General features: G+C 35.5%; 5 protein-coding genes and 1 long non-coding RNA gene across 10 annotated transcripts in view; 3 read left to right on the top strand and 3 right to left on the bottom strand.

Annotated features, from left to right (window-relative positions):
- Positions 1-1,437, top strand: part of LOC137743898 (uncharacterized) — a 2,373-nt gene extending 936 nt beyond the window's left edge. For both annotated transcript variants that reach the window (XR_011069543.1, XR_011069542.1), the window contains 4 exons: positions 1-19; positions 273-349; positions 679-746; positions 1,357-1,437. The exon at positions 1-19 is cut by the window's left edge and continues 359 nt beyond it. This is a non-coding gene — a long non-coding RNA (uncharacterized lncRNA). The remainder of the gene's footprint in view (positions 20-272; positions 350-678; positions 747-1,356) is intronic.
- Positions 1,438-28,818: 27,381 nt separating this feature from the next.
- Positions 28,819-30,925, top strand: LOC137742483 (VQ motif-containing protein 4-like). The gene has a single exon (XM_068482365.1). The coding sequence runs from the start codon at positions 29,128-29,130 to the stop codon at positions 29,902-29,904; it is 777 nt and encodes a 258-aa protein (XP_068338466.1). The 5' UTR covers positions 28,819-29,127; the 3' UTR covers positions 29,905-30,925.
- A 7,556-nt stretch (positions 30,926-38,481) lies between these two features.
- Positions 38,482-44,691, bottom strand: LOC137742752 (probable bifunctional methylthioribulose-1-phosphate dehydratase/enolase-phosphatase E1 1). Of its 2 annotated transcripts, XM_068482694.1 has the most exons (13): positions 44,382-44,691; positions 43,596-43,732; positions 43,033-43,092; positions 42,306-42,401; positions 41,830-41,949; positions 41,457-41,546; positions 40,837-41,022; positions 40,418-40,573; positions 39,799-39,948; positions 39,614-39,715; positions 39,351-39,460; positions 39,105-39,223; positions 38,482-38,782 (listed from the first exon to the last, which is right to left on the bottom strand). In XM_068482694.1, exons 1-13 carry the CDS (start codon positions 44,596-44,598, stop codon positions 38,691-38,693), a joined length of 1,635 nt encoding a protein of 544 aa, XP_068338795.1. In that variant the 5' UTR covers positions 44,599-44,691; the 3' UTR covers positions 38,482-38,690. The 2 variants fall into 2 exon arrangements, with proteins under 2 accessions (XP_068338795.1, XP_068338796.1); XM_068482695.1 differs by lacking the exon at positions 43,033-43,092 and having other exon boundaries at positions 38,485-38,782.
- Positions 44,692-48,615: 3,924 nt separating this feature from the next.
- On the top strand, positions 48,616-55,021 carry LOC137742299 (uncharacterized). 2 transcript variants are annotated; one of them, XR_011069380.1, is made up of 12 exons: positions 48,616-48,883; positions 49,315-49,379; positions 49,852-49,950; positions 50,683-50,815; positions 50,975-51,034; positions 51,521-51,580; positions 52,341-52,463; positions 52,797-52,868; positions 53,278-53,415; positions 53,518-53,687; positions 53,933-54,037; positions 54,771-55,021. XR_011069380.1 is itself a non-coding variant. In XM_068482130.1 (12 exons), the coding sequence occupies exons 1-12, from the start codon at positions 48,662-48,664 to the stop codon at positions 54,801-54,803; spliced, it is 1,266 nt and encodes a 421-aa protein (XP_068338231.1). In that variant the 5' UTR covers positions 48,616-48,661; the 3' UTR covers positions 54,804-55,021. The 2 variants fall into 2 exon arrangements, 1 of the variants encoding a protein (XP_068338231.1); XM_068482130.1 differs by having other exon boundaries at positions 53,532-53,687.
- A 5,624-nt stretch (positions 55,022-60,645) lies between these two features.
- Positions 60,646-62,680, bottom strand: LOC137742168 (early nodulin-like protein 3). The gene is made up of 2 exons (XM_068481954.1): positions 62,258-62,680; positions 60,646-61,601 (listed from the first exon to the last, which is right to left on the bottom strand). The coding sequence occupies exons 1-2, from the start codon at positions 62,433-62,435 to the stop codon at positions 60,862-60,864; spliced, it is 918 nt and encodes a 305-aa protein (XP_068338055.1). The 5' UTR covers positions 62,436-62,680; the 3' UTR covers positions 60,646-60,861.
- Positions 62,681-63,072: 392 nt separating this feature from the next.
- Positions 63,073-70,909, bottom strand: LOC137742167 (uncharacterized). Of its 2 annotated transcripts, XM_068481953.1 has the most exons (11): positions 70,672-70,909; positions 69,457-69,607; positions 69,164-69,347; positions 68,278-68,348; positions 67,427-67,564; positions 67,252-67,343; positions 65,852-66,123; positions 64,980-65,065; positions 64,752-64,853; positions 63,899-64,068; positions 63,073-63,767 (listed from the first exon to the last, which is right to left on the bottom strand). In XM_068481953.1, the coding sequence occupies exons 1-10, from the start codon at positions 70,782-70,784 to the stop codon at positions 63,907-63,909; spliced, it is 1,371 nt and encodes a 456-aa protein (XP_068338054.1). In that variant the 5' UTR covers positions 70,785-70,909; the 3' UTR covers positions 63,073-63,767; positions 63,899-63,906. The 2 variants fall into 2 exon arrangements, with proteins under 2 accessions (XP_068338054.1, XP_068338053.1); XM_068481952.1 differs by having other exon boundaries at positions 63,073-64,068; positions 70,672-70,908.
- Positions 70,910-71,458: the final 549 nt, after the last annotated feature.

Below are 71,458 nucleotides of genomic sequence, written 5' to 3'. Positions count from 1 at the left end.
GTATACAACTCAAAATCCAGTAAGCTCTTGGATGTATTCTACTTGAAATCAGTTAAAATCTTAGGATTAAAACACTGATGGAATTACCGTCTATGATATCATAGTATTGAAATCTAGCGAAGATTGTTGATGCTCATTGCTCCTCTCCGCCGTATACACGCTCCTCTTTCATTATTCTTAGCATTTTTTTCTCTTTAATTTGTAATATTTTTTATTTGTCTTTTATAAATGCTTTCAACTTGGAATTTTGATTTGTGTGATTGAATAACAAGGAGAATGTGACCCGAATTGGCTCCAATCGACTCTTCCAAGTGACAAGAAGGATTTGATTATTGGGATTTCTTAGCAGGTAATAATGTTTCAATCGTAATTTATGATTGCGTTGAAGTAAAAGATTGGATTTTATTAATGGGTTTTGGATTTTGATTTTGATCCAATTTACTTATTGATACGTAAAATGGAGCTGGATGAGGTTATATGCTTTGATTGCACTTTTTGATGGATATAGTTGTTTTGGTTTTACAATTGCACCTTTATGTTTGTAGATCACAATTGTTTTCGTTTTATAGTAGTCCTATATCTTCAAAACTCTTGAGCGAGGATATCAGATTGTGTGTATATATATATCCAATTATTCAGATTTAGATTTTAATTTCACATTTAATGGTTTTATTTCAGAAGTTCTACAGGTGATACGATTACAGAGGTACTATAGGAAGTTACAAGATTTCATGCAAACGATTAAGGTTGGACTCTTTCTCTCTCTCTCTCACGCTTTTTTCTTAAATGTTGATTAAGGTTGGACTCTTTCTCTCTCTCTCACCCTTTTAGCCTTGCCTTTAAATGATACAGACCATCTGTTTTCCTTGCTTCAGTATGACTGTAGAAATTGTTTGGCAGGTTAGGAATATGTACCCCTTTCCTTGGGGTTTTCAGTGATGTGATTTTAATAGAATTACATATTTGAGTAGAGTTTTTTCAATGGTGTTAAATTTTTAACAATTTATGATGCTATTTGTAAAATTTAGTCAAAGTTTTTTTAGCAATTATTATATCGTTTGATTCCAATTCGTAATTACTTCTTTTGTTAAATTTAAGCTTGATTATTTTAGTAAATCTTTATGCCTTATGTCTAAACACATACCTAATACATATACAATACTGTATACATGTAGTTTTTATAATGTTGCTGAGCATTTTGAGTGTGCATTTTGTGTGTAGAGTGTGACAAAGGCAAAACCGGGAACAACTACTTCATATAGGAAGAAGAGGAGTTTAATTGTATTTTTTTTTTTTAAATTTGGTTAAATTCAAAATTGGTTGGCTTGCGTCTAATTCGATCGTTTGCTTGCACAGGTTGAAGTCCCTGGTTTTATTGATGCTGGTGTCTGAAATCAACCCAAGTTAAAACGTTATCTAACTTTTCGTTATGGTGAGAATTGAGAACCTAAAACCCTTTTTTTATATGGTTCCCAATTTTGAAATACGAAATTGAATTACTTTTCTATACCATTTTTGTGATCATTCACTGAGAATTTGTTTATTGTTTTAATATATATGAGGTAGGATTTCTACTTTCTACATTCATTTCTCATCTTTAGAAATTGAAGGATTTCATATTGTCGAATAGTTTATGAATTTTCATATTAATTCTGTCAATCTGTTGTTGCAGTAATTCAATTAGATATGATATAAGTTGATGTGTTTATACCTTTGAAACATAATTTTTCACACAATTTTTATTCCCATAACAACGTGCGGGCAGAACTTTCTATACTAAAACTTCTACTTTCAAGTTAATTCTCTTTGTCTCCTAGCAGACTCAGAACACTGTTACTTCTACAACGTTCTTCCGTTTTTGCCCTCTTATTTTCTGTTAATTCATGCATGCCCCTGTTGTCCACGTGTTGATTGTGGATGTCTCTTGAAATCTCTCGCAGCTCCTCTGTTTTTCTCTGTTCAAATTTCAGAGACGACCCTAGAAAACTAAAACCGCCGCCGCTATCGAGTTCGTTCCCTTCAGAACTAAAGCACCGCTGGCACTCTTCTTGCTCAAAAACAACGGACCATAATTCCATAATCCTCTCCGCCAACATTCGAGCTTTGCATGCACGAATCAGTTTCGGATAGGAAGAAAATTTAAACCCACAAAAAGTTGGGTTTCGTGGTGAGTTCTACGCATGGCCGGCCCTAGCCCAGGGCAAACAGGGCCCAGGTCCGGGGCCCAAAATTTCAAAGGGCACCTAAAGAATTTTCTTCTTACATATATATACAGATTGCTTAAGGGGAGGGATCTTATTTTTTGAAAAAAATGGGGACTGGCTTCCTATCGTTAGATTGACTTTAATGAAATTATGTGGTTAAGATTAAAACACAGGCCACACAATCTCAACCACATAATTTCATTAAAGTTAAATCCAACGGTGGCATTCAATCACGGATGAACACGTGTCTAAGTTTTGATTAATTTTTCAGCAGCCAAGTTCTTTTCTGGTACAGTGAATCGGGCGCAAGACTCGGTAAACTCTCCGCTCTTTACAAATTTCAAGTTCCAATCCTGAAGTTTTTTATTTATTAAAGGACTTGGATAATTGGATTGAATCGTTGAAGCAATTTTTTAATTAAGACTCATCTTCAAGCCTTCAACTTCCACTCTAGTTTCACAATTTTGAAGCAGTTTCCTTGCTTCTGTGTGCCTCCGAGTCCGAGTCTCCGACGTTCCCTGCTGTCACCATGCCAGGCGCGGCACGGCCACACCCGCAGACGGACGGCCCAAAACTGCCAAACCATTTCAGAATTTCAGGAGGTGCCGAGGTGGACTCAGGATTGGTGACCGTGGGCACTGAGCCCAAAGGGAAGAGGCCAGAGTCAGACACTACCCATAGGGCAGAGGGCCTGACCCATTTTTCTGATTTCATTGTCTTTAATCTTTGAACGCCTCATCGGATGTGTTGTCAATTGGCATTCATTTTTGTGTATATAGAGTCACTGTGCACTTTTAATATTGACTGAGTGATGAATTCGTTTTGCAGTTTGATATGATTTAGTGTTTTGCGAAGTGTAAAGGCCATGTTGTTATTCAGAGCATCAATTTAAAAGCATAAGCGAATTGAAATTGAACTGAATGGACAGAACTGAGACATTGATTAACCAAACGATTGAGTCACACAACAATTCGACGATACAGTTGCGACTGTTGTATCCTAAAGGAAACAAGTGGAGTGATCTACTGCTACACAGGTTTGAGGATTTCCCCAAATGCAGTGCAGGCCCCACAGATGTAGATTTGGTCGGTTGACTCGGTCTCACACGCGCTTGAAGCATAATTGAGAGTTTTAACAAAACACTTCAAGTACTGTTCACTTTTAACAAAAAAACCATGTTTATACCTTTTCCTGGTACTATTCACTATACCTTTAAAAATGATTTTTCATTAAAAGGGAAGTTTTTTTGAATTTTTCGTTAGTTTTTCTTAAAATTATAATGTGGGTGATGTTATCTAACGTCACCTTGATGTCACACGACCTCAAAAGTTGGGTTGGGGGATTGTGGCACGATTGAGCAACTCTTCTTCTTTTCACTGTAGCCCGATTGAGTGGGGCTTGGGTCGAAAGGATTGTGTGGGTTTTGGGGGATTCAATCACCCAATTACCCAATTGAAAGGGGTTTGGATCCCACTTGAGGGAGTGGGTTGGGCAAACCCCCTTATACTTGAAAAGCAAGTTAAAGGCCTAATATGTTTTAAGCTCAAATTTGAGTTTTAGGCCACTAAGGATTGGTTTGCTTATATTGAGTCAGAGGCCTAACTGTAAGAGGTAAGATAGGGGGGTTCATTAGCTGCCCTTAGATCAACCTCAACTGCCTAATTGAACGGTTCTTAAAAGCCTCGATATTAGTAGTGTAATCATTCATTTATAAGTATAATATATCTTGTCAAGTTTTCGACATGAAATTGTCTTCTTCGACACTTCAACTTATGTGGTTGGACCACGTCCTTAGTAGGTCACACATGCAATCAATTCCACATCACTAACGTTTATCTTCTTTTCTTTTCTTTTCTTTTTATTTTTTTTTCTTATCAAGTAGTCGAAAATTCAAAATTTGTCCTTAGGTCAAGTCAGTCAGAATCTTGTTCACAATTAGAGTGGTCAGATCGAAGTCTTATTCACAATTAGAACTATCACGCTTGGTCGGGGAACAACTTATGTTAATGTATTAGCAATATCTACCAAATATCAAAGACATATCAACAATATTTATTTTTGCCGACGCTGACACGATGAACAAGTAGAAGATGGAAGAGCAGACAAATCGCAGCGGCATCCATCGTCGCGGTGGTGGGTTTTATTGTGGAAAGCAAGCTTATATTGCTGTTTAATTCTCTCACCGTCTCTCCACCATCTTCGATGCCTCCACCATCGAAACACATCACAACTACCATTGAAAAGTCCAAAGTTCTATATTACTTGGCTCAAGCCGTTTGTTTTCCATAAAGTTATTAGCTGTATGTTTATTATTAACATGATTTTGATATTTCAGAGAATTATTATTATTTTCTATTGTATGGGGAGAATTTTATCAATTTCATCAAATAAATATGAGGTTTCCTTGTGTTAATGCTCTAGGGTTTATTATTTTAATTTTTTTTTTTTTGTCAAACGATATATTTTGTTAGGTTAGTCACCGACATAATTTAAACCTACCTCTTCCTACAATGGCTCAACACTTTTCCACCACTGTGGTACAGAACCACTTGCCTCTAGGGTTTATTGTTGAATAACCTCTATCATTTGGTTGTTTTTGTCGCAATAATCATGCAAGATAGTTGCAGAAGGTAAATGAATGCACAATGCAATCGGTGGACCGGCTACCTACATCCCGCAACTATTCTGTGAGCTTCTATCCGCGGTTGGAAATTATCTGTTCAAACACACTCCTAATCCTACACACAATTCGTTGTTTTTTCTTTGAACACCATTATCACGGTGCATGATTATGATATCAGAATTTTTATGTGACATACAATTTTGTGGGATGAGCTGAAAAGCGATCGGAATAAAATCAGTCTTTATTTCTTTTTCAAAGTCTGTCATGATACTTTACGATTGTTGGGGCGCATGCAGAATCATTTTCTTCTCCCCCAATGATTCAAAGATTGTTATATGATGGTTTCTGAATTTCTTGTGTTTCTCTACTTCTAATATAAATAAATAAAAATTAATTATTAATAATAATTATCCAATTTGACCCTTAGGACAACACGCAAAAAAGTAAAGTTGATGGGTAGACAGTTATATATAATGTCTGCCCTGAAAAATTCAATGGAACTATTCATGAATCTGTGACACAGGAGAGGAATTCAGGATATCAATATGTGAGTGTAGAGTAAGGTCCCTAATCTCAGGGGCCTGATCCGACAAGATAAAATTACAGTAAGTTTACAGAGTAAGATTCTCTTCTTTTTAAATTTTCATCTTTCATGTCTCCTCTTGTTTGAATGTTTACGATTAAGTCACATTAATATCTTGTGTTAACTTCTTTACAGAGAAATAAAATTAAATAAAAAAAATGAGAGAGAAAATGACCGAAGAAAAGAGAATTTGAAGGGAAAATAATCACTCCAAGTTTTACTATAACAACCTTTCTTCCTGGTTGGAATGACTGCTCACCATCCCTACACAACTTTATTTGCTCAACATCTCCACATTATTGAGCTAAAAATTCATCCCACAAATACCATTTTATGCAATGTTTAATCGAATGGTTGAAATGAATGAAGGTACTTATTATGCCTTTCCCTTGAGAAAGTCTCAATTTTTACGAATTAAGTTATGAGTCTCACTTAAAGGAGAGAGGAGAGGGGAGAAAAATCTTTCAAGGGACAATCATATCTTTTCAGATAGTCTGACATGTTATGTTATCATATTGTCTATATATCTTTTTAGATAGCCTGACATGTTATGTTATCAGATTGTCTATATATCTTTTCAGAACTGTATATATAAACGTTCTTGTATTAACTCAACAATTTTGATTGACAGTACCTAATTAACAACATAATATGGTGTATGTGTGACAAAAAATTTGTATGCTCTTACTAATTATATATAGCAAAGAAATACATCTTAAGGTTTTTTATTAGGTAAAAACTTCTGTTGCCAAAAAGAAATTCTTAGTGGAAGGCATACAAGACAAATACAACTTGGTGTGGTCAGCAAAATACAATTTGAGAAAAGGACTGTATTTATCACACTAAACTTTTATATGATCTATGGTGTTTATACCTTTCATTGGACAAAGTGGCTTATTGCATTTGAATCTTAGTATAAGGATAGATAGGAGAGAAAATCTTCCATAGACGAATATTCATATCTTCTCAGATAGTATGACATGTTCTCAAATATTATCACTTAATATCGCACATACATACATGATATTATTTACTTAACAAATATAACTGACAATGTAACAGCATGATATGTTGGACTGTGCAATAAGAAATTAAGTTACGAATATTCTTATTTAGGTATAACAAAGGGATAAATCATAAGGTTTGATCATTAGGTGAAATCAAACTTTTGTTTGCCAGAATAAATTCTTAATAGTAGGCGCATATACGAGACAAGTACAACGTGCTATGGTCAGCAAAATACAATTTGTGAAAAGGACTGCATTTTTATCTCAAAAGATTTTGGTCACAAATTTGACTTGGTTCATATGAGTGTGACTTTTGTTTCATCAGCATAAAGAACTAAGAGGATCTATTAAGTTCCAAGTTGGACTGATAATTTCTTACCAAACAGCAGGTTGGTCAAATTACTAGCATGGTGTTTAAGGACTCATCCATCATCATTGTGGAGCCAAAAATAATCAAGAAAAATATGGAGGCAACACGTGAATTCGAGGGTAAAAATGACAAAATTACCCTCAAGTAATACCGGAACTCCTACGCGCGAGCAGTGGACAATTATGTTAACTATTTATTTATAACCTATTTCATCCACACTCATCATATCTTCTCCACAAGGTAACCCCCAAAACATTCTTTTTAAATTATGTTAATTAGCTAATTAATAAATTTATTACCTAATTAATCTATTAAATGGCTAATTAAACTACCAATTACACCCAAAAAATACACAAATGGCCGGCCATGCCCTATATATACTACCCCATTTTCTCTAAAAACCTAAGTCTTGACTCTTGCTAAACTCTCTAAATTCTCCGAACATTTTTCCCTCAAAATTCTAACTTTGGCATCGGAGGTTCTTCGGCCAAACACCCCCCCCCCCAAAAAAAATTCATCGTGGACGCATGAGACTTTTGACCTTGACCTAAGATGTTATTTGTTTTGTACGCTAGCACTAATGGACCGGAAAATTTGGAGTTAAAGAATTATATTTGACTTTAAAAATGATTTAATTCCTCTGCATCGGATAAGTTGAGGTCATATATATATGACTTTGGAGTTATACGTGAATATAACTTTTAGAGATAAAAAAGTTATATCTAACTCTAAATTTTGACTCAGTATTTCTGTGATGTACAAAAGTTAAACTTGGCTTTGCATGCATTAGACAGAATATAACTTGCACCATCACATTTTAGAGTCAAATATAACTTCACAATTTTTAATTTTTAATTTTAAAATTGCAGATAACTTCTTTTCAAATTATAGATAAACATCCTGGAAACTCATGTGTGTCATTGAAGGTGTCTTAGAACTTGAAGAAGAGAGATATAATTATAATAGGAAAACATTGAATATTACAAAAGAATTTGAAATTGGAATTACCACTATATTGATAAATTTTTTCACTGTGTGTCTGGAACTAAAATGAGAAGGAAGTCAATTCTCATTATTCTATTTACTAAATTCTTTATAGGGGTCTTGTTCTGATATGGGTCCAATGTATTACACAGTCATAGGCGAGGTCTAATAAGTAGAGCAATCATCCACATCAGCAATTAAAGTGTTCACACTTTGAAATCAAATTACATCAATTGCCATTGAATGTTTTATTAGGACTCTTCCAGAAATTAACTTGAACTTTAAATTACAAATCATAATTTCAACAACCCTAACCCACTCCTGTTTTGAATATTCCTTGCGATTCCTGCGGATTAGCATCCAAATTTGAATTTCGAATTCGTATGAAGCTATTAGAACTATAAGGAACATCTCTGCAGATGATGAAGGCAAACATGACAAATATCTGGTTTGGGTTTTTCTGGTATTTGCTACCTGGATAACAGGTATGGCACATCCCCACGAGATTCGCGAGCTTTATATGTGATTGCGTTATATATAAGTATTGCTCCATTGGCTTTTGACATTGTTTGTGTGTTCAAGAGCTTTTGACATTACCAAGATGGAGGAATACTTATATTGTTGGAAACGAGAATCATGTAAAATTATATGTTTCTGATCAAAAAATAAAAAATGTAAAATTACATGTTCCACCAGGATAGGTAGTTACAATACGATAGGTAGTTTAGCTTGTACAAGTACTTATATGATAGGTAGTTTAGATTGTAAAACACTTCTATGAGAGGTAGCTTAGATTGTAAAAAATTAACAAAAATTTGGGTAATGTCAATAAATAAGGAACCTGGCATAAGTAATTAAAAACCTCCTTAAAATGGATTGATAAGTATTTCAAATTCAAAAAAATATTATCAAGAAATTGGAAAGTAGAAGATGAAAGAAACTGAAGAATTACTCTTTTTTATGATGGATTGATGATGATACAAATCTAAAACGTGGGAAATCTATGGACAAGGTTTATAAGCTGTAAAAGGGTAAAATAGTGATCACAATGTAAAAAAGTCAACTAATAACAAAAAGTGCTAACATGGTATTCTAGTCATCGAACCTAAATAATAAAAAAAACTAAAAATTGGACTAATCCTAATGTTGGGCCATAAAATTGAACCTATTTCAAGTTACCCTTAAAATATATTTGTTTACCAACTTATACAATCATATTGAGAATGGTTTCTCTATACGAAAATACCTTTCTCCACAAAAAAATAAAATAAAAAATCATTTCATTTTAAAATTATTATAAATATAGAGACTCGTGATCGTTTTATTTTAAGCTACAATAAGGGCCAAAACATTGTGAGTTGAAGAAAAATACATTATTTATCAGAGCAATCCATCACTTCAAATTTTACAATAAAATTAGAAAAATTGATAGATGTTACTATCGGCATTTTAAAAAAATCACTGTACACTCTAAATTTCTATACCTAAAAGAAAAAAAATACTTATGCATAAGGGCTGGGATGAGCTATTATATTTCTAGAGGTATGCTATCCACACATCATTTTTTACTTCTAACACATTCCTTGTTAATTTCTATCATTTGATCTTCTTCAATTCATTCGATCAGACAGCCAAAAATTAAAAAAAATGTATGAAAGTAAAAATGAGTATGTAGATATCACAACCCTATTTTTATCGTTGCAATCCCTACGTGAGGTTGCAGAGATGTAGGACATCTACAATTTTGACTCAGAAAACAAAGGCTTGCATTACGGAGATATATCTCTCCCTATAAATATAAAAATTAAAGAACAAAAGATTCCAGGTAAAGGTCCTCCTCACTTAATTAAACAATCAAAATGTTCAAGTCCTACCAAAACACTCAACCACCTGGATACTTTCTGCGTGCTTTCTTCAACGTTTCTATCCCCTCCATATTCTCCCTCTGCATTGATGCATGCATGACTTGTTTGTATCTATCTCCTATGAAATCAAATTGATTATGATATGGATTTCTCTTACATGCACACATGCACACATCACATATACATTGTTTATTACAATGGAAGATAATCGTACAGTTGACTTAATCTAATCGTAGCTCATTTCGTCATCTGCATTCGCATTTCTTTGGCGACCAAAGGAAAAAGATTAGCAAGTTGTATGTTGTGTTATGCTATACCGAATTACATGATGAAAATTGAGGTTCCACTATAAAACTAATTGGCAATAAGGAGAGTAGCCCAACTTTTTATAAGCCCTTGCATGATTTGGTCCATCATCGATATGAGATTTTGTCCTCACATTTTCACATTGCAATCCTGATTACTTTCTTTTTATTAACATGGAAGAAATGATCTGAACCAAGGATTTCTTCTAATATGAAAAAGAAAAATAATACTAAGCTAAGAGCTAATTAATTATCGTCAAACCATTGATCAGACTACATAATAGTGTACCAAATACCTTTCTGAAGAGCAATAATACTTTCTCTTAATTGTAATAATATTACTCATCCAATTAGCATCCAAAGGACGTACACTTCATGTAGCTATATGAATAAAAGTTTACTTTTTCCCAGGTCATGTGGGTAATTACCTCGAATCAGTAGACAACCAGCCGAAAGAGGTCAGTTTGGGTCTTGCCTACTTTGGACAACGTCCTCTATTGTATTCATCATGTTGACTTGTCTCACCCTATCTATGCGACATATCAAATTAAGAAACTTTTGCCCTTGATTCTATGAAAAAGGAACGATATATATAACATCCATACAAACTCATATTATTAGTTGATAAACAATAATTAACATGAAATAGAAATTCATTTTACATCTTTTTTATTTTTTATACTTTTTATCAAAACACATATTTGAGCGTAACAGGAGGTGGCCTTGCCTTCTCGCAAAACCCTTTTGGCCAATCCAAAGTTAAATCCTTTGATAAATTGATACCTATTATTGGGGGAAAAATATGTAACAACACCACTTGGTTGTAAGTTTGCAACTTGTAATTACTAATATATTGCGAGTTAAAATATTAAAAAGATGTTTGTAACAAGAAATCATGATACTTTGGTTCCTTCATAAATAAAGTGAGATATATGGATTAGTTATTTTGTTTTTATTTTTTTTGAAAAAAAAAATGAAGGTTTAAAACTGAAACCTTCTCACTGTTGCCAGAAATGAATTTTTATTTAATTGTACCAGAAATAATTGTATTCCAAGATTCTCTAGTTAGTGCAAGAAATATTTTGGAGGAAGACAACCTAGATAATGTTCGGAGAAACTTCGTTTAAATTGCACCAAAGTTTTGAGTTAATGTAAACATTTTGACTCATCTAAAGATAATCAAGTTGAAAACAATATCGACGTAAATGAGATTCATCCAACCACATATGTGTTTAATGAATTAATGAGAATAAGAGACTCAGACAAATGATTTCATTTGAGATGAAATACATATAGAGGCGTTGTGATATAGACCCCTCATTTTTAGGCTTCTTAGACTAAACATCTGTTCATTTTAACAATTTGACTAAACATTCTCCTACAATTTTGGTGTCATGTATCTTTTAATTAACCCATTGTAATGTACCTAAATTACATATTTTTCCAAGGCCTTTAACATATGTGTATCCAGTTTCTTAACGCCAAAATGCACGCAAGGTTCCTAGATTCTTGCTAACTAATGTCTCAGAGTTTTAATTCGAAAAGAATATTGATTGTTGAATATCAGAAGGATTTGAATTTAAGGATATTAACAATGTTATTTTTCTATTGAATTTTATTTTTCTAGTGAGTTTTAATCCAAGAAGAATACTGATTGTTGAATATAAGAAGGATTTAAATTTAAGGATATTAATAATTTTATTTTCCCACGCCAAAATGCAATTTTGGCTCTCTGTTGAGAATATAAGTTGACTTTGTGCCATATTATTTATGTTTGTGTGTTGGCTCAAATGTACCAGTTAACATTTTTAGTTTGGTACACTATTGGACTGCAACTTTGTAATGTACCAAGAGTTTGGTATGTCATTTAATGTTATGCTGACATATATTGATCGTTTGGTACATAAAATTTTTATTTTTGAAACGTATCTATTTGGAAAAACGTTATACAATGTGTCTTTGTGATGTACCAGGAGTTTGGTACATTAGTTAATGTTACACTGACTCATATTGATTGTTTGATTCATGAATTAATATTAAATTAGATAATTCCAAGCATTTGGAACGTAAAGTTTTTTATTTTTGAAACGTATATGTCTGGAAAAACATTATACAGTGTGTGTTTGTAATGTACCAGGAGTTTGGTACATTACTTAATGTTACACTGACTCATATTGATTGTTTGGTTCATGAAATAATATTAAATTAGATCATTCCAGGCGTTTGGTGTCTCATCCCGACCCGGGGGGACCACTTCCCGGGCCCGCTCCACCACCGTAGCACGTTATTGTCCGCTTTGGGCCTCGACCACGCCCTCACGGTTTTGTTTCTGGGAACTCACACGAGAACTTCCCAATGGGTCACCCATCATGGGAATGCTCTCGCGCGCTACTCGCTTAACTTCGGAGTTCCGATGGAACCCGAAGCCAGTGAGTTCCCAAAAGGCCTCATGCTAGGTAGGGATAGGAATATACATATAAGGATCACACCCCTGGGTGATATGGGATGTTACAATCCACCCCCCTTAGAGGCCCGACGTCCTCGTCAGCACACACACGACCAAGGTTAGGCTCTGATACCAAACTGACATACCCCGACCGAAATCAAGGCGTGCTGGTCGTCACCCTTTCATGACGGCTAGCACGCCTTGATTTCGGTCGGGGTGTGTCATTTGGTACATAAAGTTTTTTATTTTTGAAGCGTATTTGTCTGGAAAAACGTTATACAGTGTGTGTTTGTAATGTACCAGAAGTTTGGTACGTTACTTAATGTTACATCGACTCATATTGATCGTTTGGTTCATGATATAATATTAAATTAGATCATTCCAGGCATTTGGTACATAAAGCTTTTTATTTTTGAAACATAAGGGTGCTGAGCAAATAAAAAAAATGATAGATATGATTGATAATCAAAAGGGGGGGCTGAGCAAGTGTTCATATTGTGGTGTCCAAGCTTCTTGCACCTCCCACACTTCATTGGTCTTGATTCTTCCCCATTAGACTTAATCCTCTTGACCCTTGGTCTGCCGGGTTGTTTCTTGTCACTAGAGGCTTGATGACCAAATCCTTCACAATATTAAGTGGGGGTTGATGGATGTTAGGAATCAACATCCTACAAAAAAGGCCACGTACAGAAATATATCAGCCTAAAAGGATATATATGGAATTTAATAATTAACATTTTAAATTAAAAAACACAATAATGACAGGTAATCTAAATAAATATAAAAAAGCTAACATGCTATCGTTTAGGCGTCCTAATCAAATTTCAAAATAGAACCAATGTTTAATCTAAAGAGTATTAGAAAAGTGCAAGGGATTCTAATTTTCCCATACATATATGTATAAGAGACCTTTAAGACCATCTCCAACATTTGGGTTAAAACCTAAAACTTTTAACCCAGAAATCACTTTTCTCTTTGAACCCTTCTGGGTTAAATTTTTAGCACGAGATTATTAAAGAATGAATTTAGGATAATTTTTTTTCTTAAAGTAATTTTTTTTTTTAAATGTAGGCTATCATAATTTAATTTTACAAACATTTTAACCAAAAAATATTTAGATTCCAATAAATATTGAAAAATCACTAAACCGACACCATGAAGCTCGTGGAACACTATAAAAGAATATGAAACACATAAAATAATTTTTTTTTGTAAGGAAAAATTAGTATCCGGTCCCTAGTTACCAATGTTCATTGACTGAAACCTTATTAGTTTTCAGATTTTGATCCAAGTCCCTAGCATTAATGTAATAATAATGAATTCACATGTCAGTTATATAATTTTTTAAAATAAAAATAATAATTGATTTAGAATTTTAATACTCACACCTTTATTAAACTCCTAACTAATTTTCAATTCAAAACATTTCCAAAATAAATGTAACATCCCACATCGACCAACGGAGAGGGGGTGATGTGCTTTATATGTACATGCCCACCTCCTATAGCACGAGGCTTTTTGGGAGCTCACTGGCTTCGAATTCCATAAGAACTCCGAAGTTAAGCGAGATCGAGCGAGTGCAATCCCATGATGGGTGACCTACTGGGAAGTTCTCGCGTGAGTTCCTAGAAACAAAAATCGTGAGGGCGTGACCGGGGTCCAAAGCGAACAATATCATGCTACGGCAGAATCGAGACTGGGATGTGACAGAATGGTATTAGAGCCACTCTAACATGTGGTGCGAGTGTGCTGACGAGGACGTCGGGCCCCTAAGGGGGGTGGATTATAACATCCCACATTGACCAATGGAGAGGGGGTGATGTGCCTTATATGTACATGCCCACCTTCATATAGCACGAGGCCTTTTGGGAACTCACTGGGTTCGAATTCCATCGGAACTCCGAAGTTAAGCGAGTTCAGGCGAGAGCAATCCTAGGATGGGTGACCCACTAGAAAGTTCTCGCGTGAGTTCCCAGAAACAAAAACCGTGAGGGCGTGGTCGGGGCCCAAAGCGGACAATATCGTGCTACGGCAAAGCCGGGACTGGGATGTGACAGAATCCCAGAAACAAAACCGTGAGGGCGTGGCCAGGGCTCAAAGTAGACAATATCGTGCTACGACGGAGTCGAGACTAGGATGTCACAGAATGGTATTAAAGCCACTCTGCCGTTCGGTACGGATGTGCGGAGAGGACGCCGGGTTCCCCTTAAGTGGGGTGGATTGTGAGATCCCACATCGACCAACAGAAAGGGGGTAATGTGCCTTATATGTACATATTCCCCTCCCTATAGCACAAGACATTTTGGGAACTCACTGGCTTCGGATTTCATTGGAACTCTGAAGTTAAGCGAGTTTGGGCAAGAGCAATCCCAAGATGGGTGACCTACTGGGAAGTTGCTCGTGAGTTCCCAGAAACAAAACCGTGAAGGCGTGGCCTAAAGCGGACAATATCATGCTATGACGGAGCCGGTCTAAGATGTGACAATAAATTAAAAAATTAGAATAAGTTTGTACCCATTAGCTTTTAAAAAAAATGTTTTCAATTTTTTAATCTTATATGTACCCATTCATGTAATTTTTTTTCAAATTTTTAATCTTAAATGTACTCATTCTTAAATATACCAATTTGTTATATGTAAAATGTACCAATTTTTTTTTTATATAAAATCTCTTTCTTTTTCTTTTTTTTCTAATCCATTTTTAAACTTATATGGGTACATTCTTTTTTCTTTGATTTGAGAATGCATCCATATCAAGTTTAATCGAAAAAATTTACTAATGTTATTAAGCCTAATATCTTTTTCTTTTCTTTTTTGTGATTTTGAAGATTGTACCCATGTTTTGGCACAATAATTTTTTGGTTAATTTTGATGAATGTACCCATGTTTATATACACACACACACAAGAGTATATTTATATTTTAATATTTTTAATCCCCACTAGTACAAAAACATGTTTGCGCGACGAAAACTTGCGCGACGCAGCTAAATGCGTCGCGCAAAGTATGTTTGCGTGACCCTAAACACAAAACGTCGCGCAAATGGTCTTTGCGCGACTGCACTTTGCGCGACGAAGATTGGCGTCGCGCAATACTGTTTTGCGCGACGTAAGTACCCTTATGTCGCGCAAAACAGAATTGCGCGACGCCAATCTTCGTCGCGCAAAGTGCAGTCGCGCAAAGACCATTTGCGCGACGTTTTGTGCGTCCCGCAAGATTTTGGCGCTAAAGCAAGTAAGTTTTACCGCTTTTTCTGTTGACTTTGCGTGACGCAGGGCTACGTGAGTCGCGCAAAACAGCTTTGCGCGACGCGCGTGCACTTAGGTCGCGCAAAACATCTTCGCGTGACGTATGTGGCGTCGCGCAAAATAGCTTTGCGCGACGTAAGTGCACGTGCGTCGCGCAAAGCTGTTTTGCGCGACGCCACATACGTCACGCGAAGTCAGCGACTTTTTTTTCCTTTACTTAATCAGTTTGGGTGGTAGAAACTGCAAACTAGTTGCAGCAGCTACCTCCCTTGGATCTTGACAATGTTTTCGCCATGCCTTCATGCAACCTCATTCAATATTCCTTCAACACCTTATTTACACTTTAAAACCTACATCTATGGATGGTTTATCTCGTTTGCACCTTTAAGAATAATATTTTGCAACGTTTACTTATTTGAAACAAGAGAAATTTAGAATCTGGGAATGAAAATGAAAAGAACAAATGAATATGCAAACAACGATCCTTCGAATTGGTTAAAATTCCTGATCCACGTGTTAGTAACTAACAAGCTAAATTTTTTCAATTCCATGTGTTAGTAAACAAATAGATTGGCAAGTCGAGAATTGTATTTTTGAACTTTAATCTTGACGATTAAAATTTAATAAAAATCTGGTGTCAGATTGTATATTGATTTTAGTCTCTTAATGTGTACTGAATTCAAACTCATATTATATTTTTGTTTTATAGATATCTTATTTAATGTCATTGCATTAAATTTTAAATTTATTATTATACACATTTTAATTCATTAATTTTATTTAACTTCCTCTAATTAGTGTACCTAAACGTCCATATCATAATATATTTCACTAAATTAGTGTACTGAAATATCCGTATCTAAATATATTGTAGTGAACTAGTGTACTGAAATATATTGGTAAACGTCCATATCATAATATATTTCACTAAATTAGTGTACTGAAATATCCGTACCTAAACGTCCATCAAAATGGTAGATTTACTAACACTTAGAGTTTATTAATACTTTCATTAAGTATAACATAAGATTTTGTGGTATCCACTTGTGTAAATACTTTAAATTGACGATCGAATTAGTTCATTGTATTCATATAGGGTCAAGGAGTGTAGCTGTAAAAAATCATCAAAATCGGAGTTAAAACTACCGTTAAATCGTTATTTTTCATTTATAACCGTCGAAAAGTTTTGTCGCGTTACTTGATCTCTAAATGTTTTTTTTTCCCTATTTTTGGCGTATGCGATCTCGAAGCATATACAAACAAGTTTGACGGTTGGATCGTTGAAACTAGTTTCGTACAATGTGTTTCCCATCAAAATGGTAGATTTACTAACATTTAGAGTTTATTAATACTTTCATTAAGTATAACATAAGATTTTGTGGTATCCACTTGTGTAAATACTTTAAATTGACGATCGAATTAGTTCATTGTATTCATATAGGGTCAAGGAGTGTAGCTGTAAAAAATCATCAAAATCGGAGTTAAAACTACCGTTAAATCGTTATTTTTCATTTATAACCGTCGAAAAGTTTTGTCGCGTTACTTGATCTCTAAATGTTTTTTTTTCCCTATTTTTGGCGTATGCGATCTCGAAGCATATACAAACAAGTTTGACGGTTGGATCGTTGAAACTAGTTTCGTACAATGTGTTTCCCATCAAAATGGTAGATTTACTAACATTTAGAGTTTATTAATATTTTCATTAAGTATAACATAAGATTTTGTGGTATCCACTTGTGTAAATACTTTAAATTGACGATCGAATTAGTTCATTGTATTCATATAGGGTCAAGGAGTGTAGCTGTAAAAAATCATCAAAATCGGAGTTAAAACTACCGTTAAATCGTTATTTTTCATTTATAACCGTCGAAAAGTTTTGTCGCGTTACTTGATCTCTAAATGTTTTTTTTTCCCTATTTTTGGCGTATGCGATCTCGAAGCATATACAAACAAGTTTGACGGTTGGATCGTTGAAACTAGTTTCGTACAATGTGTTTCCCATCAAAATGGTAGATTTACTAACATTTAGAGTTTATTAATACTTTCATTAAGTATAACATAAGATTTTGTGGTATCCACTTGTGTAAATACTTTAAATTGACGATCGAATTAGTTCATTGTATTCATATAGGGTCAAGGAGTGTAGCTGTAAAAAATCATCAAAATCGGAGTTAAAACTACCGTTAAATCGTTATTTTTCATTTATAACCGTCGAAAAGTTTTGGCGCGTTACTTGATCTCTAAATGTTTTTTTTTCCCTATTTTTGGCGTATGCGATCTCGAAGCATATACCAAGTTTGACGGTTGGATCGTTGAAACTAGTTTCGTACAATGTGTTTCCCATCAAAATGGTAGATTTACTAACATTTAGAGTTTATTAATACTTTCATTAAGTATAACATAAGATTTTGTGGTATCCACTTGTGTAAATACTTTAAATTGACGATCGAATTAGTTCATTGTATTCATATAGGGTCAAGGAGTGTAGCTGTAAAAAATCATCAAAATCGGAGTTAAAACTACCGTTAAATCGTTATTTTTCATTTATAACCGTCGAAAAGTTTTGTCGCGTTACTTGATCTCTAAATGTTTTTTTTTTCCTATTTTTGACATATGCGATCTCGAAGCATATACAAACAAGTTTGACGGTTGGATCGTTGAAACTAGTTTCGTACAATGTGTTTCCCATCAAGTGCAATGGTATATGTATTTACTAAGTAGATTTTAATTTATTTATTTTGTGCTTATAACACTTAAGAAATTGAATGATATATATGTAAAAAAAATTATTAAGGGTTTTTTTTAGAATAATATATTATTGTGGGGTTTATGTGAAATAAAAATTGAACTTGAAAGGAGTAAAGTCACATTTTTGGTAATTTTTTTAATACTTTTAAAAAAAAAAAAAAAAAAACCTTGCGCGACGCTTTAATCGTCGCGCAAAACCACTTTGCGTGACGTTGAATTGTATACCTACGTCACGCGAATTGATAAATTTGGCGGTCCGTCTCGAAAAATAAGCGCTTTTTTTCAAATTTTCCAAGTTTTGCAACCATATATCCTATCCTCTTTTCCTCTCAGTTTTTCTTTCCGCGGAGCTCTTTTCCTCAAATTGCAGACCTCTTTTCCTCTTCCTCTTGCTTAAATTGCAGACTTTCCTCTCGCTCAAATTGCAAATCAAATTGCAGGAAAAGACTTTCCTCTTTTCCTCTCGCTCAAGTCCTGCGTCTCCTCTATCTCTTCCCTCTTGCTCATCTCTCCTCTTCGCAACCTTGATCCCCAAATCTTTAACCCAGACTTGTCTTCCCTTTCTCTTTCCCATAGAAGGACACGGTTTTGTGGAATACGATGATATCTGGGTTGGTGAGGAATTGTTATTACGCTGATTCGATACGGGTTTTTGGAGATATGGTTGTGGGTGGGATGGGTTTTGATTCGACGACGTTAGCAGCCGTGCTTCCTGCAGTGGCAGAGTTGCAGGAGTTGAAAGCAGGAGTTGAAACCTAGATTTGTCGGCGCTAAGTGGAAGGTCATAAAATTGGTTTCCAAGGTTTTTTTTCTTCCTGATCTTGCGATTGCTGATGCAAGGGTTTCAGTGTATTTCCCAATCTCTCCTTACATAGGTAACTAAATCTCACTTCTTCTCAAGGACCCAGAAGTCAAATATTTAATTTTTCACTGTACTTAATCTCTTTTAGCAACCTCCAGTTGTCCTCTGCTTTTCTCACTCTCCAGTGTTCATCAACACCATCATGTCTTTCTCTACCTCTACCTCTCTCTTTCTCTCTCTATATCTCTGATATGTTTATACATGTCGTTGTGTATCTATATATCAGGTTGAAAAAATTGTTAATATGATTAATTTTGTTAGGCAAATTATTTGTTTTGGTGATAGATTTGTGGGTTTTAATCGTGTTTTGGATATACTAACAATTTTGTTTTGCAGTAAATTGCAATGGGTTGTCCACGGTTTGCCTGGTAAAACCAGATTTTGTGAGTCTATGATTTTTCAGGAGTTGCAGCGTTGTTAGTAAGGTTTGAGCATTTTCATCACATTAGCTATTCCGTTCATCAGTCCAATATGTTCTTATCCCTTGCACTCCGTTGTTTATGTTTGGAATTTGTGATTAGAAATTGGAGAATTAACTTCTTGATAATTGCATGTGTTTATGCCCCCTCATGATATCATGAGATCTAATGAGATTGTTTGCGATCTGGTTAAATACATAGTAATAAGGACAATAGTTCATATTTTTAAGGAAGGTTAATGGTTCTGGGTTTTTACATTTATTGTTAACTATAATTGTTATGGTTGATTATCGTTCTTTTAGTCTCACTGAGTTTCTTTGTTCAATGGTTTGGTCCATCTTATTAAGTTTCTCACCAGAGATCTCTTCTAGCACTGCTCTTCTCTTGGACCAGGTACAACTTCTTTGACTTTCTGTTTGTTTCCGAGAAAATTTAGAGCTCGAAAGTGTGTAGAACTGTAGAAGTAAAAAAAGTCTCAATCTTTCTATTGTCCTGTACAAAAAGAAATTGAATTTTGAATTTGTGTTTTTGGCATACCCTTTACTAGAATTTTGTGATTTGGGAATTGTAGAAGTTGGTGGCGATTCAAAACCCATTAACTTGGATGAGAATTAAGAGTAATTTGAAACCAGACAACAAGGAATTGCAAGTGGGTAACGATAATGATAATGGTGAGGATAATGATGATGACACAAATCCGCTATTTTGCATATGGTTTTGAAGATTGATTTTTTTTTTTTTTTGTATTTTTTAGCAGGTGTTGTTTTGGTTTTTAATTCCTTATCATCACTACTACAAAAAAGGTTAGTTTTGTTTTCTACATTTAAAGAGTGTTTAAAGAAAAGTTGCATGTAATTGATTTTCTGCTATAATGTTTTGAAATTCCTTATTTATATTGTTCTAGATATTCTTGGTTTGCATTTATTTTACGTGATGGTATTAGAAAAAAATAAAGCCGCAATGATGAAAAAATTTGTCTAAGTCAAAACAAGCGATAAAGAATCCTTACACCATTGAGCCATTACTGAAATAAATTTGATACTAATTTTATGTGTGCACAGTTGAATGTGAAACAGTATGTTTTCAGTACCTTGGTATATGGTACAAGATTGGGGGTTATGGCACCAATAAAAACTGGGGTTGTAATAAGTAACTTTTTCTCCGTTCTTTATTGTAGTACTATAGATTCAAATTTGTCATTGTGCATTTTTTATTTTTCTGCACAGTTGGATGATTAGGTTTTGTGCAAAGTGAATCATTCGAATGCTCAGAATGTATTATATTTGTAAATTCCAGCTAATGCTGCTCTAACATGATACAAGAGACCAACACTTTCATCCATATGTAAGTTCCTCTAATAAGTGCTTTGCACAAATGCTTTACAAATTTCAGCTTTTATCTTGTGATTATTTTATGCAGGGGGTTTTATTACTTTTTCTTTGATTGGAAATTTGGTGGTTTCTTAAGATACAATGATATCAAATTAGATTTTTCTAATTTTCTGATTTTGGTGTTTTTCAGGAAGTGCTGATATACTGATATCTGAGATTTTTTATCTTTGAAATAGGTAAATGCTATTTTTAATGTTTCAGTTCTGGCATCTTTGGTTCTTTGAATTCTGTAGTTTGCTTGCTTCTTCGTTGCTTCGTGATTTTCATTTTTCAGTGTAATTAAATTCTTGAATTTTTCATATTGAACTAATGAAGGCCCAGGACGAGCAGATAAAGGCCCAGAGCGAGCAGATGAGGGCCCAGAGCGAGCAGATGAGGGCCCAGAGCGAGCATATAAAGGCTGAGAACGAGCAGATGAGAGCTGAGAACGAGCAGATGAGGGCCCAGATGAGTATGATTGTACAGGCCTTAGCGGTGTCCGGTCTCCAAATCCAGCTGCCAGCACCTGATCTTACTCCACCTTCGACCTCCCAGCCACCTTACCTACCCGATACCCAGTAGTTTTCAAACCTAGAAGACTACTTCTTGTAGTTTTTTCTTTTTTTTGTTTAGACATCTTGGATGCACATTTTCATATGGTTTATAATTAAACTTTTTCTTGGTTTATTGTTTATTGTTTAGAATAATTACAATATTTATTAAAAATTAAATCAAAAATATTAATAAATCCAAAATATTTTTGTCAAAAAAATTAAAACATAAAAAGTTTGCGCGACGAAAAAGTTCCATAGGTCACGCAAAGTGGGTTTGCGTGACGTAGGTATGTGTCACGCAAAGTGTCTTTGAGTGACGCCAACCCACTTTGCGTGACGCATCCTACGTCACGCCAACCCACTTTGCGTGACGCATCCTATGTCACGCCAACCCACTTTGCGTGACGCACACCTTGGTCACGCCAACCCACTTTGCGTGACGCATGTTACTACGTCACGCAAAGACACTTTGCGTGACGCATGTAACTTCTTCGTCGCGCAAAACCTTCTTTCACAGGCGTGGCGCGACGCTTGTCGCGCGACGAAGGTTCGTCACGCAAATTTTTGCGCGACGTTTGTTTGACTTTGCGCGACGAAGGACCTACATCACCCAAAGTATTTTTTGTACTAGTGCCCACAAATTATGATTTTTTATTTATTTAAAATCTCATTAATATAAACAACTATAAATTTCAATTTTTAATTTAAAAAATATAGTAACATACATAGAAACAAATTATCACATTAATTTCAGGGACTTCGATCAAAAATTGAAAAGCAACAAGGTTTCAGTCAAAGAATATTCATAGCTAATGACCGCATCCAAAGTCTCCCTTTTTTTTAATTACTTTAGCTGTTGATTTAAATTTAGACCGTTAGATCTTTTTATTACCGTTGGATTTGATCATATTAGATCTTAGCTGTTAGATTCAATGAATTTATAAATATAAAAAACTAAAATAAAAAAACACATATATGGTGGGCAGCCCCCTCTAACCCGGGAGGAATCCTGGGCTAAATTTACCCCAGAAATAAGTTTTGGATTAAAACTCATATTTATCCCAAGAGTTGGAGCAAGTTGGGGTAAGTTTATAACCTAAAATTTGAGTTTTACTCCAAGGGTCTAAGGGAAGGGATCCCTATTTTATTCAAAAAATGGGGATTAGTTGTGGAGCCCACACCATATCGAACTTTAACAATTCGAACCGTCTATTTTTCAAGTTGCACTTTATATATCATCCATTATTAGGCAAATGAGAAATATTTGAGGGATCTAATTGAGTTCAAAAATTTGACAAACACTTTGTTCTAAGAAAAACATTGAAATTTTATCGTGATAATTAAATAGGCAAATAGTTTCGGATTTAATTGAATTTTTACAAAGATGATCTATGAATTGAGACTTTCAAAATAGACGGTTCGGATCATTGAAACTTAATGCGGAGTGAGTTCCACAATTGATTCCCATGTTTTAATAAAATGAGAATCCCTTTTCTTAAAGGGCTTATATACACACACACACGCTTTTAAGACTAGATATTTTTATTAAGGTCTTCCACAATTATTAAAGTGAGTTCATATATGTATGAAAATCAGGTCTCTTGAGTTTTAATCACTACAATTGGTGTGATTCGGTAGAGGTGCAATCTACATATATATTACTTGTGAAATCCATCTTCTTTTTTTTCAAAAAGTAATTTTCAGCGAAACACAAAGTTAAGGCCAAAATCTGGCAAGCATGCGACAATTCAAACAAGAACAGACTAATATTATATTCCCCTTGACTGTCTCCAACTTGAACCAATTCAACGTGGACAAATTCTTAGTCTAACTCAATCTCATAAGACTCATCTCATATCATACCCACAGCCTCATGCAAATTCTTTTAGTTTTGTTTTCATTTTTATTTTATTCGAGTGTATAAAAATTGTTTTTAGGATAATTAAAAATAAAAATAATGGCCGGTTCGTATTAAGAAAATTAAAAACAAAAACATGTGCCTAACATTAAGATGCACCGGCTTCGACGGTGAGGTAACAAGAAGATTACCAAAATCGTCGGACCTTACAAAGTCAGCAATGTCAAGCTATATGATTCTTCAACAAAATTGTCACCTTTCGAAGCATAAGAAATACCAAAAAATGCCACCTAATATTCACATTGTTTATGCACTTTGGTCAAGCCGGCCGACCTAATTAAGCATATTATTAATATTGTATAACAAGTTTTGAACCTAGCTATGTACTTTGCAGTTTCGATTAGTGATCTTAATTAGGGTTTCCACCAGTGAAAGTTAATCACACACTAATACTACCACATCATGGAAAAAATCATGTTGTAAAAATGTGGGAGGACCACAAGAAAAAACCAACTACTTTTCTGGGTTTTTTTAATCAGCACTCGCAAAGTGTAAGATAAGTTATATATATTGAAACGATTACACACTTTAATCTTTATAGATCTACATTTTGAACTTTTATAGTGAATTTGAATAAGTAGGTATGGTCAAAATAATTAAGCAAAGTTTAGTGTTAGTTAGTAGTTACAGACCTAAGCAGTCACATTAGCTACAGCATATGTGCATCTCCATGCACTCAAAGTTCAGATAATTTTTCTCGTGATTTAGATTAGATTAAAGCACAATATCATCATTTCAAAAGAAAAAAAATTTGTTAGCATTAGTCCTACTAAAATGTGTTATCAGTTGTTTAATCTAGTGGGTTTTATATATAGTAGACTTACCACACATTATTCAAAAGTTAAGAATTGCATACGCACGCAAGAATTGATTGATATCAAATTAAACTTTAGATATGAAATGATTTTTAAACACCTTAGTTTATCTATGTTTATTGGTCATCCTTGATTTCTTAAAATACGAAAACGGGAAATAAACTAGGATTATAATATGAAAAAATAGTGTATTAAAACTACTTGAAGTAAAAATTGGTCTGTAATATTTTATTTTTCTTTAAAATATTTTAAAGAAAAGTTTCAATAATATTCTCATAATCTCTCTCTTGATTTAGGATAAACCCTTTCCTCGTCTCAATGAACAAGATTCATGTCCTACCATCCATAATGAAGAGATTTTTCAATGTGTTTGAAACACAGATACATACGCTATATATATTATTATATAAGTGACAAAATACTTAACAAATATTATTTTTACATGTATAATAACATATAACATACCATTAACCCCATGTTCTTGGCACGTTAAGAAATCTCTCCCCATAATATGAGGGGTCCATATCTCCCTTCCATTTACCATGAGCTTCTTTATCTTGTCATTGCTCCTCAGATTCCTTTTTGTATTTGATGAACCTGTTGACATATGGATATATAAAAGGAGCAGGAATATCTCCTCTCTTTTTTTTCCCTCCCTTTTCTTCCCTTTTTATTTAAATGGTCACGATTAAATCACGTCAACATCTTATATTAATTTTTTATAACAAAAGAAAGACAAAATACGAGAATGTGAAAGGAGGAAATGAAATGAAATGAAAAGATGATGGGAGAGAATACTAGTCCTATATAAAAAGTCTCTTTGGATCCAGAAAATATAAAGAAAAATGGAAAACACGGTAATACAATAATAACTTTGGTACAGTGAAAGATAACTACTTATTCCACACTGCTGGTATTCGCTTATTGGTAACCGTCCCTTCGTGACCTACTTGATAATTAACTCGATCAATATGCCACTAGCTAACGCTTTTCCTTTCTTTATCAAAGAAAAAGAAATAAATTTGTGACCAAAATTTTAATCTGGGTCGAGTTTATTTTTTTCATGCAAGCGATAGATGGAGGAAAACTTGAAGGTAGAATTATATGTTCTTAACTACAAGAGAGTTGTAAAATTCTTGCGACTTGATCGAGTTAAAATGAACAAAAATGTTGATGGCCTTTTCCACAAAACTCTATAATTCTAAAATAAAATTGACACTTAATTAGTATTCGATCTAGTGGTATTTCTCTTCAATCGTAATTGAGAGGTTTTAGGTTTAAATCTCGTGAATGGTGAGTTTCATACCAATTTATTCGCACCCCATAGTGTAAATATATCATTGTATAAAAAACTCTAAAACAAAGTTAAATAACTCGGTCTAATTATAGCAGTTGAAAATCAGAGTATACACGCAGAAACATTACAAAATTGTCAAAATGACTACATAACTCGAAGAGACTATATTTTAAAAGAATTACATTAACTGAATATAAAACATCATATTTGTGGAGAACCAACCATAATCTTAATAGTCAAGAAATCCAAATTCTTAACATTCAAGAAAATCCTCGACACAAAATATTTGAAATACCCTTAGCTAATAATAAACCAAAAAACTAACAAATTAACTTTTCCAACAAGTTTGAACCTATTCATCCTTCAACCTTTCTCATATCCTTCTCTAACGTCGCAATGGGATATTTATGTACCTTATGTTAGTTTCTTATTTATATACTAAACAAATCGTACAATTTAATTAAGCTTAGAGTTTCAATGTTTACAAGATTAATTAATGGAGATAAGTAAAGACTAATCCACATTACATTTTCTTAGTTGTAGTTGTGTATAATGGACTTTTGGTCCCTCCCTCCACTTTTCTTGCTCTCTCCCCACCCCAACTCCGTTAAGTAAAACTTGATTCTTTTTCTTTTTAGTACTTTGCAATATTTTAAAGTGCAAACAAAATAAGAACCACAAGCTAATGTGGGCAGTGAACAGAACACTAAGAATTGGATTGGGGAAAATGAAAGTTAGAATCTAACCATTACTCTCATTGTGGAACCCGAACTGATTCACGTTCCAAGATTTACATAAAATACTAATAATCTTTGGGTTAATGGAAATAATACCATTAATTAAACATGATATAATATGGAGATTTTTTATATGTTCAAATGAGTTCAACCCAAAATTTTATGTGGCCTCTCAGTGTCTTATCTCATTTGTTGACACGCAGTCATTCATTTAAACTCCACTTAACAATATTACTCTTCGACTTATCTCTTCAATAAAAAAAATTAAAAACTAAAAATAAATTAAGTCAAAAGAACATGTGTCACTCAAATGAAATAAATCACAGAAGCCATAGAGAGTTTTAATTGCAAAAGATTTGAACTCCGTTGGAATTTTACTTTTGACATCACAAATGAGATGATGAGGTAACTAATTAAATAACTTTCGTGCATGCTGATGTAGCCTAAAAGTTGGCCATTACATCAAACTTAAAACCCAAGTTTTGTTTGTGACAAAAATAATCATAGAAAAGAACGTTTGATTGTAGTTTACAAAATTTCAACTCTCACTCCCTTCCCTCAATTTTATTCCATCTAAATGGCTCTACATTTAAGATTCACTATGCATTGGTGGAGTTATGTGTGAATTAGTGTCAAACACATTGTGCTAGTCTCGCACAAATACAAATCCAATTTATTGTGGGGAAATCTTATAAGTTTTATGAACAAATTTTTGAATGATGGCAAAGAGTACATAAATAGTTTACTATTTCTTAAGAGATTTATGAGTTTACAATTCAAGATTTAAGGTTTTTATTTTGGATATATTGGTACAATTTCAGCGTAATAGTATATCTTTTTTAATATTAGAGATGCTAGATATAAACTTGAGACATTTTTTAATATTGGAAAAAGGAGTGACACTAAAAGCTAATTGGCTTAGTGTAATTGTACATTACGAGTATACTGTTGTGGTACATCTTTTAGTTATTATACTGATATCTTATTTGGATCGAGCCTATTTAGATTTATGTATTTTAATAGTGAAATCGGCTCATTTGGATCCATTTGATACGGGCCGGTTGTTACAGATCGAACAAATCTATTTTCAATTATATGTCGTATAACAATATAAAATAATCTCTATGTGTTTTCGTTTAGTTTACTATGGGAAGGAAATGAAGGGACTCTCATGAATATCTGTTTGAATAAGTTTGATCATTATTTTACTTCTTAGGGTTAGATAAATATGAGATTATGGATCATGGCTTCATTGTAGACCAATAATAAAATGACAAATGCTAAGACAATCCTTAAACTGTGGTAGAGCATTTTTGCTCACCACGCTAAACCTTGGTGTATGTACACCGTACATCTAATCATTTGCAATGTGTCATTTTACTTAACTTTGGATAATTTTTTTCAAAATTGAAAAAGTAATATTTAATGTGAAAGTTAACTAAAGTTAGTTGAAATGGCACAACAAATAATTAGGTGTAAGGTAAGTATACATCATAATTATGTTGGTGAGCAAAAATGATCTCTTAAACGGTGTGGGCCGGGTTACCCTCACATGAGAAATATAAACTCAATTTTCAACTCGATTTTACACAAATCGGATCTAACACGGACCGTTTTAAAAAATTGAAAATAAAAGCGGCGGTTCGAATCCATCGATCCAAATACCCGTATACCCGCTCTTGCAAAATACTATTTGATAATAGGAGCGGAGGAGTGTGGACAACAAACTCCCCATGGACGCGTGACGAAGTAGTGAATGTATGGGATTGGTGTATGCGATCTGATCAAGTGTTTCGATCATCTTCTCCAATCCCATCACATTGAGCAAAAGCACAGAACACAAAATGACACAACACCAAGAGTCTCTCTGCAGTCTGCAGTCAGGGCTCTGAAGTCAATGCCCTCTCTCTCACTCTCTATCTCTCTCTAAAATCATCACCCATTAATATTGACACACACTCACTCCTGCACATGTCTTTGACATGATGATAAGTTTCCCATTGGTGGCACACACATGCTCGTGCCCCTCAAATTCCCAATCCAACCAATCACCTCCCACCATTTTTAAAACATCCCTAAATATTGTTTGAATGCATTTTCTCACTAGCCATTCACCTCCATCCTCCATCCCAACCCCACTCCAAACGCCAAAAAAGAAAAATCAACAAGCCAGAGAAGAAAAAAAAGGACATCTTTAGTTCAACTACTAAGAAAAAGAAAGAGTAGACCTAAGTTAAGTTAATCAACCAAGTTCCGTATCTACTTTCTGTGTCGAAGTTTAAATTTATTATTTACTTTAATAATTTCAAGTTTAGGTGCTAAAAATGAGTAATTAGATCAAAAGCTTCAAATAAATTAACGATCATACTTAATACAAATATTATATATATGTAGCAATCAAGTCGTTTAAACTTGAAAACTTCACATTTATAAATAAAAAAGAATGCTGCTGCTATATGCTATATACTATAAAAGAAGAAAGGGAAAGGGAAAGAGAGAGATTAAGGCACAACACAACCATAAGCAAACAAAACACAGCAAATAAGCAACAACCATTTTTTTTTTTCTTTTCTCCTTTTTCTTTCTTTTCCCATTTCAAAGGGCCAAAACCAAAAATCAAAAGCCTTGTTTTTCACTCTTCCAGTTCCAAATCCCAAGTCTTCTTCCAAGTTGCAACCCAAACCCCATCTTAAAGCAAGCTCTCTCTGTTTTTCTTGAGACGCAGAACGGTTTTTGGTGGCTGTGGCGGTGACAGAACACCCACCAAATCCAAATGGAATACACCACAAGCTCAAGGCCTCAAGAATTCAGAGAGAAGCCCTATTCGTATTCCCCCATAAACTCGCCGAGAACCAACAACAATGGCACGGCCACCAACGCCAGCGTCTGCAGCAGCAGCAGCAGCTCGGCGGTGGCGGCTCAAATCCCGACAACTCTGAAAGTCTCAACTCCCAGATCTGACTCCAATCCCTACCCGACAACCTTCGTCCAAGCTGATTCCTCGAACTTCAAACATGTTGTCCAAATGCTCACCGGCTCCTCGGAAACCGTCACTCACCAGTCCTCCCCTAAACGCACCACCGCCACCCACCACCACCATCATCAAGATCCAACAATTTTGCCACCTTCCAACAAAAACTTCAACATCCCACCAATCAAAACCGCCCCACCAAAAAAGCAGGGCTTCAAGCTCTACGAGCGGAGGAGCACCAATCTCAAAAACACGCTCATGATCAACACCCTCATCCCCAACTTCCAATCGGCTTCTGGGTATTCGCCACGCCACCAGGAGATCCTGTCCCCGAGCTTGCTTGACTTCCCGTCCCTCACCCTCAGCCCAGTGACGCCGTTGAACGACGACCCCTTCGACAAGTCGGCGGCGTCGCCGTCACTTGGGAACTCTTCGTCGGAGGAGGACAGGGCGATTGCGGAGAAAGGGTTTTACTTGCACCCGTCGCCGAGAGCTACGACGACTCCGAGAGACCAAGAGCCGCGGCTTCTGCCTCTGTTTCCGGTCACTTCACCGAGAGTTTCTGGGTCTTCTTCTTGATCAAATGACGAGGAGAGAGAAAGAGAAGAGAGAGAGGCATGTGTAGTAAGTATTATTTACTGTGGGTGGGTTTTGATTAAAATGATCATCAGGAGAAGTGAAGATTAATGGGTTTTGGATGAGTTTCAATGACAGGTATAGATCTTTGTTTTAATTGTACAATTTTCATATCTCTTCCATAAAAATGCTAAAAAACTTAGCTTTGTTCTTCAACTTCCTCCTCTACTTCTTTTCTTCTTCTTTATTTTGCAATTTTGCAATTTTTATTGCAGTTTTTTTATAATTTCTACCGTAACCAAATTAAGGAAGATTGAAGGTAAGTTTTATGTTGGAATCTGGGTGAGCATATATGAACGGGATAATGATTTTAAATTTTACCAACTTGCATTAGTTTAGCATTTCATTCAATTGCAGAAATGATTTTTCTTTCCTTGTGTGTGTGGGGTGGGAGAGGACTTTTATGAAGATGAGGGTGTGGGCTTGCTGGAATGGACAATTAGGAATGAGATTAAGAAGTTTTAGGGTTAAGTTTTGCTGGTTTTTTTTTTTTTTTTTTTTAACTTCTGGGTCGGCAGATTAATTAAGTTTTACTGACAAGTTAACTAAATTTTAATTAAGGATATATAGTTTGGAACTTATAATTGGGTACATTTGAGAGAGGGATTGAACTTGTTGAAGGGTTGTTCTTCTTCTAGGGTCCCCCCGATTGAGGAGTGAGGAGGACCACATTTCCCATTCACTCAAAGGCCATCCATCCATGCATGAACTTCCACCTAATCATGTGGACTTGTGACTCTGAGCTGTTGAAATTGTTCAGCTAATGCGTTAGAAGCAGGTCTTCTCATTCTGTACTTCTCTTTATTTCTCCCTTGATTTATTTATTTAGAATTTGGGAAAAAATGCGGAAAGAATGCACGAGATGGAAATGGGAGTACGGAAATCATTATATTACAAGGAGGTAGATTGTCTGCCCTCCTTTTACCATGTCCTTCCCATCCCCTCCTATTTGTGTCAAGTGCGTGGATTGAGCACATATGAGTCATTTTTTATTTAATGCATGCTCAATAGTTAGTACGCTTCGTGAATTACTGCACTAATCCTCGAATTACATGATTTTAATTATTTGTTTTGCCTTGAATACTCATACAAAATTACAAATAACTCGAAAAGAGATGATAAGGAGACTCTCTCAAAAGTGAGACTCTATATGGAAGGTTCCAAAATTATAAAACATTGTGCTAAAAACATGAGGCCGCTTATAGTCTATGAAGATTCCCACTTTAGAGAGTCTGCTTAGCATTTTTCTAATGCGAAACATGGCAACACCATTTATCAAATACTGTAATTCAAGGATTATTGCTCGAATCCACAGTTCATCTTATTAAGACCTTATATGAAATAGCCGATGGAGGGGTTTCTTTGTGGGAGTACTCACAAATGAAGAAGAATGTAGCTTTCATTATCGAAAACTTACATGCAACAAGGATATATTGGTCTCTCACTCCCACTCAATCTCATCATGTAATCCACGCCAAGAATGAGAGTGAGACTAAAAGGCTACATGAGCCTATACCTCGTCAGAGGGCTGATTTTAACACCATATTTAGATTTCCGCATCCTTCTTTATTTGTGTCCATTAGATTGAATAAATCAAATGTAAATAACAAATATGATCAAATATAAATATGTAGGAAAAGAAAAAGTGTTTGTCATTTTAGGTCCCGATAACCTCGTTATAGGGAAGTTTCCCTCCAACTTTCGTTTCAGTTTTACGTGAAAGGAAAAGCATTTGGATTTTTATCGTTAGAGGCTTTTCCATTTGTGTACAACTTTACCATATGCTGAGATAAAAGATAACGAATAATATATATATATATGCAGTGCATATACAAGGAAAGTTTAGACATTCTTCCTCTGTATTTTTATTTTTCCATGAATATATATATATATATATGAAATTGTTATTGGCACTTCAAAAATCTTATTTTACAATCTAAATTTTTTATAATTAGAAAGAAAAATGTACTTGTGAGAAATGTAGAATGAGATTTTTGAAATACTAGTAACAGTTATATATATATATATATATATATATATATATATATATATATATATATATATAGGTTGTATTGTTTTGTTTGTGATGTGGACTCATTTGACTTGGAACACAACTTTCTCAATGTGTGGACGCAAGAAAGAAAAACAAGAAACCAAAAAGTGGGGCTTTCTTTCTGTTACCCCTTATCACACTCGAGGACGAAAGGAGAAAGAAAAAATACCAAGTACAATTTGAATTTGCAAATTAAAGCTGCAGATAAAATGTCAAGACTTGTTCTTTTTTTCCTTTTTCGACACTCAATTTCTGTCATTGTGTTGTGTGCGCGTGTGTGCCCAACAAGTTGGTGCGTTGAACTGAAAGACCGCCAAAGTTGTTTCTTATTTATTTATTTGTTTGTTTTTGCAATTTGATGATGGATGAAGAAATATATTTTGTCTACTTGTTTTAGATTGACAAAGTATTCTTGCTTTTTTGGATTGTTGAACAAGTTTTGGATTTTAATGGAAATTGGATATTCTTGAAAGATATTTATCAAAGAAAAACTTGTGTGGCGGGTAGAAATTTGGAAACATGACAGCCTAAAGAAAAATGAAATGAACAAAACAATCCTCAAGTTACATACTGATATATCATTGACCCCTTCGACCGCTGACAATCAAGTTAAGTAGTACTTTTTGGGGTGAATTTTTTTTAGAGGCTTTTGGCTTGTGATGCAGCACATTAATGAAAGGGTTTATGATCATTTGATGATAAAATGTCATTTGTGCATCTCATTAATCATCCCTATTGTAACCGCTAGTGCATTTTTCTTAGGTTCATGCATTACAATTGTGTAGTCTTTATTTTGCATTTATGCAGCCCCTAGCCATATAAGGGAGGCTTGTTCCCTTAACTTTTCAGTATTCCAATAATCAATTTACAGACTATCCTAAGTCTCTCATTGAAGAGTGCTAATTTCCTTGTGGATTCAAGGCTTCCTAGTAGAATACGAAGATATTCTTCTAGTTTCCGCTTCTGTTCTACATCAGTTGGTATCAGAGCCAAGTCTTTCCTTGGGCTGATGGCCAATTCCCCTAATGGCAATGAACGTCGAGAAGAGGCTCTTACAAGAGCCGAATTTATGGCATACCAGAATCAAACCCAGCAGACGTTGCATGAAATCCAGACAACTCTTACCAGGTTGGTGGTGCAACCAGATGTTAACAATCAGGGTCCAAGACGAGAACGTGCTCCAACGTACCAAGATTAGTGTCAGGTAGCCAATGAAGATTCTAGCGATGATGAAGAATATGCTGATGAGATATTCAGAGGGCTAGGAGAAGATAATGGTCCTCCAAGACAACATGATCATGGTGTAAACAGAGATTATCGTATGAAGATTGATTTACCAAGCTTCAATGGTCACCTTCATATCGAGGATTTCTTAGACTTGCTGAGTGAAGTAGAAAGGTTCTTTGAATACATGGAGATTCCTGAAGAAGAAGAAAAAAAACAAAGTCTAACTTATTGCCTATAAGCTGAAAGGTGGAGCTTCTGCTTGGTGGGAGCAACTTCAGATATTACAAACTCGTCAAAGAAAGACCCATGTGCGTTCATGGATGAAAATGAAGCAGTTACTGAAGGCAAGGTTTTTACCTCCTAATTATGAACAAGTTCTTTTCCAACAATACCAAGAGTGCAATCAGGGGAGCAGAACTGTCCAAGCCTATACAGAGGAGTTTTACAGATTAGCTTCACGCAATGATCTCATGGAAACTGAAGTGCAGCAAACAGCCAGGTACATTGGTGGATTGCGACTAGGCATTCAAGATAGGGTTTGTATGCAATTAGTATTCATCGTGGTAAAAGCTGTTAATTTAGCTATAAAGGTGGAAGCTCAAATGGAGAGGTCGAAGAATCAAGCAAATCAAAGTTTTACTTTTGATTCATCGCGATCTTTAGCAAGCAAAGGGAAACAAACTTTCTCATCACAGCCAACAACTGGAAATATTAGTAATGAAATTCGTGGCAACAGTAGTTCTTCACAGAAACCATAAACAACCAGAGGCCGTAAAGATGTTCCCCAAGACCCCTATGCAAAGCCTAAGGAAGATAAGTGCTACAGGTCTGGGCAACATGGGCACTTGTCTAACAATTGTCCTAAAAGGAGAACGGTGAATTTGTTAGGAATAAAATAGACAAGTGAAGAGCAACGAATAGAAGATTTGGAAGGTGTTGCACTTACTTATGAAGAAGATGAAATTATTGGAGGAGATGATGGAGAATTACTTGAGAGGTCTTTGGTTATCCAACGGCTGTTATTAGCACCAAAACTTGAAGAACCTCCTCAACTCATAACATTTTCAAAACTTGATGCACAGTAAATCAGAGGGTTTTGCGATTTGATCATTGATCATGGCAGTAGTGAGAATGTTGTTTCCAAGAAAATGGTAGAAAAGCTAGGATTGAAGACAGAAAAGCATCATGCACCCTACAAACTTGGGTGGATCAGGAAAGGTGTGGAATCAAAGGTGACTAAAACTTGCCCCATTACTTTTTCAATTGGAAAAAAGTATGTTGATAAAGTAATATGTGATGTGGTTGACATGGATGCATGCCACATGTTCTTGGGGAGGCCATGGCAACGAAAGAAACCGAGAAATCAAATCCATCTAGAAAGACAGTATTTCTGGTGGACAATAATGAGGAATTTTGGCATGCTGAAATGCAAATGGGTGGACAAGTTTATGCGCTTATGGTACAGGAGAACAAATCTCACAATCCACCTATTCCAAAAATAATTCAACCTTTGCTTGTGGAGTTTGATGACATCATCCCCGACGAGCTACCTTCAAATCTGCCTCTTATGCGAGATGTCCAGCATGAAATAGACTTTATTCTTAGAACTAGTCTTCCTAACCTTCCTCATTACAGGATGAGTCCTAAAGAGAGCAAAATCCTACAAGACAAGGTCGAGGACTTGATGCAAAAAGGGTTCATAAGGGAAAGCATGAGCCCTTATGCTGTTCTTGTACTTTTGGCACCTAAAGGCGAAGGAGATTGGCGCATGTGCATTGATAGTTGAGCCATTAACAAATTCACAGTCAAGTATCGCTTCCCAATTCCAAGGTTAGACGATATGCTTGACAACTTGGCTGGATCAAAAGTCTTTTCTAAGATCGATTTGCATAGTGGATACCACCAAATCCTCATTCGACCTGGTGATGAGTGAAAGACGGCTTTTAAGATGAAAGAAAGGCTATATGAATGGCTAGTAATGTCGTTTGGGCTTTCAAATGCGCCAAGCACTTTTATGCGGCTAATGAATCAGGTATTCAAACTTTTTACTGGAAAGTTTGTTGTTGTATATTTTGATGATATCCTAATATATAGCTGAGATAAAGATAAACACCTAGCACACTTAAAAATGGTGTTAACTGTTTTGCAAAAGAATAAATTGTATATCAACTTGAAGAAGTGTAGTTTTATGACCACTTAGCTAGTTTTTTTGGGATTTGTTATTAGTGGAGATGGAATACATGTTGATGAATAAAATGTTAGAGTATTTCGTGAGTGGCCAACTCCTAAAACCGTGCATGAAGTTCGAAGCTTTCATGGTTTGGCTACCTTCTATCGGCAATTTATCAGAAACTTTAGTAGCATATGGCTCTAATAACTAAGTTTATAGGAAGGAAAGTTCCATTGGGGTGAATAAGCTGATCAAAGCTTTGCCTTAATAAAAGAAAAACTTTCAACAGCTCCAGTTTTGGCTTTACAGATTTTGACAAGTTGTTTGAAGTGGAATGTGATGCTTCAATTGTCAGGATAGGAGTTGTTATATCACAAGAGGGAAGACCAGTTGCATTTTATAGTGAAAAGCTTAGTGAAGCATGCAAGAAATGGTCTATTAATGAGCTAGAATTTTATGTTGTTGTTCGAGCTCTTAAAGTTTGGGAGAGAGAATTCATTCTATATACTGATAACCAGGCCTTGAAGTTTATAAATAGGCAGAGTAAAATAAATTGCATGCATGGTAGCTGGATCACCTATATACAACGATTCACCTTTTCGTTAAAGCACAAGGCAAGAACACAGAACCGTGTTGCTGATGCTTTGAGTAGGAGATCATCACTACTTGTGACCATGCGAGCCGAGGTCATCGGATTTGAATACCTCAAGGAATTATACCCTGAAGATGAAGACTTTTCTATTGTTTGGGACAAGCTACGAATGAGAAAAATTGTGGATAATATGCATATCCAAGATGGTTATTTGTTTCGAGGGAGTCAGTTGTGCATTCCTAAAGGGTCGCTAAGAAAGCATTTAATTCAAGAGCTTCATGGTGGTGGGCTTGGTGGACATTTGGGAAGAGACAAGACAGTGGCACTTGTAGAAGAAAGATACTATTGGCCACAGTTAAAGCGAGATGTTGGAAATTTTGTGGAAAGATGTCAAGTAGCAAATGGACAATCTCAAAATACAGGTCTCTATATTCCATTGCCCATTCCAGAGGCTACACGAGAGGATTTGTCTATGGATTTCATTTTGGGATTACCTAGAACTCAAAGAGGTGTAGACTCGGTGTTTGTTGTAGTTGATCGATATTCAAAGATGGCTCATGTTGTTGCTTGTAAGAAAAATGATGATGCTACCAATGTTGCCAATCTTTTCTTCAAGGAGATTGTTCGTCTGCATGGTGTTCCTAAATCCATCACTTCTGATCGAGACACTAAATTTTTGTCCCATTTTTGGAGGACTTTATGGCGACAGTTTGATACTTTTCTCAATTTCAGCAGCACTAGTAATCCACAATCTAATGGACAAACAGAAGTTGTCAACCGAACTCTGGGAAATCTCATTTGTTGTACCTCTAGAGATAAGCCAAAACAATGGGACGTGGCATTAGCACAAGCTGAGTTTGCATATAATAGCATGGTTAATCGTTCCACCGGAAGGTCTCCATTTGCTATTGTCTATTGTCACCCACCAAAACATACCTTGGATTTGGTTCCTTTGCTAAAGCTACCAAGAAAAAGCATAGATGCTGAGAATATGGCAGAAAGAATTTCCACCATTCAAAGGGAGGTCCGTCAGAATCTTGAGGAAGCAACTCTTAAGTACAAAGAAGTTGCTGATAAGAAAAGACGTCATAAGGTGTTCGAGGAAGGGGACCTAGTCATGGTTTATTTACGGAAGGGACGGTTTCCTATGGGAACCTATAACAAATTGAAGGACAAGAAGTATGGCCCTTATCAAATCAATCAGAAAATCAATAGTAATGCTTACGTTATTGATCTTCCTGCTGACATGAACATATCTCCTACGTTCAATGTGGCTGATCTGTTCGAGTATCATCCTTCTGTTGATGTGGTTTGCTATGCAGACAACTTAGGGACGAGTTTGTCTGAAGCAGGGGAGAATGATGTAGCACATTAATGAAAGGGTTTATGATCATTTTGATGATTAAATGTCATTCATGCGTCTCATTAATCATCCCTATTGTAACCGCTAGTGCATTTTTCTTAGGTTCATGCATTGCAATTGTGTAGTCTTTATTTTGCATTTATGCAGCCCCTAGCCATATAAGGGAGGCTTGTTCCCTTAACTTTTCAGTATTCCAATAATCAATTTACAAACTATCTTAAGTCTCTCATTGAAGAGTGCTAATTTTCTTGTGGATTCAAGGCTTCCTAGTAGAATATGAAGATATTCTTCTAGTTTCCGCTTCCATTCTACATCAGCTTGACACTTGGTTGTGTCATGATTTTTCAACCTCGCGTTTGTGTCATCAGAAAAATTGGTCCAAAAACGACATATGGACTCGAGGCTTGAGACTTGAGAGTCGGATTAATAGAGAGACGACAATGTAAAAATCCATAACTTTAGGGTTGTTTTCATCTATTTTGAAAAAAATAGGGACTCAACCATCACATACTCACTCTACACTCGTACAAAATGTAATTGACTCAAAGAGAAAAGAAAAAAGTATTGTAATGCCAGCTCACTTATCTAATTTTACACTCACTTTATGACTAAAATATAGATGACAAATCAATATACAGTGAGGTGAAAAAATTATAAGACAGATCGCACTTAGAATTAAAAAAGAAGGTAGAAACCCATATTATTATCCCAAGCGTGACTGAAAGTGAGAATCTAACCTGGATAGTTGGGCCAGTGTGATTGGTACCTTGACTGAAATTTCTTCACTTGTATGCCTAATTCTTATCTGCAAATTTTGCCTGCCATATTACCAACCTACTTCTCATTTAGTAGGAAGGAAGGATTCATGTACACAAAGTAATCGGGTCAACCAAGCTAGGTACAAAAGTAAACTCTGGTACCAATTAAAACAACTAAGACAGCTATAAACTGCACCATGATAAAAAAAATAAAAAAAAAGTTACCTTTGTATACAAGCAATAGTTGGAAATGGAGAAATTGAAATTGGTATTTCGAGTGTGAAGATAAATATTTTTAACTAATTGAGCTACAAATCTTTTGCAATGACACTATAATTATGTTTACGGGACTTAACAAGCAATGATATACAACAACTGAATGAAAAAGATGAAATCCAAGAACCAGATTGAATCATTGATGCATCTGCATATTGAGAGAGGGGGACAATGATCCAACAAGACTTTTTTTGTTTTGAAAATCTGGAAAACGCTGCTTATTTTATTCATGTATTTATTCATATGGTTTATATATTCCATGTTACATGTTTACAGAGAAGTACACATATTCAGACTTCCAAGAAAGAAGTGATTGTCTTGAAACCATGATTCTCTGGAAGAGCTCCATTCCCTGGTCGGATCGATACAATAACTTCCAATCCTGGAACATAAACAAAAATAAAAATGTATCTTAAACATCAACGCCGGAAGAAAAAAAAATCTGAATATTAGGTGACCGTATTCATTCATCTTTTCTTTCTTTCGTTCTTTACTTTTTACTTTTGTTATGTTGGAGCAACAGTGAACCAGAACGGGTAAAAAAGTGTGTAGCGACATGTAACCGGGTGTATACACCATCCTCTCCCAATAAGTGGTCACGTGCTAGTCAAGTGACCGGATTGTCGTGAGAAGAGGGTGTATGAACCTGGTTACATTTAACATTTCTCCAGAGGGGTGGGGGTAAATCATGGGCAACCCGTTACCTGCTGCCTTTGCAGCTGCAGCTTCTTGAAAGACATCTGTCACGAATAAAACCTCTGATGGTTTATCAACTCCAACTGATTGTACAATTTCAGCATAACTGCTACTTTCTCTTTTGTTTCTGCGAGAGAGCAAGAGGGAGCGAGATTTAGCTAGCTTGAAGTGAATCGGGAAAGCTGGAAGCAGATCACGTTAATGTTAAGTGAAAGCGTTTTTAAAAAGTAGAAAGGGATTCTGAGTTAATTTACCCCACTGTGGTGTCAAAAAATCCAGACAAATATTCTCTTAGGTCCCCATAATTTGAGTTACCAAATATAAGTCTCTGTGCCAACCTGCTACCACTAGAGTATATGTAGACCTGCCGTACAAAATGTCAACAATGAAGGTATGACATCGAGGAATCAACATCAACTTCACCAATGAATTAAATCCAATTTGTCTGGTTGGCACATGAGTCAAAAACATCGGAAACATTAACGCTTGCTAAGCTATATCTTGACCATGCACGCACCTTTATGCCTGAATCATGCCATTTCTTAAGAGCTTCTGGTACATCATCGAAAACTACTCCTGTCAATTCATTCTTTTCAAATCCAGTTCTCCAGATATGACCCTGCATAGCTAGAAGTCAGCTATATCCCAAAACATATGCAAACATAGCAAGCAAATTCCTTTTAAAAATCCAAATTTGCTTACTTGCAACTGTTTCAAGGCAGTGATCTTCCGATCAGCTTTTATCATCGAGTCAACATTAGCAACCAAGGCTTGAACAACCTCCTCTTTCCCTGCATCATCAGAGGGGATGGGAACAGCACCAGCAACACCTTTTTCCAGGTCTTCTTGAACCTACAGTAAGAATGTAGAACTTTAAGTATCAATTCAAAGCGTCCAGCTTACTTCTATGATCTTCCAGTTACCTTCTAAATTTAACTCTTTAAATACAATGTAATTAAACTGCTAGCCTGAGCCCACATTTATCCAAGTCAGCTCTATACAATTTCCAGTTTTACTTATAACAGGGATTAAAAGATTAAACTGTGGTTTGCTCACTTCAAACTAATAATATTCACATTCATGTCAAAAAGATTATTTAGTTAAAAAAACCATTTTTTTCATAGCACACTGAAAAGTAAGGGGACTACTATAATTCTAAAGCAATACTTTTAGCATGAAATTTTAATAAGTGGCATGGCAAAGCATCATGGTGCATTCCACATCATGTGGTGCACTACTGATCCATGATTAACAGCTGCATACTAATGTGGTTATACAGGTGTAAGGTCAACGAAACAGTACTCTTGAACAAATAACTTGCCTGGAAGCGCAACAACTTTACGTCATCTTGAGTTTCTTCAGTGTCATATGTTGCAGACAAGTGCCTTCCAACATTATCGCGGGCATATGGAAAGAGAACATCAGTCACAAATGATATGGGAGTAGTAGTCCCCTCAATGTCAAGAACAATGCAACGCTACAAAAAAATAAAATAAAATAAAATAAAAAACAAGGAAAATCCATAAAGAATAGGAGGAAGAATACAGTTTATACAAGAAACCGGAAAATGCTAATTATCAAATTTCTCAACCAAAAGGCAATTTTTGCACTAAACCAAAACATTTGTATAAAGAAACACAAAACTAAGGCTGAGTTCAAGGCCCAAGGTTTCCAAGTAAACTAAAGGACAAAGGAATTAGACAAGAGTCTAGAACCCTGAGAAATACACTTTAAACTTACTCGTGATGGCTCAGATTTATTATCTGAAGCTGCATTCCCAGCGTTCACAGATACGTTTCTGCAAATACCACTTCCTGAAACTCCTTTGACATTTTGTTTTATAGGACCATGGTTTGGTGTAGTTGGGTCCAAACCCAACTGATGAAGTTTGATAGCAGCTTCAAAGAGATAGTGATAACATTCAGCCTGAAAAAGAAAAAGTAAAAAATCTGAATTTGTAGAAAGCATGTAAAATGAACTTTTAGACCACTAAGAAGATAAAAGGCTCCATGCTTCAAGATCCATACATTAAACATCAATATATATTTCGCTAGAAAGTTCAGCACTCGAAATGATTTCAAGTCTTCCTCTTCTATATTCCTATTTCCCCTTTTTGTTTCTTTTGGCAAAATCTATCCATGCTTGAAGGGAACATTGGTATATCAACAGTAACATAAGCTTTGCCTCTTTCAGCAACCGGCATGAATAATCAAGTATGATACGGCACAAAAAAGGTCCAATCCCTAATGCGATAAAGATTTAAGTCATTTACTATCTTTGACAATTACATTGAATGCCTAACCATCAGGATCGTAAGCATCACATACTGCAAAATCAACAATTATCCCTAAGATACACACCTGAGTCTTAGCATTGATCCACGAGTCTCCCCATATATAGATCCCATGGTTACGAACAAGAACAGCTGTTGTTTTCGGGTAGGCTTCAATCTGTTGAACATGAAGGCAAGCAAAATACTCATCCACATAGAAATTCAAAGTTTATTGATTTTTTTCAATAACAATCAAGCAATTACTTGGGAAACAAAAAACCTTATCCATCAGCAAAGCTAACAAAATGAAATGACAAAGGATTAAGTACATATTTGTGTCAGCATGAACTGAACAACAATATGTTACTGGGATGAAGTCCATCAGAATATTAGCTTTATGTCATCAAAAGTGGATAGAATTGTCAAACCAAAACCAAATTAAGTTTAAAACATGAACGTACAGCTTTGGCAAGAGACTCTGTGAGCTCATATTCATAGGCAGTGTTCTCTATTATAGGGACCACAAGCTCATCATAATAACCATGCCCTTTGATTCCTTTGATCATCTCCATATGGGTGATCTGCATATTTGTTTATAGAAACAGGAAAACCAACTATTAAAAGAGACAACCAGTTAGAGTAGGCAGAAATAATCACATAGATAAAAAGCAACACCCACCAGCCCTCCCCAAAGTTTGAAGCTACATATATCTATTAGAAGGTACAAGGTTCATTAATTTCCAAAAGATCTTCAAATAGTGAGTCAATTAAATGAAGAAATATCCAACTTTTCAAGCAGGGGGAGGTAAACATTAAAAATGGGAAAAAAAAAAAAAAAGGATATTACAGCAATGAATAAAAACAAAAGGTCCCTGTGTTTATATTAATTAGCACTTGGTATATTCCTAGCTAATGGGTGCCAGGAGTAAAAACTTACTCGAAATTCTTTTGCATTAGGATTGATCATTGTTACAAGACAAGATTCCATCCCATGACTATGAATAACAGCTCCAGCATTACGCATCTCATATGCCTGGAAAACAAGGGAAATAAATATCAACTATTACTTTTCATAAGAGAGGCCTTGGTTTTTCCAAAAATTAAGCAAATGGTGAGTATTCATGAACCCCCAACATCCACATTTTGGACTTGTCATCAAATGGAATGAGTAAACACAGAGGTACAGGACAACGGATCGTATTACAAGGTTAAAACAAATGTTTTAGTCAAATTTGCACGTGCACAGCTGCTGAAGTGCCTTCAAGAAGCAAACCGACCTTAAAAATATAGTAAATAGTACTTACTCAATATTAGTTAGAACATGCATCCCGAACTAACAAACAAAAAAGAAAACTAATTAAAGAAGGAGCACTAGCATCAAATATGGAACACAGAAACCACAACAATGCATTGACCACATTTTTAGTTAATGATAGAAGAATAAATAGTGTGAACAAAGAGAAACAGCTTATTAGATGGTAGCTCACATGTTTGCTACAGAATCTCAACAAAATACAACTTCTCTTCCCTTTTAGATATGAAGATTTCAAATTTGGCCAATAACTAAATTCCAGACTTCTATCCCAATTGACACAAATGCAGATGAGTCTTTGTGACCCTTTACATCCAAAATCATGTAAGGTTCAAATCGATCTGCATTGTACCTTATAACTGAGACTCCTTGACATTTCTCTTCGCAAAATCAATCGCCTCTTGGCTACATTCTGATAGGGATCCAATAGCCATAAGCAATCAAAGTCTTCAAAAGTGATTATTTTGATCGCTAATGAAATGTAGGAAAAGATAATGGATCAAATTTCTTTTACCATCTTCAATATTTGGAGGAGTTAGGAACTACAGTCTCCACCTGGTTTAGCAGCTTTAGCATGCCAAAACCAATAGCTCCGGAAAAGGTACTTTGGTTGTAAAACTAAGATTTCATATCGTATTCTGTGAGTTAAAACTTAGAAATACCACCCCGTTGAGCCAACAAAGTTATTGCCCAGCTTACATAGCGTATAATATCAAAAGAACCTCAAAAGTGTTCATTAATGTCATCATCACATATTCAGACATCAACAGTAATTGTACAAAACTGGATCCGAGTCATTTCAAAGTTTTAAATGTTCAGACTGACTTATCCAAATCAAACATTAGTCGGAACTACTTTATACTATCTTTCGAACAAGAACTTTATGGTATTTATAAAAAACACAAGAATTGATACCTTCATAAAAAGTGGACCACAATCAGAACACTTGGGAGGCTTATGTGGGTAGGGTTTAGGAGATGGAGTACACAAGACAGACCCATTCGGAGATAACACATACATGTCCTCTGGTACCATTCTCTCCTTCTGAACGCCTACACATATTGAAGAACACGTATTGAAAACACATGAAGAAGTGAGCCAGAAACAACATAGAAGAACACGTATTGAAAATGAACCTAAAGTTACAATGAATAAACTATCCTGTTTAGCATTTAAAAAAAAACCTACATAGCAAACATATTTTGCCTTTAAGCTTGAAAGATGCATATCTACAAACAACCAAATATTAACAAGCACAAAACGAACCATGATAAATATGAAAAGAAATTGGATGAAATGGTGAATTTACTAATCCCAATTGCTGAAATGATCACTTTCAGTAAATGATTGATACGTCGTTAATGTTTGATATGTCATTATTTCCGACAATTTCCCAAAATGAAATCCCACTAATCAAACAGCCAACCTGTCGAGCTCATACTAGAAAAACACAGTAAGTAACTAATCAACACAAAACAAACCCCACAATTAATTTATATACCAAGCAACACAGAAGAGCCAAAAGATTCAACATTTAGCAGAAATTACATTAACCCAGAAAGCAAACAACCAAAAGAACAACACAAAACACAAACTTTAGGAAATTGAGCAAAATCCATGAATACACAGAAACCCCAAAAACTCAAAAATGAAACTAAACGATTACAGAGAGAGGAAAGAGAGAGAAAGAGAGAAAGATACCAGATGGAGACATGACTACGAGCTGTTCGGGCTTAGGAATAGAGTCGTCGTGCACTTTGATTGTGATGCTGCCGCCGGTCCCTGAGACCCATCCGAGATTGTAGAACTGGCGGCAGAGGTCGGATATCAGAACCTTGGTGTCGCTCATTGCTTTGCCTTCCAAGTAGGCCTGCGACGTCGTACCGAGTTTCAGTCCGTTCACTGCCATTGCTGCCATTGCTTGTCCAGAGAAAGAAACTGTGAACCTGTGATTGGTGTGCTTCGATACCAGGCTAAAATAAACTGTGAACCTCTTCTTTTGTATCCGTGTGAACATATAACTCATCAAAGGTGAAACCTTTGCTTTCGTTTCAGTAGGAGTAAAATAAAGACAATTTCTTTTCGAAAGAAAGTGTTTTTTTGTTACGTATTACTATTTATGAAAGACAAATATTAAACAGATTTTCTCAAACGTGAGACTTTTTGTGTATTTTTTTTTACACTTACTTTTTATTGCATAATTTTTGTGTTAATATTATAAAATAATGTGCCAAAAAGATGAGGTAATGAAGAGTTCATAGAGAGTTCCGCTTTGAGAGAATCTCCTTAGTATGTAGTTAAAAATGAGCACAGATGGCAAATTGTAACATTGTTTGAAGTTTTTGAACAAACGATAGTATCTACACTAAAGAAATAGGGAACATTGTAAGTTTGAATTGTAAATTATTAAAAGGAAAACTAATGAAAATAGCATGAAAACTCTGAGTTTTAACGATAAAGATAAAATAAAGGGTAAACTGAATAGTACCTGTGATATCCCACATCACCCAGGGGAGTGATCATTATATGTATATTCTCATCCCTACCTAGCACGAGGCCTTTTGGGAGCTCACTGGCTTCGGGTTCCGTAGGAACTCCGAAGTTAAGCCAGAAGGGGGGCTAGAGCATTCTCAAGATGGGTGACCCATCGGGAAGTTTTTGTGTGAGTTCCCAAAAACAAAACCGTGAGGGCGTGGTCAAGGCCCAAAGCGGAAAATATCGTGTTACTGTGGTGGAGCGGGCCCTAGAAGTGATCTGCCCCAAGCGGCGATGTGACAATTTGGTATCAGAACCTAACCCTGGCCGTGGTGCGCCAAAGAGGATGTCGGGCCCCTAAAAGGGATGGATTGTGACATCCCACATCGCCCAGGAGAGTGATCCTTATATGTATCTTCTCATCCCTACCTAGCACGAGGCCTTTTGGGAGCTCACTGGCTTCTGGTTCCGTAGGAACTCCGAAGTTAAGCCAAAAGGGGGGCTAGAGTATTTCTAGGATGGGTGACCCATCGGGAAATTCTTATGTGAGTTCCCAAAAACAAAACTGTGAAGGTGTGATTGGGGCCCAAAGCGGACAATATTGTGCTACGGTGGTGGAGCGGGGTCGGGAAATGATCCGCCCCGGGCGGGGATGTGACAGTACCAGTATTGACTTTTTTGTGTAAAAATGTGGTTTTTCTTTTAAGTGAACAGTATCGGGAGTTTTTCGTTAAAGTTCTCATTATTAAATTGTGCACAAAACTATAAAAATTGAAGTGCCATTTGTGCAAATTTTTCTTCTGTTTTGTATAAAACTACTTTATTATACCTTATTAGAAATAGTGAATTGCCAATTTAATCTCTGAATTATTACCTAAGTGAAAATTAGGTCCTTAAACTATTTTTCAGAAAAAATCAGTCAGTGAATTATAAAAATTTGCCAATTACATGCCTAATATTATATTCGAATATACTATATTCAATATTCCGTCAATTTAAGTCACGTTACTTCCATGTAATACACATTGAAGAGTAGTTGGTAATTTTTCATAAAGACAAAGTGTATGAAGTTAACTTTGGAAGGTAAATTAAACATTAGATTCAAAACCTATATGAAATGTTAAGGGCTTATAGGCAAGAAAATTATGATATTACACTTTATAGTGTGTTAATTGACTTAAGTTAACAAAAAATTTGACTTAAGTTAACAAAAAAATTGGATAAAATAGCTTTGAAAAAAAATAGTACAGATGAAATTAGCAATTATTAATGAATTTAGACACTTATTTAATCGAAAAAAATAATTTAAAGACTTAATTTCATTGAAGTAATAATCCAATGACCAAATCGGGACTTTGCCTTATTAAAAAATCTACTTCAATTTATAAAGGAGAATTAAAATAGGCATGACTCATGCCATCTTTCCACATCACCACATATATCTACAGTGGCTGCTATGACTTACCAGGCAACTCAAGATGAGCTCAATACTAAATTATTATCGCAAATTCATTGTGTGATTTAGTTCAATTTCACTTGTAAGTAAGAGGTTTTAGGTTCGATTCTCGCAAAAAGCAAGTTTAAATCACATTATTGTTAGCCCATTATGAGACTGAGCACCCACCCTCCTCCTTAGTGTTGATAATATCGTTTGTTAAAAAAAAAGTTCAATTTCACATCCCTTTAACGTAATAATTACAAATCAAAAGAGATATCACTAGATTGTTATACTAAGACCATTTCCAACCGAAGGGTCCAGATGGCCGAAAATAGCCCGAAAACCGCCTCCAACCAAGGATTAGGGCAGAGGACTCATGAAATCTGAGAAGGCCCCACGAAATCTGAAAGGGTTGGAGAGCTGGCTACATGTAGCCAGCCCAGGGCTGGCCAGAAAAATCATTATTCCAGTCGGTTATAACCGACAGGAATCCTTAAGCTAAAATTCAAATGCAATGGCTAGCTGATGTCAGCTAGCCGTTACATTTATTTATTTATTTATTTTTTACAGTTTTATTATTATTTTTTATTTACAAAAATTTTCCTATAACTTCTATTTCACAAAGTTTGTTTCATATTTTTTTCCTATAAATTCCTAAGCCATTATACAACATTAAATTAAATTAAGTAACATGAAATAACATTAAACAATATGAAACAACATTAAATAACGAGCCCTATGGCCCTCGGTTAGAGACGGTTTTTTGTGACAGGGCTAAAACGAGCCCTATGACCCTTTGGCCCTCGGTTAGAGACGGAGGCAAATATGGCCATGTATTGTTCATTAAAATATTAATTTCTTGTAGAGCCAGAGGACTAAAACGAGCCCTCTGGCCAGCTCTCGGTTGGAGATGACCTAAGTGGATTGTATAGTCATATTATTAGGAGCAAATCAATTTATAATTGTAAGGAGGTTATTACTTAATAAAGGCGTCACTATGAAACTTATTTTTTGACTTAGTAGTGAAGTATGTCAATTTTCAAGATGTAGACATTGGCAAAAGAGAGAACCTAGTCTCTAAAGTAGCTAATACATGTATGTAGTGTTCTCTTTAATGCGTCAAGTTTCATGCCAATAAACTATAGACATGCTTACTGGTTAAAAAAAAAAAAAAAAAAAAAAAAAACCCTAGACATGCTTGAAAAAATTTGGCATTTAAGAACAAGATGCTCGTTTTGATGAGTTGTTACCTACTTAGAAGCTCAAGGAAGTAGTATCAACTCCAATGAATAAACCACTGTCTCATACCACTTTAGATAAATATTTCATTTCATCTCAAATTTTAGGGTGTGATATCCACACACTCTTACTACTTCTCACACACTATTTTAATTTTCGGTCATCGTAACGGATAAATTAAAGAATATCAAATGACAAAAATTAATAAGGGGTGTGTGAAGAGTAAAAGGGGATGCGTGGACACACCCCTAAATTTTAATTTGTGACAACATATTTTTGAACTTGTTGACAATTATTACTATGTGAATGAAGTTTCTTAAGACGAGACCTAAAAAAATTATAAATAACTAGTCAAAGTTGGGTCCAAAACTTATTATGACTAGATGAAGGTTATTCCTATATAGGGTATCATTGTTATATAATATTTACAATATTGTTGTATTCAAAATTGAGAGATCTTCAGTGAAATTCTTGTAAATGATTAATTCAAAATCAATTACTACGGTTAACACATTATTCGACTTAACCTAATTTCATACTTCTTCGGTGTAAATAATATGTCTTTGGTTCAACCTTTATGCATTAATAAGTTTAAAACTAAATTATTATTCCGGTGACTTAACCACCTTTTTTTATTTTTTATTATCAAAAAGTAATGGTGGGGCGTTTGGCTGTGGACATTGGCCGCAGTGCTTACTCCTATCCCGGATAACATCCCATTCTGTGTTTCTAGTATACAGTACATTATCCAATTCCAACCCAAAAATCACCTCTCGAAATTACAAACCCAAAAGTCCCTCCGTCCCTCCGTCCCTCCCCTCATCCAACCATGTCAGGCAAAGAGCGTATGCTGAAGAGCCTCAAGAAGTTCGCTGACTTTCATTACAAAATCTTCACGGATAAATATGGCCAGCAGCTCACTGACATTTTCGAGTTCCCTATCAAGCTTGTCCTTTCTCCTTTCACTCTTGCTTTCGACATTGCCGGCTCTGCTCAACGTGGGTTTGGCGTTCCCGAGTTGGTGTCCAAGCTATCTTACATGTCAATCTTTGTGAGTTCTTGCAATTCACGAAATTTTATCACTTGGGAATTTTTCTGTCTCTGCAGAGTTTGAGAATTTAGCTGCTTTTTTTACTTTTCAGTGGGAGTTTTCGCTGTTACTAGGTATCTGCAAATGGGTCAACGGTGTTTTCTGAGTTTAGGGGATATAAAGACTGGATTTTGGTAGAAATTAACAGTTGTTTTGGGAGGTTTGTGTCATTTGGGAAATTGGGTCGATGGGTTTTTGTTCAATTGTTATTGGGGTTTGTGTGAATTTTTGTGGCGATGAATGTAGAATCAATTGGTGAATGTGTAATTTGATGGAAAAGTTGAATTACATTTGTAGTTTAGTCAAATAGGTTGTGAGGTGAAGCTGCTACTCTTGGGAACTTGCATAATACTGAATGGTTTTGATCTGTTTTGGTTTCCTTTACGTTTCAGGCAGTTGCTACTTTAGGAACTTATGACATAGCATTAGAGATGGGAAAGAAGGTGATATGTCAAAGGTAATTTTCATTATCTGTTATCGTTACTTATCTTTATTTTCTATGCTTGATATTGTAGTGCCTAGCACCTTTATGGTTTATAGTTTCACTATATATATACATGTACATATGCATATGTGTGTGTGTGTGTGTGTAGATTGATCATCTGACAAAAAACATGCTAAACTATAAAGAAAATGAAAATTATTATGCATTGATGTACAAAGGTGCTTCCTTTCTATCATTTTATAGTGTACTACTGTTATTGTACTAGTCACCATTCTCTATCATTGAGAAGCAATTCGCACACAACAATTTAGAACATTTTATGGGAAAATTTCAAAACCATGGTAGTATTCATGGTTGCTCTCTAAGCTGCCATATTTGGTGTAAAGGGATCTGGCTGTGAATCTCCTTGGTGAACTTGATGATGTTACTACGTTCATAGTTCATTGAACTTGGATGATTTCTTAACTGCTGTCTTGAAGTGCAGGAACTGTGGAACCTGCAATGGTTGGCAGGCATTGCGGTGTACCATGTGCAGAGGATCAGGGAGGGTGCAATACCAAGTGAAGAATTACACCTTGAGAAGGTAGACTTCCATCCATTTAGATTTTGGTCCCTATGTCTGGAAAACATGGTAACTCTATGAGTTATAATGTGCTCTCATTTGCCACAAAGTGGAAAGACTTTTAGCAAAAATGGAGGGAGATTTACCAAATACGTAGGATACATGATTCGACAACCATTTTCTTGAAGTTTTAACTAGCCAAATATGATGGAAAAAATTCTAAGTTGTGCTATAATGTTTGAATAGCATATGCCTAGTGAGTCCCACAAATGGGCTAGAAAATCTCCAGTCTTGCCAAAATCTGTACTGGGAATATGAACTTGATTAGAAAATTTGACTCTGTTAAGAGCTTCTTATGGGTCTCCTGGTGTAGTCCTTCAAAACCAAACTATGGCTATCATTCTAAAAAATGGGAGTCCATTGGATTGCTGGAATTTATTATATTTCTAGTCAAATATTTGAGATGTTACTAGCATGTCAGAAACAAACGTCTTGCAATGTGATTTCTGAAACTAAATATAGCTCTGCTGTACCGTTTCTCCTTGTTACCGTAGTTTCAACTTTCAGACAATCAAGATTGGTAGTTAATGCTGGATTAGTTGAAAATATTCTTTTTATCTTTGGTTTGCAATATGTTTCGTCTACTTTATGGTTATTGTTTATAAATATTATCATGCAGTGAGTTCTTTATCCAACCATACCAATATGATATTATCTTCATGAATTTTATTTCTCATATGAATCTTTATGCAGTGGAGAGAAGGCAACAGCTCAATGTGTTGCAGATGCCATTGCTGATAATCGGGCTGAGTTGGTTCATCTTCCATCCGCCATAAATCTTGATGCACCATTGCCATCTAAAGAGTGCCCAACCTGTGATGGCACGGTAAACCTTTTGGTCCCACGTAATTTGACTTAGTTACATATATTTCCCACTGTATCAAACTCATAATCAGTATTTATATCCAAAGCATGCGGGTTACCTTCTCACAAAACTGAAGATCTGAAGTCATAAACTTGACACGAAATATTTACTTTATTTCAGGGTGTGATGGGCTGTCCTGAGTGCAAGGACAAATTACAAGTCAGAATCTCTGCAGATGATGTAAGCTATTTTTTGTTACATTGATCTGAGACTCATAATGTTCCAACTTGATCTTCACTTTGTGCGATGCATAATTCAACACTAATTTGTGAACTTGTCTCTTGTTTCCTAAGACTAGAACTTAGCAATTGATAGTTCCAATTACTTGTAGAGTTCTCAGTACATTAGTTGATTTACTGTTAGAATATTTGGAATTGGTTTAATATGTTTCAGAGGGGCAGTGTGTTATTTCAAGCAAACTGTGTCAATCATTCAAAAGGAATTGTTTGACTACAATGATACAAATCATACAGTCCATACCCATTCAACTGGTTAAGAATAAAAAAGCTCTAGTCAATAGTCATGTTACTTTTATTTTGTTTTATCTTCTCAAAGTTGAGTTTAAAGAAATTGTGGTATTATTTAATCACGTTCTCGTATCTCATTGATTCATTCTTAATGATGCTTCCATCCTCATAGGTTCATGTTTTTTTTTTTTCCTCACAGATCATGGAGCCTCCATGGAAGGCCTACAATGTTCTGAGGAAGATGGACTACCCCTATGAGGCTAGTATCAATTTTTGTCCTATGCGACATGCTTTTACTTTTAGTGGGTTTTATTTTGACAAGTATAATTACTTAGCAAGAGTAATTTATAACAAGCTCCCATCTAAGTTTATGACACCATGAAGCAATTTTTCTCCCACCACTCCTTAACTCTCTCTGAAATACCGACATTTAGACCACGTGCAACATGAGGGGGCCTTTCCCTTCTGCAGTCCTCCCTAATTCAACAGAAGAGGCCCCTGATGAACACAGAATGAACTTATTTATTTTCAACCTTGAAGACAAAGTTTGATTATTAAAGTACAGTATCTCTGAATTCGTTTTGGTTGCCAAACGATTTTAGGAATATCTTCTTGAATCTGAATACAGTAAATATAGTAAACTTATTTCAAGTACAGGCTCTCTGGCTGCAGCGATAAAAGTTTCGCTTATAGTTTATTCTGCGAAAGAGTCAAATTTGGTGACTGTTGTGGGCTTAGCCTTGCTAGAGAAGATACTTTGTGTCTGAAGATAGTCAATCTCGTATTGGATCTTTTAACTTTTGAATATAATGATTTCATTGTCAAGGAACTATCAAGGAATTAGAGCTCCATATTATCAAGCATGTTTAGTCTTCAGATATGGTATTCATTTTTGTTGTTAGGTCAGCTGCTAAAGGCTTCGTTCTGCTCATTATAGAAACATAGATCCACAAACTAAGAAAAGTTTAGATACTAGTTTTTATCTAATTTTTTATTAACGATCTTGTTAATTGTTTCAGCATATAGTTCACAGCATGAAAGATCCCAGCATCGCTGCATTTTGGCTGTTTACCTTGCCTCAGGTTGTGGGGGGTTTCGACTTCGATGATGATATCAAGAAAAAAATTTGGTGGCAATACAAGGTTTACAATTTATAGATACTGTATCAAAGTTATACACATCCTTACTTTTATGTTGTTTCTTATCATATTGTGATGGCAACATTCCCATGTATTGTACTTTAAAGATATTAGACCAGTATAAGAAAAATGTGAGCTTTACCTTTGTTTTTGTGAAAGACGCGACTTTTTTCTTAAAAAAAAAATTCCTACACATCCTTGTTACCTTATTGCTCAATATCCCACTTTACATTTACATTTATTATTTACAATACTTTATTAAGCAAGACTGCAGCAGTACCTTACTATAATTATCTATTCATCTATTTCCTTGTTTCCTGGTTCTTTTTGGTTTAGGAATCTATGCGGTATGATCAACTTCGTGATGTGGTGGCCAAGCGAAAACCTGGCTGGGAGCAGTTGCAGGAAGTAAGAAAATTTGTGCATATAACCAGTTCAGTTAACGGGTTTGGTTTTTTTTGTATTTATATTGTTTGTTGACAAAATATCTCTTGAAAAGTTTATAGGAAACAAGTTTAGGATTCTTCTATTGGCCTTTTGGTCTCCCTTTAACAACTCTTCTTTTCTTATTTTTAGAAGAAAAAAAAAATCGTAATGAAGCTTCAGCTCTTAATGTCGTATAACAGTGATTAGTCTGTTGTAAATTTTGTTCCTACTGAGGGAACATCGTAGTTCCATCTGCTTCATACTTTTTCCATTTGTTCAAAGATGGATTCATATTTTGATAATTGAACTCTCGTACATTTTAAGAGTGCATTGTTTCTGCAATTTGTTTCTTGAGAAAGATATTTGATATGAATTTGCTCATCATTGATAGGCCTTGATCTCCATAGATCCTGCTCGAGCCAAGGAAGATCCTGTTATTGTGAAAAATATCCCTTACTATAAAGCGAAAAAGGCCCTTGAAACAGAAGTCATGAAACTTGATCCTCCACCAAGGCCGCAAAATTGGGGTGTAAGCAATCTATCTCAATCAATATAGTAGTTTAAGTATTGAATGGTACCAGGCAGAAAAAGGAAGATGCTCATCATACTTCGGATAATTACGATCTAACAGTGGAGCATTGGCAGGAACTGGACCTTCCACTGAATGCATCTTCTTGGAGCAAGGAGGACCTCAAAAATCCTGAAAAGTTCTATGAAATGACTGTCCTTCTAAATGCTCAAAGAGAATTGGCTGACAAAATTTTGGATGCGCAGTGGGAGACTAGATGGCGACAAGAAAGGGTTAGTAACTTATAATGTTATGTAGCAAAAATGAAGTCTGCTTTGCCCTTTCTATTTCTTAATGAGTTTAGTAAATCTATAGGAAATGAAGCACATAGAATATATCAATATAACGATCTCATAGACTAAAATTTTATACGAGGCACACAACTATGGAGGCCATCTTTTCCTGCGATCGCTTTTAGTTTTAGCCATGAACCATTGTTTTCAGTGCAATGACATAATATATCCATTTTGATGGTCAGTTGAACGAGATGTTGGAGGAGAAGGTACGGCCGTACATGCAGAGTATTGACAGTGGGACCCTCTCCCAGCCTATTATATTACAATTACAAGATCAGAATCAGAAGGTTTTACTACTTTTCCCTTTTCACTCTTTTATTAGCTCTTGGCGAGCATTGAATCTGAGTGTAAATTACAGAAGTGCTTCTTTGATGAATACTAGTATCCTATTACCCAATCAAGAAAGGACATGCCTTATATTTCCCTTTCCATTCCACTTAAGCTACAATCCGACTCTCAAATTAACATCAAATTAGACTAGATTGTAATAGAAGTGTTAAAATTGACTGTGACATGTAGTACTGGAATTGCATACTAAGCTTAACGGTCTTGCGTGTCCAAACTTTGTGTTATTTGGATGATCTCCATTATTGAACGTCCATTAGGCGTCTTTGCATTATTGAACGTCCATTAGAGAGCTCCATTTAGTACTTTATGGTTCGGCTGTTTAAATACGGGTGAAAAGCTATTTTGCCTCAACTAATCACAGTACCGGTACCCCTTAGTATCAAGTCCGTTGGTATCCCAACTGTAAAATGAAAGTTCTAAGATTTTTTTTGAGTCCTACTTGGGTTTCCATACAAATTCAAGAAAGTGCTTTCTAGCTTTTGTAAACCTTAGTTCACGGGTGGTGAACCTTAGGACCACATGTTTCACTTTCAACACATTGTTTTCATGCTGCATTGGTTCTGATCTATGAAAATCCTGCTTTATTAGTTTTGAAAATTGAGGTTTCACCTTGTGCTGATGTGTACATTTATGTAATCCAACAATGCTATAACTCTGTCTCATGCCTTGCAGAGGACCCGACAACGGAGATGGTGGTTCTTTTGACGATACTTTCAGCCATTTTTGTACCCAGAAAGTACCACAGATCACGGCTTGTTCTTTTCGTTATGTATGATTTTGTGGCTACACTGCCTTCTTCTATATTAGTTTACTTCCCCTTATAACTCAGCTGCTTAATCTCATCTATTTTTTAGCCTATTGGGACATCACTTGATGTAAATGACGCGAAAATGGCTATCTACGAGGAGCAAAAGTTCAGTTTTTTTTTCCTTTTCCTATTGTCCATGAGATTGAACTCGAGACCTCCTCGGAGATTGAGTGTCACTTAGGCCAAAAGGTGATTGACAATGTTTAATTCTTAATCTTCCATCATATTGTGAATAAACGGAAACAACAGACCAATTATGAGAGTGAGCCTGTTGTGGCGGACGTCTCTCAAACAAAAAGTGAGCCTTTTGCATGAACGTCCCACCATGCAAGCCCACATCTTGTTTGAGAGCTATTGCATATGGTTTTCCGTACTCTGTATGCAAGAATTATCTCGTTCTTGTTGGAAATCAACTTTCATATACGAGTATACTGTGACGTTTCGTCTCAATGAGACAATACTCTTAAGTCTTCATGCACATAATTTTTGTGTCATCGATACGAAATTGCAGTGGCGGTCTATTATGCAAGACTGGACGGACAGGACACGCACGATTCAGCGGTTTCTCGTTTTTTGTCGGTCTTCCCCCCTCCCGTAATTGTCAAGAGCAGGACAAGTCACCGTATTGACGTGTTGTGTGCGTTAGACGTCGACTTGTATTGCTTAAGATATAAGCAATTGAAACACATCAAGTTCTGTCCTAACATTTTGTCAAGGCGTTCAGAAAGAATATGTCGACGCACTCACTCAAAACCAAATTTGATTTGACAATGCTATTTGCTACCATGCAGCTAACAAATGAAAAAAATAATTAAAAAATTGACCATTTTTATATTGTTATTGAGAAGATTTATCCCAGAAATTTAAGTTGTTAGGGAATTGACCAATAATGTATATCAAGTTTACGCCCTTGATGCTCATTTTCTGATCCACTTTGCATTGAAGAGGCACACGGACGAGTGAGAGTTAAACAAATACAAAGAAATAAGAGATAGAGATCAAACTCAGGATATCACGTAAAAAAATGTTATGATACTATGTTAGACAACTGCTAGGATCAAAAGCTCAAACGTCAGGAAAGGGTTGCTGTATCAAGGGTCTGATCAAACTATATTGGTCATACATCGTATGTAGTGAAAGAAATTATCTAAATCAAGGTCTCCAAAGCTCAAACGTCAGGAAAGGGTTGCTATGTCAAAGGGTCTGATCAAACTATATTTGGTCATACATCGTATGTAGTGAAAGATATTATCTAAATCAAGGTTTCCATTCATTTGCATGGGCTATGTTAACACCGATCCAATCAGTCCCATCTCTTAATGACAAGAAAATTCCACACAGATTGACTAGGAATTGGATCTTCTTCTCAGCATAAGTTCATGATCCTCCTGATTAGCCTACATGAGTTGTTGAATTTTGATCCAACCGCTACAATTATTATAAATTTTAAAAGGATCTTCTGTTCATAACCGTTAGATCAAAATCCAACGACTCACGTAAACTGGTTAGGAGGATCCTAAGCACAAACTCAGGAGAGGATCCAATTCCGATTGACTACTAATATGTGGTTTTGAATAGAAATTTAAGGAGTCGGTCATAGTTGTATGCTCTTGATTAGTCTAAGTCTCTTGTAACATCCTCTCTTCGGGCAAAGTTCACATCAACATTAAGCTCCTAATACTAATCTAATTTCAACAAAAGGACAACTAAACTCTCTTCTTGCATGATGAATTATTATGCTCGAAATAGACCACTCGACTAATCTCATCCACGTGAAATTTCATGTACAGTTTCTTTCATACTTTAACATACTTTAAATTTGTGCTCTACCTTCAGTTTGAAAAAAGTGTAAAAAGTCGACATATATTTCTTTTTTCAACATACATTAACCTAGTGAAATATTTTCAATTTAATTCAATACTAAGCATCAAACAAGACCTAATAAGGTCTTTTACCAGAATCCGATTCCTCTTTGGATCCTCTTTGTGTGGACTCTGAGGATCCATCAATCATGTACATTAATCGGTATATCATGCGGTTATAAATTATTTTATATAAAAAATTAAACATAAAGAGTACTTGACAAAAATTGACAGCATAATATACGATAAACATACATAATTTACGAATCTCTAGAATCTTCACCAAAAGAATCCGAAGAGGATCCGGATTCCTTTTACTAATCCAATTTCACGAAAGGACAAATGGATTCTCTCAAAGGATCCTCTTGATCAATGTTAGTGGACCGTTGAATTTTTATCCAACGGTTACAAATAGGAGGCCCTCTAAAAATTATAATAATTGTAATCATTGGATAAAAATATAATAATCTACTAACACTAATCAGGAGTATCCGACCGGTTGCCTCGGAGAGGATTCAAATCCTCTCTCAAATACACAATTTTGAAGCTTTATCAATATTGGTTGGAAGAAACATTTCACATCACTTAATTGATAAAGTTAGTCCCATCGTCCCAGGTGTCATATGCATTGAGGTACATGTCATCAGTTGTCATCTCTACAGATGGACTAGTCTGTGGACATATGTAGTAGCACTCGACTCCCCATCACATCTTTCTTGTATTTTTCTTGCCGACAAAAGCAAATCGATCACACTTGTCCGCAGATTCATCACCTCTCTATTCCATGAAAATGAAGGCCTAAGTTAGGATAATCTATGTTTTAAGGCCTCAAGCACAAGGATAATCTAGAAGGCTTATTTTTCTAAATTATTGATTTAAATTACATAATAAATAAGATTTTCTTTTTTCTTTTTTCTGATTAGCGATTTAGTTTAAAAGTAATGCTACACTTTTGTATTTTTTATATTATATTTGTATTATCATCCTAACGGAAGCATGACTCATTGACACATATGGATTACATTTTTTTTTAGAAAGAGTAATACAAATATAGTATGAAAAAATTGGATATACTAGCCTTTTTATTAGCGTAATGAGACCGTGTATATAACATGCTAAAGTATTTATCGAAAAAATATTGCAAACGACAGATATGACTAGTCATGTAATGAATCTAAATCACACAAGCTACAAATTTCTTACAATAACATCATGTTTTATATAAAATCGTGTATTCAATCGGATTGTAAAGAATTTTTATGGAGTTATAAATTCATATAGACTTTGAGTTGTATATCCCATGAAATCAAATTGCGACCACATATTCCTAAACTTTTAAAGAAAATTAATGAAAAATATTTGAAAATTTTAAGTTTTAATGATAAGGATAAAATAAAGGGTAAAGTGAATAGTACCATAATTAATTTTTTAATGTAAAAATATAATTTTTCATTAAAATGAACAGTATCGTGAACTTTTCGTTAAAACTCTCAAAATTTTATAGACTCATTTGAATTCATGATTAAATATATCCGAGTTTTTGGTGGACTTTTATTAACTCCTTCGGATTGAATTCACTATCATCTTGTCAGACTTCAATTATATCGAAGAAAGAAAGTGTCAAACTTCAATCCATTTGTGCAGTTCCATTTATTGATTTTCCACGAACGAAGGGTCGGTCGCTCACTGCTTTAAATCAATTTATAATATAATACTCGACCATTTTTAGTTTTAAAATTTAAAAATTAAAATCTTGTTTGGTAAATAATTTTTATTTTTTTTTTCAAATTAAAAATTAAAAAAGTGAAAACTCTCAATTCAAATTGTTATCATTAGACAAATTTTTAATTTTTATAAATAGAAAAATAAAACTTAAAAACAAAATAATTATCGAATTGCGACTTAATAACAAATTAGCTTCCAGTCAATGGGTGAGGTTCAGTAGTCCCGACATCCAGAGCCACACATATAAATTTGAATGCCCTCACAAACACGGAGGCAGATTGTTTGCCCTCTTGTTTGGGTGTATTTTCTATCTCTTCCTATATGTGCGGTCACGGTTAAACCACGTCAACATTTTATATTTCTATTGTTTTTTGTCTTATTATCTCAATAAAAAAATCAATATAAAATGTTGACGTGGCTTAACGTGACCGTATAAAATAGGAAGGGATAAAAATGGCACCCAAATAGGAGGGCAAACAATCTACCTCCCACAAACAATTGTAGGGACGAAAATCAAATATGAAATGAGTACTGCTCATTATATTTGATAGGTCCCCCTCCCTCCCCTTGGTTAGACAAGTCCCTGAGGCTATTCGTCTGAGGTTTAATTAATTGCAGATAGACACATAACAAAGATTTTATTTTGTTTCAGTATAGAAATTCTGAATTTTTTAACTGTTAAATATTTGATTTTTTATTGTGATTTTGACAAAAAATTTCACGGTTAAAAAGTTCAAGTTCAAAGTATCAAATACTCCGAAGCATTATAAAAAATTAAACATAATACCCAGCAAAAAGAAATGAAGAGAAAACTAAGAGATATAAACCCTAAACCCTAGTTCAAGCAATTGTGACTCTTAAATATTTAGAAAACTAGTATATAATTAAGAAACAAAGTTGAAAAATCAACCAAACCAACTTTTGATTTTTGTTTTTGGTCAATTCTTGACCGACTCATGCTTTCTTGTGAAGATTAGTATCTCAAGTGCTGTACACGTGTACTTGGTCAATGTGTATGGTCAAAATTGCGATCCATTTTTTGTTAAAAAAAATAAAATAAAATAAAATTTTCGTGATCCATTTTATTTATATTCTTCAATTAGAACTACTATTTATGCATGTGGCGCGAAAGGTTGATTGACTTTAGTAGATAATTACAAATTTACCACTTAAAATGCATGTAGCGAGTATTCATGCAGCTTTACCCACCGACTTAAATCTAATCGAAAACCAAAATTACAACGTGATTGGCTAGCATTAGTATGTATTTAGCAAATCATCGTGTGCTTGTGGTTACAGAATGGTAAAGAGGCCCAGACTCAGAAAGGATGGATAACCATATCAATTGTTCCTCTTTTTTTGAACTTAAAAGAAAATTTTAAAACAAAAACACAAATCATCATCTAACAGTGGAGATGATCATAATTATATTGAATAAAATAATGTAAGTATAGTATTCAAATTTCAGTTACAACAGCACTAAGAATAAAATAAAGAATAATACTTGCATTCCTTTTGGAGAAATGAACTTGTTTCTCTATTCACAAACAACAAATCTTCACCGTATAATTTCATAATCGGAACACTTCAATTTTATAAGAATAATACTTGTATTTCTTTTGGAGAAATGAACTTTCTCTATTCACAAATAACAAATCTTCACCATATAATTTCATAATCGAAACTCTTCAATTTTATAATCTTGATTTGAAGATCATCCTTATGAAAATTATTCACATAAGAGATAATAACTATCTAAATGTATCAAATAAATCTATAATGTAAGTATCAAATAACATATTTACGATGAACCGTTAATCTATTTGATAGATATAAATAATTAAATGATATATGACTCAAATAATTTTTGTAAAGATGATTCTCAAATGAAGAATAAAAAATTAAACGGTTCTGATAATGAAATTTTTATCGTGAAGATACGTAAATCACAATTAAACGATTCTAATAATGAAATTTTTACTATGAAGATACGTAAATGGTCATTTTCAAATTTAAATCACGAAGTTATTGCATCACAGGAGTCGAAGAAAATATTGAATATGGAAAACAACAAAAGGGTTTTGCGGAAAATGAATTGATCAAGTTTTACTTTGAAGGGTCAAAAAAAAAAAAACCAAAATCATATCGATAATTCTATAATAAATCATATTATTAAACTAGGATAAACAAATACGAATTAACCCGACCGAAACAAATTCTCTGTTGAGTTGTAAAGTATAAAATTAAAAATGATAGAAAATTAACTAATTAACAAAACATCCCCCAATAAATCATCAAATTAAATAAACCCCTCACACTAACTTTATTTATTTATTCCCCCATAATTTCAGCCCTGCAAAAATCCATTTCATGAGAGCGCCACACTGACCAGAACAACAGCCAAAGACACCAACACAATCGAAGGAGCCGCTACTCCACGTAACGCTCCAGACGGGGCAGTCGCTTCCTGGGACCCTGGTGGCGGAGAAGTAACAGTTCCCGGCGCTGTGGGGCCCGCAGGCTGGCCGGATGGAGTAGGTGTAGGCCCCCCAGGCACGCCAGATGGGGTAGGTGCGGGCCCCTCCGGAGGCGGTGCGGGTGGAGAAGTAGTTGGAGTATAGCCTGACGCCGGAGCTGGCACCGGAGATGATGTTGGAGTGTTGGTTGACGGAGCTGGAACCGGAGAGGTTGACGGCGACGGCGACGGTTGTGATGACCCTGGCCCTGGTGAAGCAGATGGAGGAGTTGTAATCACTGGTGATGGAGATAGAGAGACCGGGCCCCCAGCAGCTGGGGGTAGCCCGGGCCCTTGTGGTGGGGACGCAGCAGGAGGGTGGTAGGGCTGCGGAGGAGCGGTAGGGCTAGTAGTAGGAGGAGGGAGGACTGGTGGCTTGGGGTGCCTCGGGGCCAAGACAATAACAAGAAGCTTCTGACCCTTTTGACAATTACCATTTTGGCCACTGATAAAGTAGAAAGGTCCAGACCTATCGAGGGTGAAGTCTGAGTCGCCACCGTCGAGTTTCTGAATAGGGTTTTGGGTGTTGCAGCTGAAGTAGTCGTCTTTGTTCACGACCAGCACCGAGTCTGACCCCTTCTTGTACTTGAAATCTGTATGTGTACACGTGGCATGAGGAAACAAAACTTAGCAACAATACCGACCTGAAATATAGCTAGGTGGATAAAAACTGAAATTTAGGATCTCTTGGATAATTTATTTTTCTCTTTTATTTAAATCTTTTTGTTTGTTTGTGAATAATCCATTTATTTAATTTAATCAGCTAACTAGAAAAAATTGATGTATGACCCAAGATTTTTCATGTATTATGTGTTGATGTTGTGAAACCAAAGTGATTAGATTTTTCATGTTTAATGTGTTCCTATTACGATGTTCTTTAAGGTTAGATGATTAGAAACGCGACATAACTTTTGTACAATTCTATTCCGTTTTTGAATTCTCAATCTAGATGACGAAAATAAACAGCGTTATGTATAAGAAAAATGCGTGCGGAAATTTTTTTCTTATGATAAAATGTAATGTTATTTATATCATATTTTTATATCTTCTTACATGGTATCTGACTTGAACAGTTCAGATCAAATATCAACTAAGATGGTATGAAAATATGGTATAAAAACATGATATGAACATCATTACTCAAAACAAAAACATCAGCAATGATCCAAACTAAAAGATACACAAATCATAAGTGAAAATATTTAGAGAGAGAGAGAGAGAGAGAGAGAGAGAGAGTGAGAGATCTTACGTAGTGTGTCATTGATATTGAACCTGTTTCTCTCAGCCCAGAGGCTGTAGCTCTGAGAAGGGTTCACAACCCACCCATCTTTCCCACCAACATAGAATTTGTGTCCTTCTATGGATGACAAACACAAGCAAAAGAACACCAACAAGATTTGAAGCCAAACAAATCTCCCAAACTCCATGAGAGAAATTAAGAATTGATCAACAAGATCAAAACAAAACAAAACACACAGGTCAAACAGTAACAATATAAACTATGACTCAATATATGTATTTTGTTTCCAAATATATAGGGACAGAAGGCGATGGAAATCGAGATGCACAAACAGCAAAGATGATCTGCAATTTAGGAAGAAAAAGGCAGAGACGTTCTAGAGAGAGAGAGAGAGAGAGAAGCTGGGAAGGGGATGAGTTAGAGAAAGAGTGGCATGCTTATAAGGGCAAATGAGGGATTATATTACCGTTGCAGGAGCAAGGCTCTTTATGCGTGGCAATATGATATGGCTACGTACGTTTAACGTGTTGGCTGCCGTTGATTTTTCTCCCTTAATTGGTTTACGCGTGGCATAATCCTACCGACTTAACGGTTTTATTTGGGGGAATTTAATGTAATGGGTTGCCTAGGCCCAAGGGTGATGACTGATGAGGATTACTGTAATTTGATTTGTAATTTGCTACGCAACTTTCCTTTAAAAACCCTAAAAATACAAAAGGTTCCAATGTCAAATTGGCAATCTAATTAAGTACATTCTTAATTGTGAATTGACAATCTAGCAATGTAACATGACAGACTGTCGACAACAAAAAAATTATTACTCGTTTTTTTTTTTTTGATGAACCATTTTACTCATTTTATATAAGTATCGATGTATACAAAATTCGAATATAGACATAAATAAATATATTTTGACAACCATATGTTTCCTTAAATTGTATGCCGGAGGTTGAAACTTTCCCTAATTTCCTCCAATTTTTCAATTTGGAATCTATCAAATATAAAAAGCTACAAGTGTCAAGGGTGAGGTGGTAGTTCAATATTTGTGTATAAATAGAAATAAAGGTAAATGTGTTGTGTGTTTAACATTTTTGTTTAAATTAGCATCCCTAACCTCCAGACGGTGCACACACACAAAGCAAATGACAAAGAAAAAGATAATTAGTGTAGGGTTGGAAGTGAGTTAGATGCAATTTTGTTAATTACCTAAATTACCTCAAAGAGTATGATTTTTGAGGGCTCGTTTGGAAAGTGATTCTAAGACAGTCAGAATCACTTTTGGGATGAGGTGCTTCTCCATAAAATCACATAAATCACTTCGATTTTATCTATATGGGAGGTGCTTCCCCTCAAAAGTGATTCTAGCCCTTCCATAATCACTCCCAAACGAGCCCTAAGTACCTTCGGAGCTCAGGTAGCAAAGAACCAATGTTTCCCTCAGCTCCATCCAATAAAATAAAATCATACAAAGTGATTCATCCTTCTTCCTCCACTGCTCAAATGCAAAATCTACAGACACCTGATACATAATACGAGCAACGGTCGACACCATAGGAGAAAACAATTGTAGAAACCCACATTAAGAACAAAGAAACGGAAAACTACGATAAAAGAAAATTCCAGAGTCGTCGATAGATGGTGGAATATTACATTTGTGTTCAGCTGGCCAAATGTCTGGGAGAGCTTTTGAACATACTGTGCCACATGAAAGCTCTTGAAAGCACCATCTCGAGTTCTTGGTGAGTCCAGTTATGCGTCGGAAGGTGTTGAAGAAACATTACCAACTCTTGGAAATCAAGCTTCTGAAGCTCTTCTGACCACTGTATATCAGATCATAGAGGATTTCAGTTACTGACTTCAACTCCGTTACAGAACAACAATTTAAGCTGAAAATATAACCAACGAACACAGAAAATAGTCTTTCTGATTATCTGCTGTCAAATTTACTCAAGCACAAGAACATAGTAAACAGTGTAACAAATAGCGCATTTAATTTGAATACCAATTTATTAAGGTTTTTAATGAAATGGCATTTTTATCGCCAATCAAATCTTTTTACCTTTTTCAAACTCCAAAAAACAATTTAAAAAGTAAAAAAGAAAAACCAGCACGGCCAGTTGGCGATGACACTAAAAAAAAACACAATGGAAGGCAGTTTCCATGCAAAGTAATCGACATTTAAACTTAAACGGCAAGCAAGGCTGCAAGAATGCATTTATGTTTATTATATGTGTTAAATGAAGAGCAATCGACAGTCTATTTCTTCAGTGTTGAACATGCTGCATGAAAAAGATCTTTACCCTTATATAAAGAGTCAAGGTTATCACAAACGGTGATTTGTTTCCATAAGTAGAGCTATCAAACATGGTAGCCTTCCGACCCCCCAACATTTACCAAACGGAGAGAGATATTGTTAACGACAAATAAATCAATACGAACATTTCCTTATCACAGGCTCGCAGCTACTACATCCAAACACGTAACCAAGGAAACAGATTCTTACCGTTAGAAGAAAACTGGCAAATATATACACAAGGAAATCTGGCAATGCATCTCCTTCGGCTAGGTATGTATCCCACAGACGAGAAATAAGATTGAAAGGAATCTAAAAGGAGAAAGGAAAAAAAATTCCATTAGCCATGCAATAAATTACAGTAGGTTCGCATTGTCCCGTGCACAAAAACAGAGGAAACACACATCAAGTACATAGAAGAGATCTGTAGAAGCAAACCTCGCGTATTAGAAGACAGTTGAACCACCGAAAAGCAAATTGAAGAAATTCGAGCCCTTGCTCCTCCACATGTCTAGATACAGGTTCTAATGCAGAAGAAAGAAAACTACTGAATATACACACGAAGTTTGAAAAAAAAAAAAAAAGCACATACACATGAAGGATAGCAGAATTTTGAAATGTTTCTTGCATCCCAGAGCATAGGCATATGCCATCTTCTGAAGATATTACATGGAAGTTTGTAAAGTATACAAGCAAAAAGTATGCAAGCAAAAGTTGGTCTGTCCTTCAGCAAAACAAACCACATAAAATATATTCTTTCAACAACTCACATTTAACAACCTTTCACTACAATATGATGTGCAAATGTGCAACACCATTTTATTGCATCAGATGGAGATTTAAAAGAACTGAAATGCAATACACACCACCTTCTTCATAGAATTATAATATATAGTCATGGAATTATAATATATAGGAAGTCCAAATATACATAAAGACCCATATATCAGCCAGCAAGCATCTCTAGGTTGCTATATGCAAGTCCAAATATGCATAAAGAAAAGCAAAGAGACTTCCATATTGAAAATTATGCCAGAGAAGAATTTCCGGATCAAAGAAGAGGCAGATCAAAATATGGTGCGGAAAAACCCAAATCGAGATGAATGGAAGATGCCTCTGGAACTAACTTGTTTTTCTAGATCAGTCGAGGTAATCATTGAAAAGTCTCAATGCTATCTTCGAATATTAAAATGGGTCTAGCAAAATTTAAATCAGTTTAAGGCCTTAAGCACACTGCACATATTTGATTCAGTTCATCCAGGGAAAAGTGTGTAAGAATCAGAAAACAGAAGCAAAAAAGTGGGGGTTACCATCAATCCGCCTGACCACTTCCTTTAGTTTAAACACAAGCCTCTGGATTCCCGGCTGAGCAAAAGTGTAATGATCTTGCATACCTTCAAGTAAATTTGATAGGCACCAATAGCAGTCAGCCTCTATATTAGATATTTTATCAGGAGACAGATCAGAGATTGACCAATTATCCACACTCCCCTCCAAGTATTCTGACAAGAAAACAACTAGAAAAGGAGTAACAAGATCATTTATTCCCTGAACATATCCACTTGCAGGATGTCGAATGGCCCTGAAAGACACAAGGAGAAGTACCTTAAGAAGATATAACTAATAACCATACGAATTACATAATTAAAAATTAAAATAAAATGATGGCATCTTGATATCATACTCCATATCTACATGATTTGTCCCTCTTTTTAAATCTAAACTGTTGGAATCCAACAACAGCTAAGAAAATTAAATAGAAACAATTCACTTAACCAATATACCATGAATTGTTGTCTGCATTTGATAGTCTAAACTTCTCAGTTGGAGGAAACAACAGGAAAAATGTTTCACATAAATGAGGCCTAATCTCAGTAGGGACTTACCATGGAGGACACAAGTTTCACATAGTCTAAACTTCTCAGTTAGAGGAAACAACTGGAAAACAAGTTTTACATAAACAACGGTATAGAAGAGCTTTATCACTATTCTCTATTTCTCCCTGCATGGTCCAAATCTCAGTAGAGACCTACCATCAAAATACCATGAAATGAACGTGGACACTTGAATCATTCTGATCAACATTACTAAATAACAGTGAAGGTGTAGCTATGTATGTATAGCTAAGTGACAATAACAATTTGAGATTCATGCCCATGCCAGCCCTCTTAATGCACAAATGTTAAGAACACCAAACCTACCAGGTTATTGCAGAGAACATGTACATATGAACTTAAACAAGTCGCTATCAACTTGACACCACTATCCCAAACAGTTTAGAGCTATAACTACTTTGGTAAAACCAATAGAGCAATCACAAATGTTTTCAAGTCTGACTGGTACTAAAAGCCTCTAAACTTAGAGCTGTTAAAGCATTATTGGTATGGACATGGGCTGGTTTTTGAGACTGATGCACGGCACTAAACAGCACGATAATTTAGAGACATATCATATCTCACTGTTCCATATTGTGAGCTACTACATAATCAGCGAGGGTCTAATGAGCCAAAGCCTTTTTTATGAACCCTACAACTAAGACAATTGCTCTGGAATTCCTAGATCAATAACCTATTAAATTTTACACTTTTGTTTTTAGGAACCAGCAGGTCCAGTAGATGCAACTTAGAACAGCCAGTATGAGTTTGCATGAGAGCATTTGATGTAAAAAACAAGCCAACAATGACTAGTAATTTAAGATATAGTATTTAACCAGGTATAAAGGATGCGCTCCAAGGATTTCTGGACTTGCTCCTGCTGAAAAAAAGATACATCTGGCACAGTTCTTGGGCAATCAACAGCAATCTAATATGGTCAAAAAAGATAAAAGTCAAATCCAAGAACAAGGTATTAGCACTAAGTTGGCAATTGTTTAACATATAAAACACCTGACGAAGCATGTTTATCTCATCATCTGAACGCTCAGTATCCGGAATATCATAGTACTGAGAAACACAGTCAAGATACTCAAGGCGCTTCCTTCTTAGAACTCCCTCCCTTCTATCTGAATTAGACGGTGCATATCCCTGTTGTCAGTTCATATTTTAATTTCAAACAAGCCACAACATTTACAAGATAAACGCAATCCAGTTTATCAAAATAGCAAATAAAACAAGACCTTTTTCTAAGGTGATGGTATCTTCAAATGCATGCTTTAGGACTTCCACTCCAATTACAGAAAACAAACACCATAACTCACAAGGAAAAAAGTGGATTGATAAGCTTAATGACACAGTAACACAAGCATAAGACCTTACGTACCAAGCCTGGGATGCACATTGGACACCATGGACACCACTGAAAGAACTAGGCACCCTTGACCAGCTAAGGGCAGCAATGGTTTTAAACTTGCGGTGAACAAAACGTGTAGAATACAAAAAGAAAAGACAGTAAATAATCTACAGGGACATATGGAGAGAACCTAGCTGCTTCCCTCTCACAAGGTGAGCACAAAACCAATGGCTTCTGTCTGATTCCACTTTAGGCAGCTTTGGAAGCAATTTCAATCAGGCCTTTTACAAGCCTATTATACAAAATTGAAGCCAAAGTACTGTACATAGTAATGGACTAACCCCACCCAAAACTTCTCCTTCCTCTAATAGGCAAACAGGCAATAATTCTTATTCTAAAAAAAAAAAAAACATGGTTAAATATCTGTGGTTGATTATTAGTGCATTGGATAACAAATCCAAAAAATGTCATAGTGCTTTTAGAAGAAGAATCGAAACATAGAGCTTACCAAAAGAAGCCTCCATATGTCGGGCCGCATATATGGCGGTATGCCACTCCAAGCCAACTCACGCAACTTCTCTACATAACAATTCAAGATTCAATTTGAAAGGAAATGAAAAGAAAGGAAAGATCCAAAATTCAATTAGTGCAAAAGAGAAACTTGGGGTGGTAACAGATTTATCAGAGTGACCTAGGCTACAAGAATGAAATGCCTGATCATAGCAGTAACAATAACACGTGTGAAATTTTAGATTTCAAATCACTGAGGATGCCCACTAAATGATGAAAGGACTACACCAAATTTTGACGCGAAAAGCAACAAACAATACCCCAGGGTAATGTTTATTTCTCTCCTTATGATAATTGTGAAGAACAAGGATCAGATTAGGTTTTCGGAGCACTGGTCGATAGAGGGGAATCTCCTTTGTGTGCACATTTTCCACATCTGTATGGACTGCCCAACTCTCATAGTACCAATTGCCAATAAGTCTTATATCTCCCTTCCGGACTATCTTTGGCATGCAGCTGTTTCTTAAGTCTCTGCTTCATTTAAATGTTTTGCAATATCAATTTGAGATGCTATATGACATTGCATGAGTTCCTAGGAGCTATAGTTTAGAGTCTGTATAGATCACTTCAATTTTCAGGTTGATAGCTTGTCACTATGTTTCTTTCTGTGCTTAAATCGTATCAGAAAACACTTTTGTTTTTCATAATAAAAAGATTAAATTTAATTAGAATAACAGATTCTAACTAGTAATCTGAACACCACCCAGAACATACTCAGAAAAGAAACATTTTAGCTTTACATAATCAGACTTTGATGAATATAGTGGAAGGGGAGAAGAAAAGCAGGGGAGGGGAATTTAAAGAGAAACAAAGTCCTTAAGTACCTAATATCACTGTTGTCCCTGAAAGAACCTTTGTGAACTTCATAACTCTTGCAGAATCAGTAGCTCTAGCTCCCATGGTGGATTTCTGAGCTCCTTTGGAAATATTCTCAACGTTCGAGGTTGATGATGTTAACTTATTTGAATTTGCATTATTGCTGGGCTTGCCTAGACCCTCACCATCTTCCTATTGTAGAAGTAAAAGTACTAGTTACATTTCAGTTAACCAATTATTGCAAATGGATTTATATGTTTACTTTTCAAGCTCATTAGACTAAAGGGAGATAAAAAGAAACCTCCAAGGCTCTGCGATCACTTGTTTCAGCATCATTGAATGATAAGCTCCTTTCGTAATTTGGTAAGGGCACTTGTAATTTTGAAGGATCCAGCAGGTTTGACCTCCTAGTCAGTAAGACTTTACCGGGAATACTACGACCTTTGAGCAACCTAGATATCAGGACAATATGATCAAAGCAAAAAATAATCAGATGTTGAACTTATATTATAAACAACAGATCTTATTTAGATCAACATTTAGTAACTGAAGTACACAACAGAATCTAAAGAATTGTGGACAAGCTACCAGAAGAGACATAGGTTACTTCAGTTTGCGACCTTAAACTACACATAACCCAGTATTTATCATAACTGTTGACACGAACATTGAACTGAAAGGAGTCGTTTTGTCATAACTGTTGACACGGACATTGAACTCCAAACAATGGAGATATCTGATAGAACATTATATAATGCAACAACGGAAAGGAGTCATTTTGTCAGATAGCTCAGACAATCTAACGCAAAGTGGATCTTATCAAGATTGGGACAGTGCCAGACTGGGACAGGGTTAATGAATAATACGCAAGAACTTTCATCACACTTACCGTTATAAGTTTATTGACATATAACGAATCAGACTATCTTCCACACTGAACCATGGCAGTATTGGTTCAATCTAAGTAGCCTAGAGAACATGCTTGCTAGTCTTTCGAAAACATCCAGTAAAAACCAAATCTAGCGTTACCAATTTTCAGCTAAATGACATTAACTTGAGGTTAACACATAACAAATCGCCAGCCAAATGAACTAAAAAGAAAGGTAAGAAACAGATATAAAATGTGAATCACATATTCCCTCAAAATTCAACAAGTCACTTCTGTTTTCCTACATTTTCCAATCTAAGCACAGAGATCTCCAAATCACACTAATTTTCTCACTGATTTCGCATCGAACACATCGAAATGAACAAAACCCACATTGATTTTTTCAACCAACTCTCAGAATTTGAGAAATCAAAATTCAAAAGCTATGCTTTTTACATGTTGGGACCAATTCCAATCCCCAATGCAATGCATCAGAGTCATTAACGAGTGAAAAATTGCCTCCTAATTATTACAATTCAATATTTAATCTTCAAAGACGATGCTTTCTGCAAATGGGTATTCAAATATGAGGAAAATCACAACCAAAAATCATCAAGAAGTTAATAAAAATACGAAAAAAAAAATTACCCTTGAACATTTCTAAGGGTTTGGTTGAATCTGGAATCTGGGGTTGAGATGGCGCTTTCTTTCCTGGAGTGGTTTTCTTCTCTGTCGGAGCTCTGATTGCTCTTCTTGTTCATGGCTGTTGCTCTACAACGACCATGCTGTTTTCTTCCTCTTGTTTTTTTCGGTGCTTGTCTTTGTTGCTTCTCTGTCTCTCTCTACAGAAGAACAGGTAGGAAAACAACAAAAAAATTGCAAAAATACAAGAAATAGAAGTCTCTAACCTTTTTTTCCCCTTTATTTTTCCGTGTGCTGTGCTATAATAATGGTTTTAAGATTATTATAACACCTTACTTGAATTTCTGATAAGTGTTCTCCGAGTTTGTCTATTGTAAATAATATTTAGTTCTTCGTGAAAAATGTGACATCCCATATCGCTCAGGGGCGTGATTCTTATATGTGTATTTTCATCCCTACCTAGCACGAGACTTTTTGGGAGCTCACTAGCTTCGGATTCCATGGGAACTCTGAAGTTAAGCGAGTAGCGCGCGAGAGCACTCCCAGAATGGGTGACCCATCGGGAAGTTCTCGTGTGAGTTCCCAGAAACAAAACCGTGACTGTGTGCTGGGGGCGCAAAGCGGACAATATCGTGATACAGTGGAGTCGGGCCAGGAAAGTGGTCCCGCGCTGGGCCGGGATGTGACAATTTGGTATCAGAGTCTAACCTTGGTCGTGGTGTGCCGACGAGGAAGTCGGGCCCCTAAGGGGGCTGGATTGTGACACCCTATATCGCACAGGGGAGTGATCCTT

The sequence above is a fragment of the Pyrus communis genome, chromosome 8 (genome assembly GCF_963583255.1).
Source record: "Pyrus communis chromosome 8, drPyrComm1.1, whole genome shotgun sequence".
NCBI lineage: Eukaryota > Viridiplantae > Streptophyta > Magnoliopsida > Rosales > Rosaceae > Pyrus > Pyrus communis.
The sequence above is the reverse complement of the archived record's forward strand: the minus strand, read 5'-3'. Positions and strand labels throughout refer to the sequence as shown.

Excerpts from the sequence above, each read along its gene's own strand:
- LOC137742752 (XM_068482694.1), bottom strand. The coding sequence starts at position 44,598 with ATGGCAGCAATGGCAGTGAACGGACTGAAACTCGGTACGACGTCGCAG. Across the intron at positions 40,574-40,836 it reads ATAAATCTGAGCCATCACGA|CGTTGCATTGTTCTTGACAT; the intron begins GTAAGTTTAAAG and ends ATTTTTTTGTAG. Across the intron at positions 39,716-39,798 it reads CTGCCTTGAAACAGTTGCAA|GGTCATATCTGGAGAACTGG; the intron begins GTAAGCAAATTT and ends CTAGCTATGCAG.
- LOC137742168 (XM_068481954.1), bottom strand. The coding sequence starts at position 62,435 with ATGGAGTTTGGGAGATTTGTTTGGCTTCAAATCTTGTTGGTGTTCTTT. Across the intron at positions 61,602-62,257 it reads CAATATCAATGACACACTAC|ATTTCAAGTACAAGAAGGGG; the intron begins GTAAGATCTCTC and ends GTACACATACAG.
- LOC137742299 (XM_068482130.1), top strand. The coding sequence starts at position 48,662 with ATGTCAGGCAAAGAGCGTATGCTGAAGAGCCTCAAGAAGTTCGCTGAC. Across the intron at positions 52,869-53,277 it reads GCTGGGAGCAGTTGCAGGAA|GCCTTGATCTCCATAGATCC; the intron begins GTAAGAAAATTT and ends CATCATTGATAG. Across the intron at positions 53,688-53,932 it reads CTAGATGGCGACAAGAAAGG|TTGAACGAGATGTTGGAGGA; the intron begins GTTAGTAACTTA and ends TTTGATGGTCAG.
- LOC137742483 (XM_068482365.1), top strand. The coding sequence starts at position 29,128 with ATGGAATACACCACAAGCTCAAGGCCTCAAGAATTCAGAGAGAAGCCC.
- LOC137742167 (XM_068481953.1), bottom strand. The coding sequence starts at position 70,784 with ATGAACAAGAAGAGCAATCAGAGCTCCGACAGAGAAGAAAACCACTCC. Across the intron at positions 65,066-65,851 it reads AGTGGTCAGGCGGATTGATG|AACCTGTATCTAGACATGTG; the intron begins GTAACCCCCACT and ends CTTCTGCATTAG. Across the intron at positions 64,069-64,751 it reads TTGCCAGTTTTCTTCTAACG|TGGTCAGAAGAGCTTCAGAA; the intron begins GTAAGAATCTGT and ends TCTGATATACAG.